At 62.3% G+C, this 64408-nt stretch overlaps 8 protein-coding genes across 13 annotated transcripts; 3 read left to right on the top strand and 5 right to left on the bottom strand.

The window, feature by feature from the left end:
- Positions 1-446: 446 nt before the first annotated feature.
- On the top strand, positions 447-8785 carry TNMD (tenomodulin; the record flags this gene model as incomplete). The annotated part of the gene is given in 8 exon segments (XM_082322881.1): positions 447-464; positions 467-562; positions 690-824; positions 4051-4191; positions 4972-5073; positions 6910-7063; positions 8258-8430; positions 8576-8785. Coding segments are annotated over 8 exon segments (1029 nt in total).
- A 2890-nt stretch (positions 8786-11675) lies between these two features.
- On the bottom strand, positions 11676-16943 carry TSPAN6 (tetraspanin 6). The gene is made up of 8 exons (XM_082322906.1): positions 16767-16943; positions 16468-16656; positions 16193-16267; positions 15510-15608; positions 15082-15237; positions 14335-14418; positions 12601-12700; positions 11676-12389 (listed from the first exon to the last, which is right to left on the bottom strand). Exons 1-7 carry the CDS (start codon positions 16851-16853, stop codon positions 12632-12634), a joined length of 759 nt encoding a protein of 252 aa, XP_082179032.1. The 5' UTR covers positions 16854-16943; the 3' UTR covers positions 11676-12389; positions 12601-12631.
- Positions 16944-18523: 1580 nt separating this feature from the next.
- On the top strand, positions 18524-23757 carry SRPX2 (sushi repeat containing protein X-linked 2; the record flags this gene model as incomplete). Its single annotated transcript, XM_082323082.1, has 10 exons — positions 18524-18593; positions 20460-20546; positions 20639-20830; positions 20959-21135; positions 21503-21629; positions 21729-21850; positions 21967-22146; positions 22281-22414; positions 22487-22608; positions 22921-23757. 10 exons carry the CDS (start codon positions 18524-18526, stop codon positions 23099-23101), a joined length of 1392 nt encoding a protein of 463 aa, XP_082179208.1. The 3' UTR covers positions 23102-23757.
- A 410-nt stretch (positions 23758-24167) lies between these two features.
- SYTL4 (synaptotagmin like 4) lies at positions 24168-31865 on the bottom strand. 2 transcript variants are annotated; one of them, XM_082322981.1, is made up of 17 exons: positions 31843-31865; positions 31238-31401; positions 30878-31093; positions 30234-30343; positions 29963-30077; positions 29691-29798; positions 29281-29404; positions 29087-29177; positions 28793-28896; positions 28592-28675; positions 28070-28248; positions 27779-27881; positions 26672-26833; positions 25794-25899; positions 25291-25390; positions 24550-24758; positions 24168-24429 (listed from the first exon to the last, which is right to left on the bottom strand). In XM_082322981.1, the coding sequence occupies exons 2-17, from the start codon at positions 31345-31347 to the stop codon at positions 24287-24289; spliced, it is 2064 nt and encodes a 687-aa protein (XP_082179107.1). In that variant the 5' UTR covers positions 31348-31401; positions 31843-31865; the 3' UTR covers positions 24168-24286. The 2 variants fall into 2 exon arrangements, with proteins under 2 accessions (XP_082179107.1, XP_082179106.1); XM_082322980.1 differs by having other exon boundaries at positions 28592-28678.
- Positions 31866-32701: 836 nt separating this feature from the next.
- Positions 32702-36304, bottom strand: TRMT12 (tRNA methyltransferase 12 homolog). 2 transcript variants are annotated; one of them, XM_082322945.1, is made up of 8 exons: positions 36217-36304; positions 35868-36002; positions 35579-35726; positions 35311-35500; positions 35072-35222; positions 34885-34994; positions 33878-34035; positions 32702-33806 (listed from the first exon to the last, which is right to left on the bottom strand). In XM_082322945.1, exons 2-8 carry the CDS (start codon positions 35930-35932, stop codon positions 33372-33374), a joined length of 1257 nt encoding a protein of 418 aa, XP_082179071.1. In that variant the 5' UTR covers positions 35933-36002; positions 36217-36304; the 3' UTR covers positions 32702-33371. The 2 variants fall into 2 exon arrangements, with proteins under 2 accessions (XP_082179071.1, XP_082179070.1); XM_082322944.1 differs by having other exon boundaries at positions 34885-35500.
- Positions 36305-36473: 169 nt separating this feature from the next.
- On the top strand, positions 36474-43978 carry CSTF2 (cleavage stimulation factor subunit 2). 4 transcript variants are annotated; one of them, XM_082323355.1, is made up of 15 exons: positions 36474-36572; positions 36698-36776; positions 37852-38021; positions 38316-38452; positions 38571-38690; positions 38789-38944; positions 39073-39196; positions 39551-39613; positions 40916-40975; positions 41590-41731; positions 42097-42248; positions 42548-42825; positions 43250-43375; positions 43536-43661; positions 43793-43978. In XM_082323355.1, the coding sequence occupies exons 1-14, from the start codon at positions 36515-36517 to the stop codon at positions 43656-43658; spliced, it is 1788 nt and encodes a 595-aa protein (XP_082179481.1). In that variant the 5' UTR covers positions 36474-36514; the 3' UTR covers positions 43659-43661; positions 43793-43978. The 4 variants fall into 4 exon arrangements, with proteins under 4 accessions (XP_082179481.1, XP_082179482.1, XP_082179483.1 ...); XM_082323356.1 differs by lacking the exon at positions 40916-40975; XM_082323357.1 differs by lacking the exon at positions 38789-38944.
- Positions 43979-44657: 679 nt separating this feature from the next.
- Positions 44658-50297, bottom strand: NOX1 (NADPH oxidase 1). Its single transcript, XM_082322899.1, has 13 exons — positions 49401-50297; positions 48294-48389; positions 47750-47860; positions 47574-47658; positions 47349-47494; positions 47089-47270; positions 46729-46867; positions 46531-46623; positions 46126-46361; positions 45883-46045; positions 45611-45757; positions 45279-45403; positions 44658-45084 (listed from the first exon to the last, which is right to left on the bottom strand). The coding sequence occupies exons 1-13, from the start codon at positions 49443-49445 to the stop codon at positions 44958-44960; spliced, it is 1695 nt and encodes a 564-aa protein (XP_082179025.1). The 5' UTR covers positions 49446-50297; the 3' UTR covers positions 44658-44957.
- Positions 50298-50442: 145 nt separating this feature from the next.
- On the bottom strand, positions 50443-55940 carry XKRX (XK related X-linked). Its single transcript, XM_082322900.1, has 3 exons — positions 55618-55940; positions 53245-53504; positions 50443-51751 (listed from the first exon to the last, which is right to left on the bottom strand). The coding sequence occupies exons 1-3, from the start codon at positions 55923-55925 to the stop codon at positions 51006-51008; spliced, it is 1314 nt and encodes a 437-aa protein (XP_082179026.1). The 5' UTR covers positions 55926-55940; the 3' UTR covers positions 50443-51005.
- Positions 55941-64408: the final 8468 nt, after the last annotated feature.

Here is a 64408-nt window from a genome sequence, read left to right on the forward strand (position 1 = left end):
ATGCCCACGCACACACCTGCCCTGCTCCCATGCCCATGTCCCCCTGCCACGCAGGCATCTCGCCAGCAGCTCCGGGGCTGCCCCCGCTGCAGAAGCCCCCCTGCACACGTGAGCAGAGGGGAGCAGCCCCCCGAGAGCAGCAGTGCCCACGTCCCCAGAGCTCCGGGGGGGCCAGGAGCCCTTGCACAGCCTGGGCACCTCCAGCCATCAGTGCAGGGGCAGAAGCAGAGGGTAGGAGCAGAGCTTGAACGAAAAACTGGGACCCTGGACGGGGCCAATGGACACCGCGCAACAGAGCTTCGCGCAGGCTTGTCTCCAAAAGCATGGGAATTGCTTGCACCCTGCAAAGAGCAAGCGCTGCGGGAGCACCCGGGGCCCGGCAGGCTGTGGGGGAAAGCTGGCAGCCGCCGTCGTGGGGGCGGCAGTGACCCAGCCTTCCCCGCCACATGTGCAGCCCAGAGCCTCTGTAACTCCACCTCGGAGCGGGCTCGCGTCCTCGCGCACGGAGGACACCATGGGAGGGACGGCTCGGGAGAGCCCGGAGGACTGCCGCTTTCTGGACGTAAGTTCGTGGCTTGCTTTGCCACCATGCAGCTTGTCAGCATGATAAATGTCTGATATGCGTGTGTACTCGTCCCTCCTTGAATTATCAGCCAACCTCTGGCTATCGCTGTTTTGTCATTAATTAGGCAGAAGCATCCAAGACACGAAAGAAGACCTGCACCAGATACCAGATCTGCGGACTGCTCTTCAGCGTGCTGCTCATTTCTCTTATTCTGATATTTTTTGGTGTCAAATATCTCTGGAACCCAACACCCAGAAAAGTAAGTAAAAACTCTCTGATCCAGTGTTTCTGAGCGCTGCTTCCCCAGACAGCGCTGTCCCCCCCGACTCACTGAAACTTTTAACTACAACCCGAAACCCAGGCAACTCTACAAAATGCGTTTTCTTATACCACAAGTATTCATGGGACTTTTAAATACCTTTGTATTATTCATAACTAGCTTTTACTTTATACGGGCTGGGTTTTTTTTCTCTGTCACCGCATTCTTTCCCTAACTGACAATTACAGGGGATGGGAGCTACACCACGAAGAGTTAAAGTTACTCTTATTTCACCGGCAGCAAATTTTATGACAAGTAAGAAAATATTTTCCATTTCATTTCAATTATCTTGCCAGAAACTGGTGGAAAAGTCATTATGCCACCGCATAAAGAGGAGAGAAAGCCAGGACGCAGTGGTGATTGATTGTCACGGATTATATTTCTTACTTTAATGTGTCTGCAATGTGAGGGGACGGTGAGACGGATTAGCTTTTGGAGGAGCTCCTGCTAACTGGATTGTGCTCGTTTATTCCCGGCTCCCCAGACGGACGCTGCTGTAAGTGCCGAGCGTGCCGGCGGCGGCAGCGGGGCTGCGCATCTCCTGTGCATCTCCGCCCGCTGCTGCCCAGCATCTTGGCAATTCTACCAAAATCCTTTTTTTTCTTCCCATACCCCAAGAAAATAGCTTAACCTTGAAGCCAACAGCCTGCCCGGTGCTCCCCATTGCTCCCCATCCTACTGCCCTTTGAGTTTCCACGCTCATCCGGGAGGCCCTGCTTTGTGCCCTGGTGCCGATGGGTTTTACCGACTCTCAAGAACGTCTCCAAAATTCCCGTGTGCAGCCAAGGCAGCGTCTTTCCCACGGTGGCATCTCTTCTCTCCTCCCTGCCCCACGCCAGAGCCGAGCTAGCCCGGCCAGGCTGCCCTCCCGCCGTGTGGAGGAAGCACCCTGCTTGCCAGAAACTTTGTCTTCTTATCAGCAAATAGAAATAAATACCCCCAAAAATAAAAGAAAAGGCAATAAAAGCCATATGTGCCTCCAGGCTCCTGCCAAGACAGTTATAAAGTCTCTACTGTTCCTCGAAAAACAGGGTGCGTGCCAGCCGTGGGGGGAAGAGACTGTTAACCCCCAGAGGGGAGGTTTTCTCCGAGCCGATGGTGCAGAGCCATTGCTGCAGCCTCGGAAGGGTTACCCAGGGCGCTGGTCCTTGGCTCCCGTGGCCTGATGGAGGATGGAGTCCGTCGGTATTTCTGAAAGCCCTTCACAACGCCTGACGGGTGGGCAAGCAAAGCGCAAGGTCGCAGGAGAGCAAAGACGTCCCTGCGGTGGAGCTGCACACTGATGCTCCTGGCGTCCGGCATCGCCGCATCCTCTGCAGCCGCGGGGCAGCGCTTCTCCAGCTGGCCCGGGAGTCCTCCGGGAAAAGCAGGGCAGAGGAGGCTGGAAGTTCCTAACGCTCAAAAATATAAACCAAGGGGAATTAAATTCTTTAAAGAACAAAAAGCGCTTTGAGCTCCCTTCACACAACCGGAGAATGGAAAAAAATCTTTAAAGAGGACTTGTTCCTCCGAGGGGTGGCCTTGGACACGGTGCTGCCCTCTGCACAGCAGCATCCACGCCGGCCGGCACCGCCAGCAAGCGAAGGCAATGAGTCAGCTAACAAGGGGTTCATCACGGCCTCACAGCGGGACATATTTCAATGATTTGTGAGCCAGTGTCATTTTTAGCCCTATAAAACATCTCACAGCTCTCCAAGTAGCGCAGAGCCAGCCAAGCCCAAATGGGTTAGCTGGCCACTGCGCTGGCAAGAGTAATTCTTCGTAAATGGAGAGGCACTCGAAGATAAGGTGCCACCCGGGATCCTAGCCTCCTAGAAATGATTTAAGGCACCGTGCTCATTTTGTCAGTCAAAACCGGTGGCCTTCCAGCCATTTTAGGCTTCAGACTATTTTTACCATACCATAAAATCCATTGACAGCCATATATCTTTATAAAAGCCTCCTGCTGACTAACAGGAGCCGCTCATGGCTGCCAAGGTGCATATCGCTCCTCTAACTTTTAAGCAGGGGCAAAGGTACCCGGCAGTTACCGCCTGCACGGCCGGTTCTGCGCCCAGGCTTCCTCCAGCGGTTGCAAAATGGGAGATGCTGATGCTGAAAACATTGCTAAGAGGCTTGGAACCCCCTGATGGGGAGGGATGTGCAAGAACCAGGGGACTATGAAAGGGGGTTTAGGTTGGGACTGCAGGTGGAGCCCCTGCCCCTCGCCGGAGCATTGCTGCGGGGCCAGGGTGCCCCTTCCCCGGCTCCACAGCCGTGCCGGGGGATGAACAGGGCTTTCCCATCCCTGTGCCTCCATCATCCCCCCCCGCCTTGTGGACTTGAGGGGTTTTGCACAAGCCCTTTACTTCCACATGACACCGTTTGATTAGGAGAAACGAGACTCCCCAAGGCTCGCCAGCTCTCGCCGCGCCAGCAGGATCATTTTTGTGCTTCAAATAGCATCTGCCACTACTCATCCTTTAAGGGTCAGGCATCCGCAGAGACTGGAGGGCTGCCGGGCTGGCTGAGTGCAGCGAGCACCTGCGAGGAGAAGAGGGCTGCTCCCCCCGGCGCTGCTCACCCCGGCTCCCCGTGGGGATGAGTGCTGCCGGGAAGCCGGCTGCTACGCCCCGAAGCTCTTCAGCAGCCATCAAGGAGGTCTTTGATCCGCAGGCAATCCCTGATCTCCTCCAGGCAGAGAGAGGCTTTTACCTCTGCCTTTCCAGGAAAAACAGAAGGCGCAGTGATGGAGCAAGCAAGCCGGGGACGCAGTGATGGAGCAAGCAAGCCGGGGACAGAGGAAAGCAAGGTCCCTTGGGCTCAGGACTTCAGTCCAGCCTGGGACGTAAACAGGCTCGTGCCACAGAAAACACCGGCAAAGCTGAGCCATGGCAAAGCTCCTGGTGGACGTGTAGGATGAGCATCTTCTTCCAGGCTTGACACACACGTCCCCCCACAGCCAGGCCCCATCCTGCCCTTCTTCCCAGCCCCGGTGCCTGGGAGCTGCCTGTCCTTGCGCTATACAGGCGATCATCCTGGCTCAGGGCTGAGGCGTGGGGAAGCAGCCGGCCCCGTGGCAGGGTACCCAGCACCAGGGGTCAGGCGCCCAGCACCAGCCCACTCGCTGGCCTGTGAAATCAGGTCGGGGACTCAGCTGACCCCCATGTGTTTTTGTCCCTCACAGGTTTACGACATGGAGCATACATTCTTCAGCCACGGTCAGAAGAAGAAGATTGTGATGGAGATCGACCCGTTGGCCAGGACAGAGACCTTCAGGAGCGGGAACGGCAGTGAGGAAATCCTGGAGATCCATGACTTCAAAAACGTGAGTGCGGCCAGGTTTGTCCCCGGGAGCCTGCCTGCTGTCTGGCAGCAGGACCGACAGGATCCCTGAGGACACCGCGGGGTCGCTGGAGCAAGACCTAGGACGATCAAGGAGAGCAATGCCCATACGCAGACTCACTAGGGATGTTCTCAGAGGAAAGGAGATGCGTATCTACATAAGCTTCCACCAGTATTTAATAGTGGCGTGGTTCAGTTCCAACAAAATACATCTTAAAAGCAAGACCTAGTTATTGGATTTACCTTTGCAAAGGAACGCAATCATCATAAATCTATCCGAGCCCAGTACATTTGTCTGTCTGGAGAGCATTAAAACCTCATGACAACGTTGTAGGCTCTCTCTGAAACCTAATTAAAATTTGTAGGGAAATACTCTGTGCAGTGACATATGGCAAAATTTTCAGCTAATAGCCTAGCAGGAACTGGGGGCTGAATGTTCATATAACCATAACGGTCAGATGCTATTCTGCATATTTTTCTTTATGATAACTAGAGCTCATGATAGTTACAAGGAGAAGGGGAGCAAAGTAAAATTTTTATGACTATCTGCCTTAGAATATTTGTAAAAAGCCCAATTCTCCCAAACCATAAAATGCAATATCCCTTAGGAGAACCTGTTAGTACATCTGAACAGAGTTTGCACAAAAACATCAACAGGAAAAATACAACTAAATCCTCATCCAGCTGTACCCTCCGTACGATGGGGTTATTTATCCTCCACTTTGCCTTGACTGCTTTTTTGGTGTTTGTTTTGATGCTGTAGGGAATAACTGGCATCTTCTTCGTGGGACTTCAAAAATGTTTCATCAAAACTCAGACTAAAGTCCTACCTGAGACAACAGAGGCCAAGATCCCCGAGCTTGAGGTAGGTGAATAAAACAGGACACCCCTCTGCCCCCGGTGAAACCCACTCCTCTCCCTGGCGTTGGGAGCACGGCCGCCATCCCCACTGCCCTCCCATCTGCTCCAGCCTTCCCAGAGACTCTGCAATAAAGAAATAATGAGTTGTGATCGCTTCATAAAATGATCTTATTTCAGAGGATTGCTTCTAAAAACAAGAAGTGGAAAGAGACAGGATTAGACAGCTGACAGACAAAAACCTCTCGGCACAATAGCAGAGATCAAGGACAATAATCCTGTTGTAGTCAAAAAGGTCGCAAGGCAGCTCAGGATTAGCAGGCACCAAAAAGTCAATCAAATTGTTTTCTCCAAGAATTGAGCCTCATGTTCTCAAGCAGAATGAGGCAGAAGTAATGAATTTAAAAGAGCAGCCTCATTTAGAAATGCAATTTGAGAAAGCGCTTGGCGTAGAGCCCTGGGAGGTGGGACATGCCGGGCTGGGGCCACCTCCCTGTCCTGCATGGGCCTTCCTACCTCCCACGTGCCTGACTGCTTCTTACACCCATTTAATTTTTGCCCATCGCATCCTGCTGCAAGGAGTCTCATGCTGCGTGGAAAAAGTGTTTGACTCCCTGTTTTAACCCCTCTCTGACAGCGTAACCTGGGGTGATGGCTAAGTCCCTTGAAAGCAGTTGTCCCCTGCCCCATCCCCGAGCCCCAGGCGGTGGCACAGCCCTCCCACCTCCCCCTTTGCAAGACGAAGGGTGTTAGCAGATTGAATCCCCCCCAAGGAAGCCATTGCAGATAAAACGCCAGCAGGACACATGTTTGAAATGAAGCGTGGGCAGAAACATTTCCCTGAATCATGACCCAAATTTCCAGACACCGATTCTTTGATTATGCCATAAGAAGCTAATAGATCTTTTCAGCTACCGTCGTAAAAGGGATACGGCTTCCCAGTCTTTAGCAGAACATTGCCCCAGGTAGAGAGCTGAAACGTAAAACCCAATGAGAGAAATGTAGATTTAAAAACTAGTCATGTCTTCCCCGAGCCCGCGCGCTGCCAGGTCCTTCAGGCAGCACCTCCCCAACCCCGTGGTTTTCACCAGAGACTCCAAAAATTACTCAGACTGGGTCAGGTTGTGTTAGCTCTTTCCTAAGACTTCCCAGAGCCATAAGGAAAAACTCTATAAAAGAGAAATACAGCTCCAGACACCTTCTGGAGAGAAAAATGCCATTTGCCAAGTTGCTCTATGGGCTACCACCACCAACATACACAACGTTGCCTTGGCAGATAGCTCAGCACAAACCCATCCAATAATCTTTATATATCTCCCTCCCTAAGTGCCTGCCAAAACACACCACGGACTAATGCAACGGCAGAGACATGTAGTATAAATTACAGAATAAGGCAGTGCAAAGAATTTCTGTGAGGAATAAATTAAAGTGTTCGATCACAAAATCGGTAGCAGAAGGAGAAAGGAATTAAGTAGTAAGAGCAAAGCAGAGAGGAGATGTTTTAATCTTGAGTTTTAAATGAGCTGGGGCGCTCCAGAAGGCTCTTCCAGATGGTGGGGACTGCACAGGAGAAGGCTCTTGAAGCATGATGAACGGAGGGAGGAGAGAGCTGGGTGGTGTTGGCTGAGAGCGGGCAGGAAAGACGAGGCTCATGATGGGTCTCCCTCCATGAGGACCATTGGGGTATTGCATGTGCACCCGATCCTGGGGCTAAGGCAGACAAAGTCCAGCTGCTCGCTCGGAGGAGAGAGGTGCCTCGAGGTAAGCCAAGGGGAAGAGAAGCAGCCAGCGGTGGGGAGAGGGTGTCTCACCACGCCGGGGTGAAATCTCGCTTTTCTTCCAGGGAGAAGAAATCACGACCACCTACTTTGAGCAGTCTGTGGTCTGGGTGCCTGGGGAGAAGCCCATTCAGAACAAGGAGTTTCTGAAGAGCTCCAAAATTTTTGACATCTGCAGAAACGTGACCATCTACTGGATCCACCCGACGCCGATAGCAGGTACAAGGAGCCATCCCCTCCCCAAAATGCTCGTGAGCCCCCTCACTGGGAGCAGCCCTGCCACCCGCCCGTGTCCCCTCTGCCATTTGCCTGGTGCAACACAGAGGGAACCCATTTCTGCAGCTTCATTGTACATCTCAGACATGAACACAACGTTGGCCCCGACCACAAGAGAACACGGCCAATGTAATCGCAGGGGCTGAAGTTTCTCTCTGCAAAGCGCTTGTCTCTGCCAGCTCCCCACCACCCTGTGCTTTGCAGAGCGGCCACCCTCCTCATAACAAGGCAAAAAAACCCCAAAACCCTTTATACCTGCAAAGAAGCCAGCGCTGCTGGAAACTGGGACGCCTAAATTCTCATCACCGCATGAACATCAGAGCATGAGCAGACATCAGCATCTAAATCACACAACAGGGTTGCCACCTCCAGCTGCTCGCTACACAGCCCTCGCAGAGGTTGCGGCCTCTGAGATCCGCCAGTGTAATTACGCGCTATCTCTAACCCACTTCTATCCGAATGAGGTAGTTTAAAATCCCCTACTGAGAAAACTCCCTCCCCTCTGCAGCTGCAGAGGCGCATCTCATCCCCCACGGGTACCAGTCAGCTCACAGCCATCGATGGTCCTGGGAGCAAGCGGGCACCAGAGATCCCTGATGCAAAGGGAGGCTGCTGTCCTTGGCTGCTGTCCCCTTTCTGCTTCCTCGGTCCTTTGCTGTTAAATCCTGCTGCAGAGAAAATTAATGTCGCTGTGGGTCTTACCTAAGCCACCAACAGGTGCTGTAGCTGGGTATAATCTGCCCTAAATCACATTGCTTTGCTGGGGCTCCAAAAATCCCACCCTGCAGCAGCAGAGCCCACCACGAGAACGTGCTTCCCTGCACCCACAGCCCAGTGCAGAGGATGCCAACACCACCCACAGGTACCCAGCACCCATGAACACGGGGAGGGGATGGGCCATGTCTTCTCTACCCTCTCCTTTTGCCAAATTACCTCCTACAGCCCTTTGCCCAGGCCTGATAAGAGCAGGAGGCAACACAGTACAGCTGGTTTGCTGGTGGGGCTGCTCAGGTTGGAGCCATTTCCTCCTCTTCTTGTACCAGGGCACCAAATTTTGGTATAGACACTAATGCCTGCAGCTGTGTTTGTTCCCCTGCTCCCTGGTTATTGACGGCAACGTTTGAGCTCTTCTTGTAGCTCCTGAGCTGGCTGACCTTGAAGGGGCAGAAGAAGATGACCCTGAGCTGCTCGTGGACACCCAGAGCTGGTTGGATGGGGGGAGCGAACACGAGGTGGAGAAGAATGCAGAGCCGGGGCCCAAGCGCCGGGCACGGCAGCTCACTGAGGAGGACCTGCCTGTCAACGACTACGTGAGTGCGGGGGATTGCACCCTGGGGTGTCCTGGTTGTGCTCCTGGCATGCCCTGTCCCTGCTCCTGGGGTGCCCTGGCCACGCTCCCAGGGTGCCCAGGCCACACGTCCCCCTTTCCGCACTGACGCTGGCTCTTCCTGGCAGTCGGAGAATGGGCTGGAGTTCCATCCCTTGTGGGACGAGCAAGGCTACTGCTGTGCCCAGTGCCGCCGCGCCAACCGCTACTGCCGGCGGGTCTGCGAGCCCCTCCTGGGCTACTACCCCTACCCCTACTGCTACCAGGGCGGGAGGGTCATCTGCCGGATCATCATGCCTTGCAACTGGTGGATTGCACGGATGCTGGGCAGGGTTTAGCACCTGCTGCGCAGCACCCAGCGCTTGGGTGCTGCCCTGTGCCCGCCTGCGGCATCGCCACCCATCCGGATGCATCCTGACGTAGCCGACACGCAGGTTGTTACCTGCTTGATTGCTGGCAAGTGTGCGAGCCTGCCGGCCACAACACCCTCACCGAGCGCACGCCGCCTGTCCCCCCACCGCATCCTGCGCTGCTCCCGTGGGGCTGGGGGAGGCCGTGCTCGAGTGCATCGTCGCCATGCTGAGCAGCAAGAGGCAAACAATAAACGTCTTGTATGAGCGATTGCAAAGAAAATGGAAAGTCGTTTAGTCTCAGTCTGTGATGCTTAATGGGTCTGAGAAGTGATCTAATTGCTTGGTTGCCTTGTCACGAGCATCCATAACTCAGGTACCGGGACTGCCGGCGCTTGCCTCGCTGGGAACGTGCGGAGGTCCCTAATTTGCTCCCCAACTGCACTGGTAGTTGTTCAGCACATCCCAGCCCTCTGTTCTGGCCTGCTCTGATGTGTTCGGTAGTTGCTAGTGGCAGCCCAGGGGTGGCACCAGTCCCCTCGGGAGCCATGTGCAGCATGGCAGCGTGCAGGCAAGGTGGAGGCAGGAGCGGGCACAAGGAGCCCGCGGGGAACCGAGCAGCCGGAGCCAGAGGAAGCGGTGGTGCAGAGGACCACAAGTGCCATCAGCTGTCCCCAGCCTTGTGACCAACAAACAGGCAAAACCCAAGCTGCAGGAGGCAAAAAAAAGCCCTTGACACTGCAGCCGCCCTGAGCAGGACACTGCCTGCAGCAGTGCTGAGGGCTAACGGCCAAAATCCCCGTGCACCCCCTGCGCAGCCTTCCTCTGCTCACGGCCTCGGTGCTCATGCCAGACCCCAGGTTCCAGCTTTCATCCCAGGGAGCCGGCTGCTGCCAAGGAGCTTTGACATCCCACAGGTGTCACCGGGCAAAACCCCCTTGGTGTCACTGAGGGTGACCCACTGCCTCGGCCGGGGATTTCCAGAAAAACACCCGGACGGAGGAGCCTGCCCGGCCATGCGTACAGAAGAGGGACCAGGGGGTCAGGCTCTGCTCACCGCCACCATGCCGGGTGCTGGCCGTGGTGTCCCCGGAGCTGCCAGGCCCTCCCCGCGTCCCTGCAGCTCCCATGGGGACGTGAGCACGTTTTAAGAGCAGTTCCCTCCATCCCCGTTCACGGCTGTGCTGACAGCATGGTTAAAACGCTGGGAGCTGCCGGGAGCACGGTGCAGCAGAGCTCCCCACACAGCATCCCAAGGGACACCAACCAGCCTTGGGGACACCAGTGTTTCTCACAAGTCCCCCGAGACATTTATCCCGCTGAGAGGGGACATCCGAATGCGGTGGGGATGTGTGAAACCCACCCGGCCACAGCTGCTGCAGGAAACTGGAGCCCTGGGGCCAGCCAGTGGTGCTCGTGTCCCAGCGTGGTGGGTCCAGCCAGGTCACCAAGGTGCATCCAATGCCTTTGCCAGGACAGCAGTGTCACAAGTTTGCCTGGCATCTCCCCTGGCACGTGCCTGTACCTCCAGGATGTCACTGATGTCGCTCCAAATTAAAGCAAGGTGTCTACATAAGCGCTATTTAACTAGATACGATCTGCACCCTCTGATGGCCACACTGCCTGTCGCTGGCCGTGGGGACGAGCAGGCTGGACCAGCCTCTGCGCTCCCTGGGTCGGCACAGCCGGGAAGTGCTGGTTTTCCTGCAGCAGCTCGGAAACCTCCGGGCTCCCCGTGCCACCCTCCGCCGGCACCATCCCTGCCCGGCATCGCCTCCGCCGCCCGCCCCGGGAAGGAAGCTGCCTGCAGAGGCGGGGGCGCAGACCAGCGCGGAGTCGCTTCCCTCTGTGCAGGCTTTCTGATGAGGATGGGTTTACCCAAACCTGGCCCTGCTTCTCGCGTGTTCCTCCCCTGTCTCCATCCATCCGTTAATTGCCATCAGCTCTCCAACCCGGTTTCTGTGCTCTGACGCACTCTGCCTCGCCGTCCCGACACAGGACAGCCAAGCGCTGACAGCAGGCTGATTTACTCACCTGGGTTAAATGCCAACATAAGGATTTCGGGTGTTCCCCTTCAGGTTCCTCCCTCAGCAGCGAGGCTGCTCCGTCCTGGGTCATTTGCCGCACCACGGGGCAGTTTGGCTGGGGCAGCTCACCCAGCACCAGAGCAGCACTTGCCAGAGGGCTGACGCTGATGAAGGGCCACCACTCCTACCCACGGCTTAACTGCTCCTTTTACGCCTGCCTCCTCCCCAGGAGCAGGACAGGCAGCCCCAGCAGCCAGATGGCTGCTCCGAGCCACAGCCCTTGTGAGTTTGGTGCTCGAGACCCGAAAATCCCCCAAGCTCGGCAGAGGGGAGCTTCACCGCACCACTGCGGCATCAGCCTCATTAAGGCAAAGGCTTGCTGACGAAACAGCCCAAAGATGAGCCGACCAAATGAACACAAAAGCTGAAATCCATGTTTCTCGCCCCGGGGAGAGGCTGGGGACGCAGGCAGCTCCAGCAGTGCTGCCCTGCCCTTTGCTCCGAGCCAGCAGCCGGCAGAGGATGCACACGTTTGCACGGGGCTGAACTCATCCGCCCCGCTCCTGGGCTGGGCTGCTCCAGGCCTTCTGCTTCAGCACTGTTACACAACCGCTGTTATGAAGAAAATTCAATTACAGAAGTTATTTGTAAGCACAAGTGCACCAGTGAGCATCAGAGAAACGCGAGCTGTGATGGTCCAGAGGTTACCGGCTGGCCCGGGGCGAGCGGACTGCCTCCTGGGGCGGGTTGCTGCTCTTTGCAGCGACTCGAGCAGAGGAATTTCCAGGAGATGAAAAGAAAAGCCAGAGCTGTTTCATAGAGTAAAATATCTTAATATTTATTGTGTTTCAGGACAAAAGAGTTCTACTCGATACACAAAACGAGTTAAAGCAGCATATAATACTGACAATCAAGTCACAGCTGACTCGGTGCAAGGACACCTACTAAGGTAAAGGCACCAGGAGCTACATCACCAAACCTTGCTACAGCTTACAAAGAATCACTACAGCCTGTACTTAAAAAAGTACAACTATAAAAAAGTATATAAAACCCACGGCAGGGATGAGAGAGAGCTTGGCAACAAGCCGAGACCTTGCTGAGCCAAGGGCTTCAGGCAGGGAGGGCCGTGTTTTAACGGGGCAACAGCCCCATCTCGAGAGCAACCGCGTCCAGAGAGCGAGGGGACGTCGAGGGGCTGCCGGAGATGAGGGGAAGCATCGTTTTGCCGACAGAGGCACCGAAGATGAGTGCTGGGAGTCCCGCACGGCCGCCTGCACAGTCGGTTCAGCACGGCACTCAAGTGCGCCGTCAAGGAAAGAGCCGGGGCCTGCGGTGCCCTGGGGAGCGCGCTTGCTGTAACCACCGCAGCTACACTAATTATCCCACGCGGTGGCACAGCAGAGTAGTGTTAGGACAAGTCCCCGAGCGCACCAGGACAGCTGCTGCACTCGTTTCTATGAGCTAGTTGAGAGGAAGATCAGTCAGTTCAAAGCAAGATTTCACGAAGCGGCATCCAGAGAAAAACTGGAGGTGGCAGCATCCTCCCCGGCTGCGGAGAGCATGCCCTGCAATGCACAAGACAAAGCGTTAACAGACAAGGCTGGATTTATACACAGCTTCAAATAATGTAGCAGACACGGTCTCGAGGGTGCCCTCTATCCCCACGTGCCCCCGAAAGCGGTACCCGCCGCCGTGTCAGAGGTCCCCAGGGGCAACCAGGCAGCAGCCAGGGATGCAGAGGCAGCCCACCGAGCTTACAGCGCTGGACAGACATACCCGGCCACAGCCACAGCATGCCGGGAGCCAGCTACACCATCTCGTACTGATTGTTCGTGATGTACTGGGACAGGCAGCAGGCGAGAATGATGCCAACCAACTGAAAAAAGAGAAAAAAAACCTCACACATCAGACATATCCAAAACCAGGATGCAGCATTTTAGAGGAAAAGCCTGACAAATTGCTCCAGAACATCAGTTTTATAAAACCCGAAGATGAACAGCGGGATTTACAAACCACAACATGGGCTGCTGCGCCCTGCTTCGGAGTAACTGAGAGAGGCAGAAGCGAAGGATCCTGGCAGGCATCAGCCAAACAAGCTCCTCACAAGAGATGCTCCGCATCCCGTCCTGTTACATTTTGCTTCATGAAGCAACTACTGTTTTATGGTAATTTCAGAGATTACATGGATATCAGGAGCGTCACAGCCAATTACACAGAGAACAGCAGCCACCTCTCCCTGTTGCAAGGACAGTGGGGAAGCAAGGTTGCTGGTTTTGCATCAGCATCTGAAGGACACGCTACTGTTATCACAACATAGCCTTCCAGCCCCTGCGCAGACATTTAGGGCCAGATCCTGCAGGAATTTGACCTACAACAGTGAAGTCAGAGGCACATTTACATGATGGGTCCCTGCTAGCCGCACAACACAGCAAGGCTTGCTGAAAGAGCGATAAAAGCCAGGAACCGGTTACAATTCCCAAGCCTGGCATCAGCCGAGGTAATTTTGCGGCTGGGAGTATGCAGCTCACGGTTTGTGTATCGGTCACGTCCTGGTGACCCCACAGCGAGCACAGCCCAACTGAGGAGGAGATTGGGGCGAGCAGCTGGGCACAGCAGAGCGGCTCCAGCTCTTGGGCTCTCCCGACCGCAACCGAAAGCACTTGGTAGCAGAAGCTGCAGCCAGGGGCTGCTGGCTCCCGCCTCTCCCCCAGTTTAGCACATCTGTTACGGGAAACGCATGGTGACACGCTCATTACAGGAGAAATATCTTGGTGGGGTTCCTCCTCCCTGTGCTGGTGCGGTCAGCTGGTGGTCCTGGGGGGCAGCGCCTTGAAGCTCATGCCGCAGCCTTTGCGTGCCGGATCAAGGAGAGGGCGAATTCAAGCCCCTCCAAAGTCAAGGCCAGCCGAGCTCGCTCTGCAGCTGCTCAGCACCGAGAGCCCAGCAAGCTTCCACAAACCAGCTAAAGAAGGGCCGGCTGTGCATCCTGCAGCTCCCGCTGTGGTGCATCGGAAAACCCTCGGCACCTTGGGAAACCCCAGCGCGGCGTCAGCGTGCCCAACGCCCAGCGTGCCGGAGCTGGGGGCTGGGGCCTCTCGCTTCCTGCCGGGATAAAGCCTGCCGGAGCAGGGGCCAGCGAGCGCGCCGCGGCTGCGGCTCCTGCAGGAAGCGTCCTGCAGGACAAAGTAAAGGAGAGGTTGGGGAGCGGGAGGGAGAGGAAGCAATCGCAGGGTAAGGCGGCGTACAGGGCGCGAGCCACCAGCACAAGCAGTGCCCGACGGGTGCTCATGGGGACATGGGGGCATGCAGACGCAGCCCTGGGTTTAAGAGACTGGAGACAGCACAGTGGTGAGATTAAATCCAAGGGGAATCTGCAGAACAGCTGCTCCTCCCTGGCTGAGACAGGCCGTGCCTTTTGTACACACACCAGACTTTGGAAGAAATTAAATACCTCCGGAGACACACTAGCTTCGCTCTGCACTCCTGTGCCGGCCAACAAGGGAGAGTTACCTGGAAGCACGCGATGCCAAAGGAAATTCCAGCCACAATGCTCATTTTTGACTCCATCGTTGACGTTACCAGGAAAAAACAACCCTGCAGGGGAAAGCGAGCATGCGGATCCAATGCTTTTCACCCCTCCGGAGCACAAACCAGCAGCTCCAGGGGAAGATGCTCCCACGCAGGCAGCCGAGGGCTTCTGGCTGCCGCCCTCCTGCCTGACCTCAGGAAAGTCATTTCCCTATCAGCACTGCGCTGACTGCCTCCCAGCCCCGCCGTGTTATCAAGGGGAGCGCTGCCCGGAGCGTTGGGTTGAGCAAGGTGACTCATCAGGGGAACGTCCCTTGCATCACGGGCCGTCCCTGCTGGATGAGGTCACCCGCCCTCACCGCTGGGTCAGGATTTTGCATGGCTGTCAAGAGACGTCAGCGCTGCCGAAACTAACTTTACCAGGAAATTATACCTCCTTATTCACCTGTTCTCCCAAACACACAGCCCTGAGCACAAACACTTGGGTCCGGCTGGTCCCTGACCTCCAAGGAAGGAGCAGGGGGAACCCCAAACATGAGGGCGCGCTCGTTCCTCCATGCCCTTCCCCTGCCTCCAACCCAGGGGAGTCCCCGGGCCACAGGGTGTCTGCGTCGAGAGAGCAGTTCTCCTTTTGAGCCTCCCAGGGAAGGGCAAGCCCTTCTCCACCTACCCAGCTCTGCCCTCCCCACCTCTAGGACTGGCAGGGGGATTTTTCTGAACTTAACTTACATCCACAAACACTTTCAGCTTGGCTTTGTTCAGGTCTTTCAGATCCTCCTCCGAGCAGTCGTCCTGGCTCTTGCAGCAGCTCCGGGGGATGCCCCTCTGGGTGAAGTACTCGGTCCTCTCCCAGTCCGAGTAGTTCTGCACCCCGCAGCAGTGCAGCTGGAGGGGGAAGCATGTTTGGGGAGCACGGCCACACCAGGGTACTGACCTCCCAGTCCTACCACCACTCCCACAGCTCCCCTGCCCTCGCCTCTCTGGGAAATGCCCCCATCTCACCCAGCATCTCCTCCCAAACTCAAAAGCCCATGGCGCAAAAGGACCCCCAGCCCGACGACGGGGATGCCGATACCACAGGGGGTCCCAGGGGACGCCCCGGGGCGAGGCGAGCGTACCCACCCGCCGCTGTCCAGACACCAGCCTGGGGCACTCACAGTTCTCTGGATGGTGTCGACGGCCTCGCTGTGCCGATCCGCGGTCATGTTGTAGTCCCTCAAGGCCACGTTGAGGTTACTCTCAAAGTTTGTCTTAATCTGCAAGAGAGAGGTCTCTGCGGCGGTGCCGTCCCCTCCCGCGCTTCGGGACCCGCGGCCCCGCATTAGTCACCTCTTGGCGACGGCAGGAATGACTCCGGCCGTGGCCAGCTGACATTCCCCTGGCCACCCAGGCAATTAAACGCTGTATTAAAGGGCAGGCTGGGATGTGCTGTGGCGGCAGGGATGCTGCGTGTAATAACAAGGACCTGTGCGGTGCCAACTCCCCCCCAAGCAGGCTGCTCCGTGGCGCAGGAACCCTCAGAGGAGCTTTAATTACGGAAATTATTGCAGAAGATAGACCAAAGCCAGAAATTAAAGTCCAGGGCTACTTCGCCTGTTCTGGCGGAGGGGCAGCATGCTGGGCAGACCCTGCACCCAGCCTCGTCCTTACGGGGACCTTATGGGTCCTTACGGGGACCAAGCTGCTCTTCGGGCCGTTTTAACCCCATTTTAGCTAAACTAAGCACTGCTCCCAGCAGCACCTCTGTCCCTCCAGAGACATCTGCAACTACACTCAGGTTAAAACCAGGATCAAACTCGCTCTGCAGCATCGGGAGACAGCAGCGGCCGCCCAGACTCACCTCGTGCCTGAAGACGAACCCCACGACGGCGGCCACCAGGACGATGAGGAAGATGAGGGACAGGAGCATGGCGTACTGCGGGCAGAAAGGGCGGGATGGGATGGGTAGGATGGGATGGGGTAGGGTGGGATGAGATGGGGTAGGATGGGATGGATGGGACGGGATGGGGTTGGGATGGGACGGGGAAGGACGGGACATGCCGGGATGTGTCAGGATGGGTCGGGATGGGTCAGGAGGGGACAGGACCCCGTCCCGCCCCGTCCAGGGCCACCCACCAGCTTGAGCATCCAGGTGCTGCCGCGGCAGGTGGCGAAGCAGCCGAAGGTGCCCAGGAGGACGACGACGGTGCCGGCGCCCACCAGGACGAAGGGGACATTGGTGGCCTTCTCGTCCAGCAGGGAGAAGTAGACGGCCAGGCTCACCTTGCCCCAGACGCCCACGGCCAGCAACACGATGCCCGACACCTGGGGAGAGGGGAAAGCCGCCGTGGCTCGCAACTGTCGCGACAGGGCGGCGCGTCCGCGACATGTCGCGGGGGTAGGGCGGGGCGGGGCGTCCGCGGCCCGGCGCTCACCCAGAAGACGAAGGTGTAGGTGAGCAGGACGCTCTTGAGGCAGGTGATCACCGGCTTCGTCTGCAGCCGCCGCGACGGGGACGCCATGGCCGACGCGGGCCCTCTCCTGCCGGGACGGGTCCCGCCGCGCCGCGCCGAGCCCCGCCCCGCCCCCGGCCAGGCCCCGCCCCGCCCCGCCGGAGGCGCCCGAGCGGCGGCGGAGGTTGCCGAGCGCTCACGGAAATGGCCGAGAGCGCCCGAAGGCGCCGCGATCCTCCCCAGGGGGGGCGCCCGTTGCCCGCGCCGCGCCAGCCCCTGCCCGCACCGTGCCAGCCCCTGCCCGCACCGTGCCACCCTGCCTGCGCTGTGCCACCCCCTGACCGCACCATGCCACCTGCCTGCACCGTGACACCTCCTGCCCGCACCACGCCACCCCCTGCCCGCACAGCGCTACCCCCTGCCTGCACCGTGCCAACCCCTGCCTGCACTGTGCCACCTCTTGACCGCACCGTGCCACCCCCTGCCCGCACCGTGCCACCCCCTGCCCGCACCGTGCCACCTTCTGCCTGCACCGTGCCACCCCCTGCCCACACCGTACCACCCCCTGCCCACACCGTGCCACCCCCTGCCCGCACCGTGCCACCCAGTCCCTGCCCTCCTGCCCCAGCAGCTGGCAACGCAGCCCCAGCCCCAGCGTGCCCCCCCGGTGCCTGCCCAGGTGTCCCCCAGCAGAGCAGGGACCAGCCGGGGCAGCCACCCTGCGCCCCAGCACACGGCACGGCCACCATGCTGGCAAGCGACGGCCTTCCTGCCCGCCGCGGGCTGAGCACCCCGTCCCCTCCTCGGGGATGGCCCCGGGCTGCGGGGGGCTGCCGGCTCCCCACACCCTGCAGCAGGCAGCCCCGCACAGCAGCCTCCTGGCAGCCCTCTCCTGCTCAGGACAGCTGTGTTATTAATTAGCGTGCTTACCGGCCTGGCCGCCACATAATTAGTGCATTCAGGCAGCCTGTCCTCCCCCTCCGCCCCGTGCCAACTCTCCTACCTGTCCATGCCAGGCTCGTCCCTCGTCTCCCCTCACCCATGCGGTCCCGTGCCCCAGAGCCAAAATCCCCGGGTGGCTCGGGCTCCTGCCTTGCCTCCCGCCCGACCCCGTGGGACGCGGGGCGGCGGGTCCTGACGAACGCGCTTCATTACCTCTGCCTCGCGGGGGCTGAACTTCAGCTGGAAAACAGACCCCAGCTGGAATCGCTTGCCTCCAGACCCGTTTCGGAGCCCGCTGTCTGCAGCGAGGTCTCTCCCTCCCTCCTGGCAGGGTCCTGGCTCCTGTGGTTTTGTCCTCGGTCCCCCAGGAGCCTCGTTCCCAGAGCCCGGCAGGGCTGGCACAGGCTCAGCTACGCTCCCTCCTCTGTCAAAATAGACTCCTGGCTCTTCTGCTTGCGAAGAGAAAAATCTGACAACCTTTTAAAGCCTCGGAGAAGCAGGAGGTGCATTGGAAAACGGGCGATCCTGGGATTTATTATTTTTGACAATCTCATCATTTTGGGCCTGACTCACGGCTTTTGAATGTTTGGGACGGGCAGCAGAAGGGAAAAGTAGGTTTGCTCAGCACAGGCAGCAAGGACGGGCAGGAGGGTCAGGCGTCTGTGCAGTGACAAGGCGACGGAGGGGGCCGCCGTCCTGTTTCCAGCCCCTCTCCATCCTCGCCGGGGCTCGCGGCTGCCCCCGGACCCAGCGCGGCAGGCGGGCTGGCCGGCCCCCGGCCCCCCCGGCCCCCCGGCATGGCACAGGAGGCAGCCCCCGTGCTGCTGGTTGTCCTCGCCAGGCTGGTGTCATCCACGTGGCACGAAGGTGAGAGCCGGGGCGTGCGGGCGCAGCGGGGCTCCCCGGGGACGGCAGCCTGCAGGGTCCCGCTCCCCTCGGGGGGCTCGCGGTGGGGAGGGAGGGAGAGGTGCCCTGGTACGGCAATGCCGGGGAGAGCATCGGGGCCTGTGGGGTATGGGGTGCCTGCGGGGGTGTGCTGCGGGGTACGGGGTGCTGGGAGGCATCCATAGAGGAGCAGAAAACCAGCCTCTCCATCACGCCCCTGCCTGCAGGATCGCAGCTTTCCCGCTGACTCCCTGCTCCCGCGGGGGCCATCGGCCGGCAGATGTTTGCCTGGACGGAGTGCTCAGATCCAACCCCTGCTGCAGCCAGGCAGCTGGGTCAAGGATCAAAAGCTCTTGCCCTGTTTGGGGGGGTTTCCTCCTTCCCTGCTCCCGTCCCCATCCCCTTGCCACGCTGCCAGCACGGCTGGCTGGGGATGCTCCTGCCCCGTGCAGCTGGGGCTGCGAGCGGGCCCCAGGTGAGAAGGAAAAGGCAGCGCCTGCACAAAAAGGGAACATCGCAATTTAATGGCACATCTGCCTGCGGGGACACAGCACACCCTGACCCCAGGGCCCCGGCGGGGGGCTCGGCAGCCCCCCTGGGAAGCACCCCTGCTCGCCGGGTCACTGACACATCCCCACCACCGGCCCCACAGATGCCAGCCCTGCGCTCGCCCGGGGCCCTTCCACTCCCCAAGGCAGCCGTGGCAGCGTGGGAAGTGCATTGGGATAAAAGGCTTTGTGGAAAGGAGTGGGCGACTTAACGGAGCTTGTGGGAAGCGGTGGGGAGTCGCTCTGTAGTAAAGTTCATGTCGGAAAGATTTGTAATGGAGTTTCCTCCCCGTGACGGCGGGGCTGCTGCTTGGATTGGCCTCGGCAGATATCCCCTTCCCAAAACCCGGAGCAGGGGCAAGGAGAGATGGGTACAGCTGCGCAGGGCTGCCGCTTCGCCCAGGGTCCCTTCCTGGGCTGAGCATCCCCGCCATGCCGCAGCAGGGACTGCGGTGGGGTGGGCTGGCGGCGAGGAGGGGGCAGCGCTGGCGGGGGCCGGCGGAAACGCGGCGGAAACGTGAGCTCAGTGCTGGGGAATGCCGTGGCCGGCCGAGGCGCCGAGGGGCCACGGGGAAGTGCGCCAGCCCTCTCCCCCTGCACGGCTGCCTCCCCGCCCGCTGGTCCCTTGCCCATGGCAACACGGTACGGGCCAGAGGGTGGCCCACAATGGTGGCGCAAGGCTGTCCTTCCCCTGACCGCAGGGCCAGGGGCCCCTCTGCGCAGCATGGATGGCAGGGAGCCAGCAGCTCTGGCCAAGCCCCTCCAGCACCGTCCCTCCAGCAGCTTCATCCCACCCTGGCGCACAAGCGAGGGGCTGCACCCCCACCGGCCCCCCGGCCAGGCAGCATGCATCTCCTTGCCTTGGCCAGGGGCTCCGCTGGGACGGGCAGGAGAGGGCAGCTTTCTTCCTTCCCTTGGGACGCTCGGTGGCAGGGATGGTGCCATGGGAGCGGGTGGAAGAACTTCCCGGCAGCCCAAAGCCAGGGGTCGGTGCCAGCCCACTGCGCCAGCTCCTGTTTCCTGCCATAACCGCGGCTGCTCCTGCCACTGTTTAGTCTGCGGGCTGGTGCCAGCGCACACCGTGTTGCTGGGGACTGGGCTCGCTGTCTGCCCGGCTTAACCCTTGACAGCAGCCCCGAGGATGGCAGGACAGAGCCTGCCCGGGGATGGGATTGCTTGCTGGGAGTTGTGGGATTTTTCAGTGCTGGAGGGTGCAGCTGCCTGGGGAGGCATCGTCGCCTGGGTGCTGCTGCGGCCACGAACCATCACACAGCCCCCTTGTGTCTCCCCTCCTCCCCAGGGTCCGGCTACTACACCGCTGAGAGCCACACCAATGAAGTGTACGTGGAAGAAGCCCCCCCGGAGCCTGCCCTGGACTACCACCGAGGTAATGGCACCCAAGCCATCCCTCAGGTCCTCATGGGAGAACCAAGGCATGGCAGGGCCAGGTGCCCCCCTCACCTTCCTTCTCTCCCCCAGTGCCCCAGTGGTGTGCCACGCTCAACATCCACCGTGGAGAGGCCACCTGCTACTCGCCCCGGGGGGGCTCCTACCGCAGCAGCCTGGGGACACGCTGCGAGCTGAGCTGCGCCCGCGGGTACCGGCTGGTGGGGCCCAGCGCCGTCCAGTGCCTGCCCAGTCGCCACTGGTCCGGGATGGCGTACTGCCGACGTGAGTATGCCCCGGCCATCGGCTTGCCGGCATCCCTGTGGGCACCCGCGGCGGCCAGCCCTGGGTGCTCTGCCCACTAGCATGGCCAGGCAGCCGCTTCCCTCCCCTCTTTGCTCTCTCTGCCCCAGAAATCCGGTGCCACGTGCTGCCAGCGGTGCTGCGGGGCTCCTACGTCTGCTCGGCTGGCGTGCAGATGGATTCCCGCTGCGACTACACCTGCCTGCCCGGCTACCAGCTGGAGGGTGACCGGAGCCGCATCTGCATGGAGGACGGGCGCTGGAGTGGGAGCGAGCCAATCTGTGTAGGTAAATTCTCACCCTGCCATCCTCCCAGCCCCACACTGCTGGGGCGGGCACACAAGGGCAGGCCACCCTCCATCCCTGGGGTGCCTGCAGGTATCACCCCCACGCCTGTCCCAGGCATTGCTGGGTGCTGGCTCCTGCACCTCCCAGCCCTGGGACTCCTGTCCCTGCTGCTCCCCGAGGTGCCGTTAGCCCCGAAGCACAGGCTGGTGCAGGGCGCGTTGGTCAGGGCACTCAGTGCTGGCGTTACAGCAGATCTTGCTGGCTCCGGGGTGCCCGGGCTGTGCACAGCATCCCTGGGGTCACTGAGCACCAGGGCTGGTGCCCAGCTCCCACAGGTTCCCCCACTCCCTCTCCTCCCTGTGGGCAGATATGGAGCCTCCCAAGATCCGCTGCCCGGACTCCCGGGAGCGGATAGCCGAGCCAGGCAAGCTGACCGCCACCGTCTACTGGGACCCTCCCCGCGTGAAGGACTCCGCCGACGGCATCATCAAGAGGTGAGGGCGGAGGCGCTGCGGGCTTGGCCAGCGAGGGCTGGGGGCCCCCTGGGTGCCCCCTCCCGGGCCCTGACGAAGAAACCTGTCTGCTGGGTGCAGGGTGATGCTGCGGGGCCCAGAGCCCGGTTCTGAATTCCCCGAAGGAGAGCACGTGATCCGCTACACCGCCCATGACCAGGCGTACAACCGAGCCAGCTGCAAGTTCAGCATCCGCGTCCAAGGTGAAGTGGGCTCCCCTGGGGCTGCTGGCTGCCTCCCCCGCACTCCGGGCTCCGCGCCCCACGGCCGGGGCCGTGCCCCATCACCCCCAGCCCTCACCCAGCCTCCCTCTTCACAGTGAGGCGCTGCCCCGTCCTGAAGCCTCCACAGAACGGCTACCTCTCCTGCACCTCCGACGGCAACAACTACGGTGCTACCTGCGAGTACCTGTGCGACGGGGGCTACGAGCGCCAGGGCACCTCCCTGCGGGTCTGCCAGTCCACCCAGCAGTGGACGGGCTCCCAGCCTCTTTGTGCACGTAAGTGGCCCGGGGCAGGGGAGGACTTGCCCACAGCGATGCCCAGGGGGATGCTGCCCAGCAGGGCGAAGGGGTGGGGATGGGATGGTGGGGTGCAAAACGGCATGCCCCCACGCGCTTGCCTCTCACCCCAGCCATGCAGATCAACACAGCTGTGAACTCGGCCGCCAGCCTGCTTGATCAGTTCCATGAGAAACGCCGCCTCCTCGTCATCTCAGCCCCCGACCCCTCTAACCGCTACTACAAGATGCAGATCTCCATGCTGCAGGTGAGGAAACCCTCCCGTTGCCCCCCTTCCCATACCCCCCCAGCACCCTCTCACTGTCCCCCCTCTCCACAGCAAGCTGCCTGCGGGCTGGACCTGCGTCACGTCACCACCGTCGAGCTGGTGGGGCAGCCCCCGCACGAGGTGGGACGCATCCGGGAGCACCAGCTATCCCTCGGCATCATCGAGGAGCTCAGGTAGGAGGACTATCCTGCAGAGCCCGGCGCCTGTGGGAGGGGAGTGGGGACAGGGACACCTCCAGGGATGGCAAGGCACGAGGTTGCAGCTGGGTTCACAGGCTGCTGCACTGGAGGGGCTTGTGCAATGTGGGGACACCCCCAGCAAGTCCAAATACAGCGTCCCCAGACCCTCCCGGAGCTCACAGCCCCGAGGAAGAGATGGGAGCCACCACCCCAGGAGGACCCGAGCTCGGCTGCGTGGGGCGGACAGGCTCAGCCCCAACCCGCAGCCCCCCCAGCCCTGACCTCAGCTCCCCCCTGCACCCCCAGGCAGTTCCTGCACCTCACCCGCTCCCACTTCAACGCGGTGCTGCTGGACAAGGCGGGCGCCGACCGCGAGCGCTACATCTCCCCCATCAGCCCTGACGAGCTCTTCGTCTTCATCGACACCTACCTGCTGAGCGAGCGGGAGGCGGCGCGGCGGGCGCAGAGCGGGGACCCCTGCGAGTGAGGCAGCGCCGGGGAGACCCCCGCTCTGCCGCCGCCGGCCTCAGGGGACGGACACTTTCCTTTCTGCTTTTCTAGTCGCCCACCATAGAGGAGGACCAGGGTGCCGAGGACCTCCAGGGGAAGGGGAGCTCCTCTCTGGCTGCTCTGGCACAGAGAGGCGAGTAGGGACGGGGATGGGGGCCATGTCCCGGTAGCATCCCCACTGTCCAGCAGCCAGGAGCAACCTCCGGCTGCGGGGTGGGATGGCTCAGTCCAGCCAGGACCACGGCGGGAGACACCGGAGTGCCTCTGCTCAAATCCCAGGGCAGGGGGGAGACAGGGAGCCAGACACTGGACTGCCAGAGCAGAGGAGAGCAGACAGGGCAGGCAGCGCAGGCAGGGCAACAGCCTCTAATGCAGCAGCTTCACCCTCCCCGCGGCCATCCTCATCCCGTGCACAACCTGAACCCTCTCCCTCCTCACCTGGGGTCAGCCCTGCCGGGCCGGCGCTGCTGCCAGGGTCCTGCCAGAAAGCCTTCAGTAAAACCAAACAGCCCCACGCTCAGCAAAGCCAGTAGCGGCCAGTCAGCGCGGAGCCCACCCCAAGGGCTCGCCATCCCCACCCTACCCCTCGCTTCCCCTTCCACCAGCCATGGGGCAACCCTTCCTGGGAACTGTTTTGGCAGTAGAATATTAACTCAAAATAAATAAATTTGTATAAAAGTCAATGCTGGCAGAAGGTGTCTTGCAGGGAGGCCTGGGAAACGAATCCTTCCCGGGGGCCACTACCCCCAGCCCGCCCAAGCTGACCCAGCACACGGATGTCCTGGAGCCGGCAGCATCCTGCGGGAGGAGGGTGGGGAAGACAAGGAGGGAGCAGACTGAAACAGAGCGGGTGGGAGGAAGAAGAATGGAAAGAAGAAAAAGCCCAACCACATTTCAAAGAATTTTGCCTGGGGGGGGAAGAAGGGAGGGTCCCCAAGGACTCTAGTTCAGCCTGAAATTTGGTGCAAAGCCTAAGACAAAAGGAAAACCCTTTAAATGAAGCGAGGCCAAGAAGGCTTTCTGCCCAAGCCTGTTTAGAGAAGGTCATGTTTAATAAAAGTATAAGCAAGAAAAAAACCCAACCCAACCCACATTTGGCAGCCCTGCCGGGCCGTGCTGCGAGTACAGCTCTCGAGCAGCGGTGCCAGCCCTCGGCCACAGCCTATGGCCTCAGCTTGGCCATGGTGGAGCGGAGCTGGAGCGTCCCCTCCGCCCACGAGCCTGGGTACTGGCGCATCTTCTGCCACAGGTTCAGCTCCTCGCCGGTGGAGTCCATCCAGTCCACAGCCTGCCCGTTGCTCATGCCTGGGAGAAAGGATGGACGTGGGCAGAAGTCACTGCCGGAGCAGCCTCCTGCCCGCAGCGAGGCGGCCCCGAGCAAGGCTGCTTGTCCCCAGGGTTTGACGGGACCCCAGGGCTCCTCACCGTTGCCCACCCCCAGACGGACACCCCCGAGGAAGTCGTTGCTGGACAGTGGCTCCCGGTCCCAGACTGTCAGCTCCAGGCAGATGTGCTGCAGGTCCTCGGGGTTGATGCCGTTGTAGACAAAGGTGTGGTTGTAATGAGGGTTCAGGGTCTTCTTCACCACGGGCGTCTTCCTCTTGGAGGCTTTGTTTTTGTGTGGCAGGAGGTAGCTGGGGGAAGCAGCCCCTTGTGTTAGCAGCATGTGTGCAACTGCCTTCTGCCTCTGGGCTGGGGCACCTCAGCACCCCAGGACCTGGTCTGGAGCCCACCTTCCCTGACATGGCCCAGGAAGAGCCATGATGGTCTGCAAGGGGCTGGGTATCTGCCCTGACTCCCGAAAAGCTGCTCAGCAGACTGCAGGTGGTCTGAGGAGGGGAGAGGGCAAGGACCGCAGCCTGCTCGCCCCCAGCCATGCTGCCCAGTGGCTTGATGACCTCTGGGAAGACAATTTGATGGCAGCTGGAGCCCTGCCCTGCATGCAGCCTGCCACTGTGACCTCTCAGCCAGTCAAAACCCGGGAGAGCGTTTGCTACCAGGAGCATCTCATCTCCAGGCAGAGACGGGCAGACAGTGACTTCCCGGGTACCAACGCAGGTAGCGTGGGGCAGCTAGCGGAGAGACCTGTCCCTCCCCAGGCAGCTCTGGGATGCAGCCAGGGAGGACAGTGCCTTCGTTGCCCCCCAACCCAGGACCCACACTCACCCCTTGACAAAGCTGTCTGAAGTCCCCCCGGATTTGGCAGCCGTGAGGTTCTTGGCTTCTTTGATCCAGACCTGAAGCTCACCGCCTTCCCCTGTTTTACCTGGGAAAAACGCAACACAGCAAGAATTAATCATCAACCTTAATTTCCACCACCACTAACTTCTGGAAAGGTCCTGCTGAACAGCCTTCATCACGGAGGCAGGTACAGATCCCCCGCTGGTATCTCCTCCTGCCTCCTCCCTTACTGGCCCTGCCTGCTGAGGCGAAGGCAGACAATTGCTCCACGCAGGGCCTGATGGTCCAGCCTGGTCCAGCCCCAGGAAAGCACTGGGACCACTTGGCCAGCCTGAGGACCGCCAGGTCTGCCCTGACCCAGAGCAGCCTTGCAGGTGTTGCAGAGAAGGCTGCAGCGGCACCACCCAAGACACCCACCCAGACCCAGCTCGCATGGTCACGAGCAGGTCCCACAGGCTACACAGAGATCCTAGAGTTTCAGCACTCACCCTTCCTGCCATTCCCAGCCCCAGGGTGCTTGGAAGACGGGATGTACTTCATGGAAACCACCAGCTCCCCCTTGTACTGGTGCAGACCAACAGCATCTGCCCCAATCTGCAAAGAGGCAAAGCTTATCACACACTGCTAGAGAGGCCAAAGCGGACATGGTCATGGCCTGGTCTGCATGCAGCACCTCCCCACGCTGGGCCAAAGAGCTTGGCTTCTCCTAGAGGTGGTTTAGCCGGCACAGATGCCTGCAGGCCCTCCCCAGCATCACCAGGTCAGACCCAGACCAGATCCTTTGGGATCCTACTTTGGCTCAACCAGCTCCCTTAGGAAACCCTGTTTAGGCATTTCCACAAGCTGCTCAAGCCCCAGCAGCACCAAGGGCTGAGCCCACAGTACAAGCTAGTCAGGAGAACCAGACTTCTGGTGTTGCCATCGAGCCGCACGAAGGCCCTCGCTGCCCGGCTCTGCAGCCCGCAGCAGGATGTCCTGGCCAGTTTCCCCCATTTGTTTCCCTGAAGTTGGCTCCAATTCCTCCCGAACGGGGCAGGGAGCTGGGAAGAACTGCACTCTTGGAGCATCAAGCAAGCAGAACGAAAATACCTGATGGGGCAGAGACATCCCACTGCATCCCATAGGGGATATACTGAGGAGGAGGAGGGAAGCTAGGCTTAAGGCAGAAGATCTACCCTTTTTTACTACTACTGCTGCTGCTATCTGCTCTGGGGTCTTCGTTTCTCCAAGATTTGATTTGGGGCAAGCCTTTTGGCAGTTGTTGGCCGAGGTCCCTGCACCCCTCTGCCCACTGAGGGCCACCCCCCAGGACAGGGCCAGGCACGGGAGGCTGCAGGCAGCAGGGCTGGGGTGGCATGGCCAGCACCTTGCCGTGCAGGGGCAGAAACTCCTCCAGGTGGCTCTCGAAGTTCCAGGCGTCCAGAGGGACCTCCACCTCCCCCAGGAACGTGTTTCGGCCAAAGCGGTCGTGGTGCCAGACTGAGAACTGCAGCGTCCTTGCAAGCAGGAGGGACTTGTTAATCTCGTACTAGGAAGAGAGACAGGAAAACCACCGGTGAGCAGGCAGTGCCAGGCAGGGGACAGGCTTGGCATACACTATAAGCCACAGCTCTCGATCAGGAGAGGAGACAGGTTTGAGAAGCAATGGATGCACGCAGGAGACTGTTTGTCTTCCTTCCCAAGCCTGCTGAAACCTCAGAGTCCTGGGGCAGTGGTGCAGGAGCCCGTGCTCTCCAGGCAAGTGGTCCTTAGAGCCCGTGCAGAGCCAAGACCAGGTCTCATGGCACCCAGCCACCCCACCCCATCCCACCACAAGCGAAGCTCTGCCAGCCCACCGAGCCTCAGGTGGTCAGAGCGCGAGACCTCAGCAAACCCGGGGCTGTGGGAGCCTGGAAACCCAACCACAGTTCCCACTTCCCTCCTGTTCGGAGAGTGCCTGGCCTCAGCGATGCACTGCCAGGCTCAGGGATGGAGCCAGCCCTTCCCACCACCCCGTGGCGGCCACAGCAGGGACCATGAAGGGCAGCGCCAAGTGCTATTGCCCTGGGGCCCAGAACTGCCTTATCTCTGCCTCTGCAGCCGTGCTGCCTGCCCTCCCACCACTGTAACCAGCCTGCAATGGCCCAGGAGCCTTCTTCACAGGAAAGCAATGTCCGTGGGTAAGCAGAAGGCCCCTGGCTCTGGGGGATGCCACAGGAGCTAGGACACACATTCACATCTGCAGCTGTGCCTCCACCCCACTGTGGTACCTGGGGCTTGACACCACAGCCACATCAGAGCAGAGACCCAGCCTGGGACTGGGTTTTTCCCACTTTCAGGGCGCAGTGTCTGGACACAGGTCCTCTGCAGAACCCCTGCCTCAGGGTTTGGAGCCCATCCGTCCCCTGGTTTGTTCCAGCAGCATCCTCAGGGCCAAATGCCTGCCCGGCCCCGCAGCCGGGGGCAGGCTGCGCCCCAGCCCATCCCCGCTCACCTTCAGCAGCTCGTTGTACAGGGGGTTGATGGTGTTGCGTTTGATGGTTGTCTTGCGTTTCCCTTGCCGGGATTTGTCAGGCAGGAGGTAGGTCTTCACATACCTAAAGGGAGAAGCAGGCAGCATTTCACCAGGGTCTCCCCATAACTAACCCCCATCACTGCCCCTGCCCCCCAGGACAACCCCAGACCTCCTGCCTCGCCAAGACCCCCCCCACTTACAGCTCCCTTCTCTGGTGGGCACCCCACAACCCAGCTGAGCACCACCAGCCATCATCCCCCCGGCTCTCACGGGTTGGAGCGCTTCTTGCCCTCGTCCCCGTAGGCCAGCTGGCGACACTCCTTCACGTGAATGAACAAGGTCTGCGTCTTCTGCTCGTAGCTCAGGGAGAAGGAGATTCCCCCGGTGACCGCAACGTTGCCGAAGTCACCGGCCTCACTGTAAATGCTGACCATGCTCCCCAGCGTGCTCTGGAAGACACAGAAGGGCTGAGCCAGGGCAGCATCGCTTGGTGGGTCCCTCTTCAGCCTCAGCAAGGCGACTCCCCATGTCTCCTCCGCACAGCCCCTCTCTCACCCCTCCGTGGCTGGGGATGGCTGCCAAGCACCTCCCACCCACACGCAGGCTCCCTGGAAGAGAGCTGGGTCTCCACGTTTCGATTCCCTTCAAGGGGAGGAAGCCCCCACGCCCCAAGCTCTTGCCCCCGCGCCCCAGGAGCTGCCCCCCACCTCCCTCCCACCCGACCAGCCACCGCTGCCCTTCTCCATCATTTCTTCCCGTGGAACAAGGCACAGCCACACCGCAGGGACTCACCGAGGAGGTGCCACTGCGCATGCTGCCCCGGGCCACCCTCTGCCGATGGATCTCCACCAGGTTATCGATGTCCTCCTCCTCCTCCTCCTGCAAGGAGAGAGACAAGCCACCTGCGTGGGGAGCGGCAGGGCAGGGCATGGCTGGCCAGGCAGCCTGCTCCTCCACCTGGCAGCCAGCTCTGCGGCACGCCAAAGGTCTCACCAGCTCCGTGTTGAGGCCGGGAACTGACTTGCTCCTGTCCCCCAAAGAGCCGCCTTCCCCCACGAAGTCCTCTGGGCGCAGGTCGATCACCGACTTGGTGTAGTCTGCAGGAGAGATGGTGAGGCAGGAGGCAGCAGCACGGTGCAGGACTAACAGAGCCCTGCTGCTCCCTCAAGCAAGGGCTGCCCCAGCCTCTCCCATCAGCACCGAAAGCCCACCACAGCCCAGGGAGAAGCAGCCGCCCACCCGCTGCCATGTCGGCACCCAAACCCCCTGCATCCACGCAGCTCTCACCCGCAGGCCTCACCACCCGCCGGGGGTTCTTCTTGAATATTGTTTCGTGCTCATCCACCAAGGCGCTGCTGCGGCTCCCCATGGCAGCATCCTGGGGAGGAAAGGTCCCTTCAGAGCAGGGCAGGGCTGGGCACCCCACGGGGCTCCCAGGCACCCCAGGACAGGGCTGAGCCTGCCGGAGCATGGGCACACACCCGTCCGTCGGAGAACACGTTTTTGGAGCGGAGAGGGAGGGTCAGGCTGGAGGCAGCAGGTCCTGCTGGCGCAGCAACCTGTTTTCCATCTCTGAGAGGGGCAGCTCTCTCCAGGGAGTTACTCCTGCAGAGGACACAGAAAGGTCTGTCCCAGGCCAAGTGCACGGCTGGGAGAGCAAGCGCTGGCCGGGCAGCGCCATCTCCCCACAAGCTCCCCGGAGCCACGCAAGCTCCCCAGAGCACCCCAGCCTGGGGAGCAGAGGACCTGCCTGCCCAGGGACAGGTTTCAGCCCAGCCAGAGGAGCCAGCTCCCTCTCACTAGACCGAGAAAAACGCACTTGAGATGAGGGTCCTCCTCCTCCTCTGCCAGGCCAGCCTTGCCAAGGCCAAACCACCCGGTAGCCCCTCACCTGCCCCCCATGCCACTGGGACTAGGTCTGTAGCCATCCAGGCTCATGTTTTCCATGGACTCTGTGTCACTTTTACCATCCCGAGGGTCTGAGGCATCCAGAAACAAACTGCAGACAAACAAAACCACAGGTATGTCCTGTTTGGCGAGGAAGCAGCTCTGAGAGAGAGCTTCTGCACCACCAGTGATCCGAGCAGGGCGTCAGCGTCCCGCCCGTCCCTGCAGCGGGTGAGGGCTGGCACCCGGAGTGGGGGAGACGGCAGGGATCCTCACCTGGGCCCCTCCCGGGGTGCCGAGGGGCTCTGCTGCCGAGCTGCAGAGGAGCTTTTGGGCTCACCGAGCTGGGCTTTCTGAAGGAGGGTTTGTCCCACAGTCTCTCTTTTGCAGGCTGGAAGGAAAGAGGCATCAGGAAGACTGCTGCTCCCAGCCCATTGCCTGGAGCAGGAGCTGCTTCCAGCCAACTCCGCGCTGGGTGGAGGCGGACTAGGGAAAGCTGGAGCATCCCGGAGGTCCAGGCTGTGGGAGAAGGCTGTGGCACCCCTACCTGCCGACCTGTGCCGCAGGGACAGCCGCACCATGTCACTGCCCAGACGGTTGGCGAAGCGGTTGACCCTCTGGTCGTAGAACCAGTCACCCGTTGTCTTCTTCAGCTCACTGCAGGGCAGGGAGGCAGCGGGGGCAGTCAGGGGTGGGGGGGGGCTGCCCCCTGCACCCTCAGTGGGGGGGGTGCTCCCTGCACCCACCAGCCAAGGAGAGCACGGGCACAGTGGATGTGTTTGGCAAGGGGCTGGGCAGAGACGACACAGACGATGGGCCCAGCTACATCCCCAGCAAACACGGGAGCAAGACGGGTTTTGCAGGACGGGGAGGCTGAGAGGGAGGAAACTTGGGGTGCTTGAAATACAGGCTGAGTGAGGGGCATGGGGGGATGCTGGAGTCAAGTAAGGGGGGAAAAGGAGCAGGGTGGGCACGAAGGAGACCCAAGACTGGGGCACGACCCAGTTCTCCACCACCCAACCGTGGGTGCCCACCCTGGGAAGTGACAGCAGAGAGAGCTGCCTTGCGCTGGAGAAGACCAGCTGGGCTAGGAAAGGCTGGCCACAGGGCATCCAGCCGGGGTGGCTGGGAAGAGGAAGGGGACAGGAGGAGCGTGCAGAAGGTCCCTGCCACTTGTCCCCGGGTACTCACGCCTCCTTGGAGCAGACTTTGCAGCGCCAGGAGCCGTTGGGGCTGTAGGAACGGCAGTCCCGACACACCAAGTGGTTGCAGCCCCGGCAGGTGTTGGCCTTGGGGCCGACGCGGCCCAGGCTCTGCTGGCAGCGGGCGCAGGTCCGCTCGCTGTAGCGCTGGCTGCCCCGCTTGGCTCCCTTGCGCCGGATCTCCAGCAGCTCGTTCTTCAGGCGCCTGCTCGGACCCCGACACCGGCACCCGTCAGAGCCGTGCCGGGACCCCGGGGCCGAACCGTATCCCAGCCCCATCGCCCCTCCAGCCGCTTCTAGAGCAAAGCGGGGAACCCAGCGCCCTGCCCGGCTCCGGCCGCCTCCTCACCTGATTCTCCTCTCCTCTGCTTTGCGGAGCTCCTCATCGCGCTGCAGGACCTGCAGGATCAAATCCCTCTCCACGTCCGACAAGAAGGACAGATCCACGGCCTCCGACATCGCTGCTCCCGGGACGGCGCACCCTCGCCAGCAGCAGCGGGCGCCTCCTCCGTGCTAGGCGCAAGGCAGCCGCTTAGCGCGGCCCCGGCCCCGGCCCCGCTCTGCCGGGTGCCCCGCACCCCGCCCCGCCACCGCCGCGGCCTTGCTGCGGGCCGGGCCCTCGGCCGCCCGCCCGCCCCGCCGACCTCAGCCGGCTCCGCGGCAGCGGGGCGGAGGCCCGGCACCCCCGGGCTCCCCCGGGGAGGAAGGAGCCGCCCCGGGCCGCCGCACCCCGCCGGTGCGGCCCGGGCTGGGGAAGCCGCCCGTCCCCCCGCGGAGGGGCCGCAGCCCGCGGGGCGACCCCGCTCCCCGCCCCGGGCGGCGGCACCGCCGAAGCGGCTGGAGGCGGCTGGAAGCGGCCGCTGCCCAGCCCGGCGGCAGGGACCGTCCCGTCCCCGTCCCCGTCCCCCCGCCGGCGGAGGGACCCCCCCCGCCCCGCCCGGTGCTGCCCGGTACCTGCCGCGGCTCCGGCCGGCGCCTCCCGGCAGCAGCGAGGAGGGACAGACGGACAGACGGAGCCGCCTCCTTAAAGGGACCGCACCTGCGGCACCGACGGGGCGGCCCCCCCCCGCCGCGGGACAGCAGCAGCCCCTTCCCCCGGGGCAGCCGTGCCCGGAGCCCCCGGCCCCCCCGGGACGGCCCCCGCCTCCGGGGCTGCGGCCCCAGCCCCGCCGGCTGCTCGCCGCCCCCGGCACGGCTGGGCAGGGCTCGGTGCCCGGAGCCGGGCGCCCCGCTCCCGCGGCGTGCCTCCCCGCAGCCCTACCTGGGAAGGCAGCTCCTCCCAAAGAGCACACACAAGCCAGCACAAAGCCTACACCCAAAGCCTACCCCTCCCGGGGTCCCCGGGGTGCCCAGCACGGCGGCGGGCAAGGGACCGACACCCAAACAGCACGGCCCTGGTGCCCTCCCAGCAGAGGATGGCCCCGCCGCAAGGCTCCAGCCTCTGCCCTTGTCCTTCGTGGGCAGAGACACGGCGCTGGCAGGGCTCCTCGCGCTCTGCCCGCAGCAGCGCAGGCAACGGGCAAACGCTGAGCACACGTGGCAGGACGAGGCGTGGGGCTCACGTCCACGGGGAGGTGGCTTCTCGCCATGCAGGATGGCGGGGCCGCGTGGGAGGCCGTCTGGAAGCAGCCCCGAAGCAAACGCAAAGACGCCCACGGTTTCGGCGGCACCCCGGGGCTCCCCGCCACAGGACGGCAGAGAGCCTGCAGGAGGAGACAGGAAAACCCACGGGGACCTGGGGACACCAAGGGGCCGGTGGGAGCTCCCTCCTCGGGCAGGGGTTTCTCTGCAACAGGGGTACACACGCAGCTGCGTAAGAGGTGGCTTCTCTTACGCAGGGGTATGAGGGCTTTAGGCTTGCAGGCAGAGTTGAGGGCAGAGGATGCAGGCAGAAGCTTTGCTCCCCGAGCCCCTCCACACACCGCCCCGGCACCCAGGGTCCCCACGCAGGACCCCCACGCTTGCACCCGTGTTCGCGTTTTAACTGGATGCCAACCAGAGAGACAGGAAACATCCTTATTTCTGCAAAAAGGTGAGAAGAAACCGAGATGAACAGACCTCTTTCCAGTACATGAAAAAAGGTAAATACAAGCACAAAGCCTGCCCCTGACTTGCTGAAATGAAGCTCGGCAGGAATCTGAGGCGTATTAAGCCCCGTGGCTCTCTCCCGTGTGAAAATGGGGCTGAAAGTGCCACCACATGTCCGTGATCTGGGCAGTGACAGGCAGAGCTGGGGCAGGACTCGGGGTGCTCTCAGCCCCAGCTCGCCCCATCCGTGGCCGGGATATGGCTCCTGGAGGGATCTCCAGCAGGAGAGCATCCCTGGGCGCAGGGAGGCACTGCTGGGCAGCGCTGCCACCTGGGAACGCAGGGATGTAAAATTCATCCAGGCTGGCAGCAGGCAACGGTAGCATCTCCCTGCCAGCAGTGCTCCAATACCACCCTTGCGTGGGAGCTGGAGCCCCGCCACGGCCCGTGGCCGGCTAGGCAGGCAGCGTCGGCCGGCACTCGAGATCCAGTACGAGGTGATGCACGTGGGGCGCGTAGGACTTCACTGCCTCGATGTGCAGGACGCTGGTGCGCCATGGCTGCCCGTGCAGCTCCGCCAGCAGCCCCCGGATCCGTGCCGCCGTGACTTCAGCCCACCTCTGCCACTCAGGTTTGATCCTGGCCCCCTGTGTCTCCTTCCCACCATCCTTCGTTGGGTGCTGCGCCTCTCCATCAGAGCCGGCTGCCTCTGGAGAGCCCCGCTCAGCCCGCAGGACCGGGGTCGGTGTGGGGCGAGACTCCACGTTGTGATGGATGTGGAGAACCCCGCCTGTGCCCTTCTTCAGGACGCGGCAGGCCACCGGCCAGCCCTCCTCCGAGCTGGGAATCAGTCCCAGATTCACCCGGTCCGCTACGTCCCGCAGCTCCAGCTGGAAGGAGAGGGGAGGTGAGGGGGCCGCCGCGCAGGGCCAGGGGGCCGTGGCTGGTCGGCGCTGCTCACCTGCCTGCTGTCCCCGTGGTGGACGCGGCAGCGGTCCTGCACGCCGTTCAGCGCCAGGTTCCTCCGCAGGGCCTCCACGGCGTGGCCGTTCCACTCGCAGGCGTGGGCGAAGGCGGCCCCTGCATGAACCAGGTACGGCAGCGTGAAATAGCCGATGCCTGGGGGCAAGAGAGGTGGCAGCGGCTGAGGGCAGAATCCGGGCACCAACGGGAGTCCGCGCTCCCCCCTGGAGGCAGGGTGGGATGCAGATTACCACCCTGGCTCTCTGCATCTGCTTTGCTCCAGGTTGGAACAAGCCCGGATGCTGGGAAAATGGAAATTCATCCCCCCTTGCCTCTGCCAAAGCAAAATCTGTCTTGAAAAATGTTTACAGAGGAGCTTATTTTACCTTCAGTCTTTGGCCATTAGCTCGAGACCTGCGCTGCCCTGCTTCCACTCTGTGCAGAAGTGCCCAGACTACCACTTATTTTAATTAAACCAGAGCAGTTTTGTGATTGCCACATCCTTTCTGCGTGGCACAGATTAGAAGCGCTAACGTCCCTAAGCACAAAACAGCAGCTCTCTTGACGTGCAAATGCCTGACGTGATCTCCCCTCTCATCTCACTGCGCAGGACGCTTCGGTTAGCGCCAGCTCGTCATGAAAGCGCATCAGTACAGGCTCAGGACATCTACGGGAGCTTTTCAGAAACAATATCAAGGGCAAATCTTTTCCATGAATCCAAATGATTGCCATGACCAGCACTAGGTACAGAGCAGTGCTCAGCAGAGCCTGAGTGCAAGGTCATCCTGAGTGTCCAAAGCCAAGAGGGACACAGGAGGGACAGCAGTGCCAGGTTAGCTGAGGGCTCACAGATGGGGCAGGAGCAATAAGCCTGGGTATTTTTCCAGTCCAGGCTGGAAATGACGTTTCACATCCACCTGGATGCCATCAGTACCCACGTCACTGGTCTCTGCCTGCCTGCCTCCGCAAGCCTGCCCTGCCAAATCCCTCCGCTGTCCCCGTTACCTGCGTAGAGATCCACCAGCACCTCCCCAGAGCAGGGCAGCGAGGCCACGCGCAGCTTCTCCGTGATGTTGCCCGGTGAGAACATGCACTTGGTCACGTCAAATGTGTACCTGGGAGATATCACCAGCTCGGTGAGGGCTGCCCGTTCCCTGCACCGGCTGCATCCTGCACCACGACTCCTGCCTACCTGATCCCGTTGTCCACGTGCTCCACCCAGCCATCCTCGCCCAGCAGCAGGGTGACACTGGGGGACCGCATCCCATCCGGCAACACCCGTCCTTGCCTGGCCAGCCGCTGGGCACCCAGAGCCGAGGCGACCGTCTCCCAGAGCGCCGGACCTGCAATGCACCCATCCCGGGAGCTTTGGGAAAGGCCAGGGTAGCTCTGTGGGCAGGATCTGGGCAGGCAGATCCCGCTCGCCCTTACCCAGCTTCTCCCATGGCACAGCCCTGAAGCTGTCCTCGCTCAGCAGGACCAGATCCCCGTGCCGCTGCCAGGCGCGGGGCACGTCACGCTCCAGCTCCTCCGACCAGCTCTCGCCCAGCAGCCGCCGCAGCTCGTCCCTCAGCTTCTTGGCAGGTGTCTGCCGGCGGGCTGCCCGGGAGGGGATGGGGTCCTGCGAGAGGGATGTGGCACATGGGGCTGAGACCCCACCGCCCCACGGCGGGACTCAGGGAGAGGGGTCTCTCCCAACCTGGATCCAGACCAGCCCGCAGGGCATCTCCCGGGGCAGACGCATCTGGGAGAGCTTCTCCTCCAGCACAGGCAGGGCCACACGGCCCCCGGGCACCTCCTGCAGCCGGTAGCGCCCGTCCAGGAGCCGCTCCTCTTCCAAATGCTCCCTGCAAGGCCAAGGCACCGTCAGGCCCTCCTCAGCCCCGCAGCCCACCCCACCGCAGGGAAGAGACCCCCAGGGGTGTGGGGCCAGCCCTCCTCCCTGCCTGCACCCTGTCCCAGGGCTCCCATTCCCCCTCGCAGCTCACCTGAGGCGCTGGGCGAACTGCGGCTCCGTGGCCAGCGCAGGGACGGGGACGTGACTTGCCTCCATCCCCAGGACGGGGAGATGTCACCGTCCAGCGGGGACGCAGCCACCCGCCAGGCGGGCACAGGGCGTCAGGCTGGCAGGGGACAGGAGGGAGACGGTGGGGGTCCCTGGCACCGCCCTGCTGGGGGCACGGCACTGCCGTGGGGTGCCCGGGGAGGTGGGGTGCCCGGGGGATGAGGGGTGGCGTGCCCGGGGTGGGGTGTCCCGGAGGACGGGGGACTCGGGGATGGGGGACCTGGGGAGCGGGGTACCCGGGTGCGAGAGGCGGGATACCCGCGGGACTGTACCTCAGGGCCGGTGCCCGGGATTGCACCCCTGAGGCCGCCCCGGGAGCCGGCAGCCCATGGCTGGCTGTCCCGGGAAGGGCTCCCCAAGGCCCAGCACCCCCGGCCGGTGTCCCGGGCGTCCCGGCCGCTCCTACCGAGCGCGGCGCGCAGACTGCGGCGGCGTGGAGCCCGTGTTTCCCGCCGGAGCGCCTTCCCCGCCGCGCCGCCTTCATATTTGTTGCGGGCGCGGGCGGAAGCGGAAGCGGGGGGACGGCGTGGGGTGAGGGACCGGAAGCGGCGGCCAGGCCCGGGCGGCGGGATGGCGGGGCTGTCGGTGCGGGACCCCGCCGTGGACCGCTCCCTGCGCTCCGTCTTCGGTGAGCGCCGCGGGGGCGGGGACGAGGGCGGGCTGGCGGGCCGAGCCTTCCCCGCCGTTCGGGGCCGGTGTCCGCGCAGCCCTCGGTCTCGGCGCTGACCGGCGGCCGCCGTCTCTCTTCCACAGTGGGGAACATCCCGTACGAAGCCACAGAGGAGCAGCTGAAGGACATTTTCTCAGAGGTCGGGCCTGTGGTCAGCTTTAGGTGAGAACGGCTGCCGGTCTCCCCCGGCCTCCCCTCCCTGCTTCCCCGGGCAGCGCGGGCAGATCTCGCCCCGAGGGATGTGGAGCGTAACGGCCCCAAGCCCGCAGCGTGAAGGCGGGCAGGCTGCTCCGGGCTGGAGGCAGCTGCCCTGCTGCGGCCTGGAGCTGGGGCAGGTAAGTCCTCAGGTCCTGGCCGGGCTGTGTGCAGAGAGCCGGGAGCACAGAGCGCTCCCACCCCAGCGGCTCTGCAGGGCTGGTTTCCTGCCTTGGCGCCAGGCTTCAGAGAGCTCTTGCTTGAGGGCTTTGGAGCTCCAGGAGCAGCCAGGCCAGTCCTGTGCCCCCAGGAGCTGCCTTCGTGGGGTGATGGGGAGCACAGCACTCGCGCTGGTGGCCTTCCTGGACACCAGAGCTCTGGGAACACCCATCGGCCTGGAACCAGGAGGGATTTTGGCTCTGGCTTAGGGCCGGCTGTTGCGTGCCTTGACCTGACCCCGGTGCCTTCACTCTGCTCCCCAGCGCTCCTGTGTGGCGTACCCCGATAGCCCTCTCCCGAGTGCTGGAGAGCTGCGGGCACCGCACACTGCTCCATGCCTGCACCGCCCTCAGCGGTGGTGGTTCTCTCCTCCTCTGGTGAAGCTGGTGAAGGGTCTGGAGCACAAGTCTGATGAGGAGCAGCTGAGGGAGCTGGGGTTGTTCAGCCTGGAGAAAAGGATGCTCAGGGGATGCCTTATCGCTCTCTACAACTGCCTGAAAGGAGGCTGTAGCGAGGTGGGGTCGGTCTCTTCTCCCAAGTAACAAGCAATAGGACAAGAGGAAACGGCCTCAAGCTGCGCCAGGGCAGGTTTAGGTTGGATATTAGGAAAAACTTCTTCACTGAAAGAGTAGTCAGGCACTGGCACAGGCTGCCCAGGGGAGCAGTTGAGTCCCCATCCCTGGGGGTATTTAAGAGACGGCTAGACGTGGTGCTTAGGGACATGGTTTGGTGGTGGGCTCGGCAGTGCTGCGTTAGCGGTTGGACTTGATGATCTTAAAGGTCTTTTCCAACCTAAACGATTCTATGATTCCTCGCTGCACAGGCTGGTGTATGACAGGGAGACGGGAAAGCCGAAGGGCTATGGCTTCTGTGAGTACCAAGACCAGGAGACGGCCCTCAGTGCCATGCGGAACCTGAACGGGCGAGAGTTCAGTGGGAGGGCCCTGCGCGTTGACAACGCAGCCAGCGAGAAGAACAAGGAGGAGCTGAAGAGTGAGTCTGAATCTTGTGGTGGAGAACGCACTGATGTTGTGCTGGGCCTGGCCTTTTCAGCATTACAAAGCGTGTCTCTGCTGCGAGGCTGGCGAGGTGGAGACCTCGCGGAGCTGACCTGCTCTGAGAGATGTAGCAAGTAGTTTTGCTGAGGCTTGTGTGGGCTCAGCTGTGTTTTCTCTCCCTGTTTTCACTGCCTCCCTTTCCCTGTAATGGCATGGTGCTTCCCTTCTGATGACCCCATTAAAAACAGCCAGCTTACGTTCCCGTACGAGGTCACAAACTCTGTTGCAGGCTTAGGCACAGGCGCACCCATCATAGAGTCACCCTACGGGGACCCTGTCAATCCTGAAGATGCCCCTGAGTCCATCAGCCGGGCAGTAGCCAGCCTGCCGCCTGAGCAGATGTTTGAGCTGATGAAGCAGATGAAGGTGAGCGAAGCGGAGGGCTGCGCTCTCTGCATGAGCACAGCTTCTACCACCGCTGCGCATGCCCTCGCAGCCCCCTGTCGTGCCTTGCCAGAGCTCTGATCTGCCTGTGTCTTCTCAGTTGTGTGTCCAGAACAGCCCGCAGGAAGCCAGGAACATGCTGCTCCAGAACCCCCAGCTGGCTTATGCCCTGCTGCAGGCCCAGGTGGTCATGAGGATCGTCGACCCGGAGATCGCACTGGTTTGTCCCTTGCTACCTCGTCTGGGGTCGGTAGGGTATCAGTGGCAGCCTGTTGTGGAGGGGGGTGGAAGAGAACTCCTTTCTCCTTCTGCCCCTAGAAAATCCTGCATCGCCAGACCAGCGTTCCTCCTCTGATCCCAGGCAACCAGCAGCCAGTGCCAGGGCCGGGCCCTGGACCGGGACCGGGGCCTGGGCCAGGGCCAAACGCCCAGCTGAACCCACAGAACACCCCCTCGTCCCAGCCACAGCCCATAGTAAGAGCCTATGCGATGCAGGTGCCGCGTGGGGGAGAGATGGGCATTGCCAGCTCCAGCTCTCCCAGCTGGGGCGCGCGTGCCCGGGTTATGGGGCTTTCCTGAGGTCCGGTTTCTCTCCTGGGTAGGGTGGGATGCACGTAAACGGCGCTCCTCCTCTGATGCAGCCGCCCATGCAGGGAGGAGTGCCGGCCCCAGGACAGATGGCAGCCCCTGTGCAGGGCCCGGGCCCTGGCCCCATGGCTCCAGGAGGTGAGTGCGTGGGTTTTGGCTGAACGGTGCCCTGGGCACACGAGTCCTGCAGACAGCGCCCCTCTCCCTTCCCCTTAACCAGAGGGCTTGGCCCCGTGGGAGCGCACGTAGTCCCATACTGCATGCTGTGGTTGTGGCTGCTGCCAGCGGCGGTTCAGAAAGTCGGCTTATTTCCGTGGGGAGCCAACACCAAGAAAATAAACCTTATCTCTGTGAGGAGCCAGCGCCGAGAAAATAAACTTTTGGATGCTCCCCCAGGAGCTGGGAGGGGGGAGGTACTAGGGGGCCTGAGGAAGCTGTTAGTGGTGCAGGGCTGGCTGGGGAGGGATCTGATCTCTGCCTGTTCCCTCACAGGTGGGATGCAGCCGCAGGTTGGGATGCCGGGAGGAGGGCCTGTCCCCTTGGAGCGCGGACAAGGTAAAACAGACATGGGTTAGTGCTGTGCATTATGCAAGCCTCACTCCAGCGGGGGCCCAGGCCACGGGTGCTGAGCGGTGCTGTGCCAAGAGCCCCTGCCAGCTCCCTGCAGCCTTGCCGTACCTGGATCCAGGGCAGCTCCCGCAGCGCTGGGCTGTGCCCGGGTTTGTTCGCTTAGGCGCAAGGCTGTGGCAGTGGCTCTCCTGTTCCCAGGGCATGCACCAGTTTGCTCCCAGCTTGTCCTGCACCGTGTTGTGCAGATGAGCCCTGGAAGACAGGAGAGCCGCCAGTCCCCGCAGAGCCCCACCGAGCGGGACGTGCCTGTGTTTTCCATCTCTCTGTGAGCCCGCGTCTGTCCCTGTGCTTGAGCGGGCGGGCAGAGCTTGCTCTTCTCTGGTCCCTGTCCTGCTCCTTCGCTGCCTGGGTGCTGGTAAGCAGCTTGTGCTGCCGCTGCGTCTGCCCACGTCTCCCAGTGCTCCCTGCGCCGTGCCCGGCAGAGGGAGCTGGGCCTTCGCTTTTGCTTGCGACAGTGAGTGCGAGGCTTGGCAGGGAATTTCCCGGTGAGCGATTGCTTGGCTCTCCCTCTGCAGGCACGGTCTGTATGGCCCAGCCCCGGAGCCGGATTCCATACGGTTCACATGTTGTGTGGCTGCCCCGTCAAGTCATGCGGCAGCAGTAGCACAACCAAAGCATTCCTGTTCTCCCAGTAATAAGGCACATAGCTGAAACCCCTGTTGTCTTGACTTGTATCGTAGGCCTTGTTTTGGGTACGTGGCAAACTTGTTCTGAGATCCGCCAGCCTTAGGTATCTTAGGAGAAGCTGACTCTCATTTTCTTGGGGGGGGGGGCACCATCTTCCTGAGAGCAACCCGGCAGTTCTTGGCACTTCCGCTGGTACCCAGAAGGTTTCGGAGAGCAGACAGAAAGCTGGCACTGGGGAGTGCTGTGGGAAGCTGCAGGCAGAAGCAGAAGCTGACTGGCTGTGTGTTGTGGGGCGCAGCGTGGCCCCAGAGAATGCCGATTCTCTCGGCAGGACGTCCTCCTGCCCCGCACGTTCACGCGGTGAGTGAGGGAAGGGCCGTGCCAAGCTGGCGCTCACGGCTGTGGTGGCAGAGGTGGCATTAATGGAAGAGGTTGATAAAGCCAGACCTGCAGCAGGCAGCATCTTCTCCGTAGGTTTTCCAGGGGACTTCAGGGAGCGGAGGTGATCCTGCAGGCAGCACTGTCCCCAAGGCTGAGTGCATGTGTGCATACACTATTTACGTGTCTGCTCTTCTCCCTCTTTTCCTGCTGCTTGCCCAGGGAACCTGCAGCTCTCGCCCGTGGGACCTGCCAGGCCTGCGTCTATCGAACGCGTTCAAGGTATCCCAGCACCCGCCAGCTCCCTCCTCCCGTGGAGCTCGTTGTGGAGTGTGCAGAGAGCAGCTTTCACCCTGATGTGCTCAGGGCCGGGGACTGGTGCATCACTCTGTGTAGCCTGGCAGGGTTAGGAGGAAGCAGGGTTTTCTCCAGGGCCTCGGGAGAGAACAGGCTAGCGCTGTGCACCAGTGGAAAAGGAGAGCCTGCTTGAAGAGGGCCTTTGCCTAGGATCCAGCCCCCTTTGACACCTCGCTACCAGGAGCCTTCCAGGTCTTGCTTTGCTCCTGGCCCCACGTCGGCAGGGTGTTGATGCCCATGCTCCTAGAGATCGCCACGGGGGCATCCACGCTTGGTTTGGCCACCTGGTGCCGTAAGGAGCCTGAGGTAGAGCCAGAGAGGGGAAGAGAGGGATAAAATCAGCAGCCAGGGAAGGGGCTTCGGTGCGCTCTGGCCTTCTGTGAGGGGCTGCTGCCCCGGCGGTCAGCACGGCTCACCCGCCTGCGCGCCGGGGAGCAGCAAGGCCGCCCCGCGCCCCAGCCCCAAGAGCGCTGGGGGACAGTCTCAGCACGGCACTGGTCATGCAGATCCTCACGAGCTCTTGTGTGTCTCCCTGGCAGTGCCCATGCCAGACCCGAGGGCCCCTATGCAGCGTGGACCTCTACCTGCTAGTGGCCCGCCACCCCGAGGCCTTTTGGGAGATGCCCCGAATGACCCTCGCGGAGGGACCCTGCTCTCAGTCACTGGAGAAGTGGAGCCCAGGTGAGGGGAGAGGGAAGGAGAGGAGCCCTTGGCACTGTCCCCTGCCCAAGGGTGACCTCTCGCTGAGGACAGGGATGGCACCAGCCTTCCGGGAGTCACCACTGCCTGGTCGGAGGCCTGTGTGCTGCCGACCGCGGGGGCTGGCCCGTTTCCCCGGGGACGGGACATCCCCGGGGTGATGGCAGCAGCCCTGTGGCATGGGGCCGACAGCACCCGTCCCTGTGCCAGCCTCGCCCTCCTCCCCTGCGGCCGGCTTCGGGGATGATCCCAGCGCTCTGCCCAGACCTTGCCAAGCCAGCGTCTGATTCATACTCTCTCGCTTTTTCTCCTCCTCCTGCTTTGCTCTCCTCGTCTCTCTGCGTCAGAGGTTACCTTGGGCCGCCCCACCAGGGAGCCCCTATGCACCATATGCCTGGTCATGACAGCCGTGGCCCCCCCCATGAGATGAGGGGGGGACCCATGGGAGAACCCCGACCACTGATGGGAGAGCCACGGGGGCCCTTGATGGACGCTCGAGGTGAGAGAGGGGGCATGAAATAGCGGGTGGCGTAAAGCGGACAGACAAGAAGTCAGAGTGGAGCCCGCTGCCCCGACACGAGGCATAGGAAGGGGGTTTGGGCAGTGAAGCAACTGCCCCCAGGGCAAGGAGGGACAGTCCCACGGGGCAAGGGACTTCCTCCAGGTGTGTCCCCTCTGCCCCCAGCTCTGCACCTTCCGGGCATTTGCTCACCCCCAGGCAAAGGAGGCAGCGGGCTCGCTCCCACGCTCCCTGTGGCACTGCTCCCTTCAACAGCTTGCCTTGTCTTTCCCCTGCAGTCGGAAGAGATCCCCGAGGGCTGGAGCCACGAGGATTGGAGCCGCGAGGGCTGGAGCCCCGGGTGATGGAGGCGAGAGCCCTGGAGGCGCGAGGCCTGGAGCCGCGGGTCCTGGAGCCACGAGTGCTGGAAGCTAGGGCCATGGAGGCCAGGGTCATGGAGCCCCGGGGCCTGGAGCCTCGAGGGCCGGGTCCCAATCCACGTGGCCCCATGCCTGGTGGGATACAGGGTCCTGGGCCACTTAACATGGGAGCCAGTGGCCCGCAGGGGCCCCGCCAGGTACGTACAATGTCTCTGCTGGGCTGGTTGGGCACCGATGGTGTCTTGTAGATTGGGTCTGAGTGTGAGGTGTGATGGCGTCCTGCAGCAGCTTGGGAGGGGCGGGCGTCCCGCAGAGCGACACCTCCAGGAAGCACAAGGCCTGGGTCAGTGGCCCTCTGAGGGGTTTGGGGCATCCATCCCATTTCCCCATCTGCTGGGGGTGAGACAAGGCTCGGGCCTCTCTCCACCTCTTCCTGATGTGCAGGAGTTGGAGGGAGAGGAGAGCACATAAAATGCACGGTAGCATGTCTCTTCATGCTCGGTCATCTTCAGGCTGGCTGTGGGATGATGGGATCCAGCTGATCATCTGCTTTACATTTCTGTATTTGTATGGCTGGGTCCAGAGACCCCTTGGTCCTTACCCCCTCTCTTGTGCCCGTAGGTTCCTAACATGGCAGGGGCAGGCATGCAGGGAGGAGGCATTCCTGGGGCAGGGGTCCAAGGAGCTGGTCAGCCCGGAGGCTTTAGCCCTGGACAGAGCCAGGTCACTCCCCAGGATCACGAGAAGGTGAGAGGACAAAAGGGAAAGGGTGAGACACCGGGAGCAGCACTTCCTCCGTGCCTTACTGTGGCGGGGACAGCCCCTTCCTGGTTCCGGTAACCCGTGGCTGCCGGTAACCCGTGGCTGCTCTGGCAGGGCACGTCTCTGATTCCCCCTCTCCCCACAGGCAGCCCTGATTATGCAGGTTCTGCAGCTGACGGCGGACCAGATCGCCATGCTGCCCCCGGAGCAACGGCAGAGCATCCTTATTCTGAAGGAGCAAATCCAGAAGTCCACGGGGGCACCCTGACAGGTGATGTCCTTAGCCCAGCCTCGGGCCGTGCCTGCTGCCCGTCAGTAAATCGGAGAGCTGCTTAGGATGGGGCTGTACTCTGCTTTTCCTCTCCATGCCGGGGCTCACTCTCCTCCCCTTCCTTCTCACAGGCGCACGGTGGAGATGCTGTCCACCTGGACAGAGGCGACGCTCCGTGGCAGCTGCTTCCCCTTGCTGTCTGAGCTGATGCTGCGTTTTGGGAGAGATTTCTCCTCCCCCCCAAATGTTTTCCCTTCCCATTCATTCTGTTTTCTGTGTGTATATTTTATGATGTTTGAAATAAAGTGGGAGGAGGGTTTGAGTAAAGCCGTGTCTCCGGCTGCCTTGTTTGGTCCCTTGTGGCAGCCAGAGTGGGACTGTTGGGTTCTGGGAAGAGTCTGGCGTGGCTCCAGGGTAGTCCAAACCACTCGCCTCCCTCCTTCTCCCCAGCACCAGGGCAAGATCTACTCGTGGGATTTTCCATGCCGTGCTGTTCCCAGCTGTTCAGAGGGGTGTAAGGGAAGCACAGGACGGGGAGCTCGGCTTTCTGTCCCTGCTGACCAGGCGGGAACGGCTCCATATCTGATTGCTGTATCGCTTACCACGCCGGCCTGCTCGGGGAGGGTGGTTTTCCCCTCTTCTCTGCATATGCTTGAGCAGAATTTGTTGCCTTTGCATGAGCTGCGTTTGAAGTCGGCCTGCGCGCTGGTGCAGGCCAGCTCCGGGTGGTGGCAGCAAGCCCCCGACCCAGAAGGTTTGCTGGGAACCAGCGTTTTTATTGCAGCCCTGCGAGGGGGCAAAGAGCGGGCCCCCTTCGCACCTGCACGGACTGAGTCACCACGCAGACTTTTATTGCAAAGGAAAGCACGTTTAATTTACCCTTTTACGCAAAGGACTGTTGAAACCCAGAGGGGCACGTTTGGCCCCCAGTGCCTGCTCGGCGTGCCCCTCTCCCGTCCCATCCCCATCCTGTGGTTCTGCCCAGCCCGCTGGGCCTTCCCGCTGCTTCCCGCTGCTCCAGCGGCACCATCGCAGGATCTCCCTCTGGTTTCTCGACAGGGGGCCGTGCGGAGCTGCCGGCCCGGTCCCACCATAGAGACCCCTTGTAGACCAGGTTGAGAAGGCAGCAGTCTCTGAACCTAGAGTTTTTGTGGAGGAGTACCGTGCCGCGTCTTGCCTGGATTCTGTGCGTGCACTCTTCAGCACGTGCTTATCCCCGGCCACGTCGACTCGCTCGGGGGTTGAGGCAAGACTGGCAGGGTCCCCTGTCCGCTGGGGTCCCAGCCTGGCTGCCACTTAGAAGTTCTCCTTGTTGAAGTAGAATTTGACCTTCCTGGGGTCCAGGCTGGAGTGCTGCTGGCAAGACTTCTGCAGGCTCTTTGCCAAGGCCCCCGGCCCACAGAGGAACACGCCGACCACCGACCTGCACACGGCACGGGTACGTTGGCACCGGGCGGCTCAGGGAAAAGTGATTTAAGAGCTTTTTGGGGTCCCTGCAACCTGCGGGGGATGAGCATGCCCCTCCCAAAGCCAGCGCTGCCCAGCCCAGCACTGGGTGCCGGGGAGGAGGGGGTTCTTCCCAGCTCTGGCACCCTGAACCTCCTGCCTGGTTCTCACCTGGGGTGGGCTGCAGCCACTGCCGCAAACTCGTTGTTCCACATGGGTCGCCCAAAGATGGTTTTGTGCCTGAGGCCCGTCACCGTGTCCGTAGCGGTGTCAAAGCGCAGCGCCACGTTGTTGGCCTGGGCAGAGCAGGAAGGGTGAGGACCCTGGCCACCACCTGCGAGCCCACCTCCTCACCACAGAGGAGCATCCATCTCTGATAGCCACCAAACACCGCTCCCGGACCTTCTGCCTACAAGCCGTTGAAGTGCTTGCCCTGCCTCTCCTGCCTGGCTCGGCCACCCCGTGTCCCCCCTTGCAGTCACGCCTGCCCGTGGTCGACTCACAATGCTGGTGTCCCAGCCAGTGAGGAAGAGACGGTAGGTGAGAAAGTCTGCCTTGCCCGACTCGGCCATCTTCTGCTCCAGCGAGGCAAGCAGGTCATTGAACCAGGCGAAGGCTCCTGTGTCCCGGCAGAGCCAGTAGAAATAGATCTGGGATGCGAGGAGAGGGGTTGCTCAAGGTGGAGCAGAGCCAGAGGGGTGGAAGGACGCAATGGCAAGGACTGGGAAGCCCAGCGTGGAGAAACGCACGGCTGCTCCCATGGGACACCCCATACCTTCTTGGTCTTGAGCGTCTGGTCAGCCTGCTGGAACTTGTACCAGATGGACTTCAGGATGGAGGCGAAGGGGGTGACACCGATGCCCGCTCCCACCAGCATGGCCACCTCGTACTGGAACACGTCTTCGCTGGCTGTGCCGAAGGGGCCATCCACCTCGATCCTGGCCAAGGGAGGTCATGGGTAAGAGGTGCAGCCTCCCCAAATCCCCGGGATGGTCCATTCGGGTGCTCCCCAGCCTACCTGGGCATCTCCGGCTTCTGCTGCTGGAAGGTGTCGATGAGACGCTCTGTCCAGTCACCGGCTGCGCGGATGTGGATGGAGAAGAAGTCCTCCTCGGGCGCCGAGGTGAGGGTGAAGGGATGCCACTCCAGCAGGGAGATAGCGGGGCAGTTGACGAAGATGTACTGCCCCACCTCCATGCGGAAGCCCTTCTTATGCATCTGCAGCTCCAGCACGCGGGCAGGGTGCATGACCACCTGGGGGGCAGGGGCAGGGCTCAGCGCCCAGCCTGGCTCCTGTCCCTGGGCAAGGGCCTTTGGCAGCGGCCCCTGCCCACGTCCGCGCGGCCACCCTGGCAAGGAGCTGCGGCACCCGTGGCTGCGAGTGAAGGAGCTGGCGGTAGGCACAGGCTCCCGCACCACCCACCTTGGTGACAACCACCTTCTGCTGCGCACGCCAGATCCGGAGGATCCGTTCGAAGATGTAGAGGAGGACGGGGGCCAGAACCCACTTCCAGGACTGCGGGAATGGAGGAGAGCAAAGGGTTGGGGAGGGCCAGGGCTGGAGCATCCCAAGGGCAAGGGAAGGGCTTCTCCCCCCGCAGCCGTCCCGCCGCTGCCCTACCTCGGCGGGGATGCTCCCAAACTCAGGGAATTTGCAGCAGTCGTGGCTACAGTCCTCGTCCTTGTGCACGAGGTGGTGCGCGCAGCGATGGGGGTGCACCTCCTCCATGCTCTCCTCCGTCTGCCCGCGCACCAGCCCTCTGCGGGGAAGGGAGGGGTGAGCCCAGGGGCCGGCTCCTGCCCCCCCAGCCGGGGCTCAGCCGCTCTGCGTGAGGCTGGCTGGGCTAGCCAGCCCTGGGAATGGGGAGCCCACAGCCCCGCTGGACCCTCTCCGGGGCTGCACAGGCAGGGCTGCCCCACCGGGGGTCTGCAGCTGCTGCCCCTCGCTGTCCTGCCCTCGGGGAGCGGTGAGGAGCCTTACGCGATGCCGTGGATGACGAGGCCGGCGAAGTAGATGAGGAAGAGGTGGTGCGTGTACCAGAAGACCTCAAAGTAGTTCCTGCGGATGAACTCGGTGGAGGATGTGACCATGAGGATGAGCGCCAGCGTGATGATGACCCCCGTCAGCCCCGGGATGGTGGTGAAGGCCACGTACTCGACGGTCTGCAGGGGTGGCAGGATGGGTTAGGGGGGCAGGGGACTGGCGGTGGCAGGGGGTTGGGTGCCGGGGCTGGCGCTCACCGTCTGGTTGGAGTGGATGGGGTTCAGCCACTTGTCTCTGCTCTGCAGGTGTATCTTGGAGAGGACAGCGGCGAGGCTGCCGTCGGTTGCTTGTTGGCTGTGGTTGTAGCGCTCCAGGTTGAAGAGGTGAGCAATGGTGTGCACGGCTGGGCAGGGGACAGGCAGTCACATGCCTGCCCGCCTCCCCATCCCCACCGTGCCCCCGAGCCCGGCACGGGGCGATACCTGTGAGCAGGGCCAGCGCGTAGGCCACCAGCTTGTGGAAGGTGAGGTTATGGTCCAGCTGCTTGCGCAGCGTCCGCCTGCAGCACTGCGGGGAGAGGCGGTGGCATCAGGGCAGGGATGGGGATGGAGATGGGATGGGGATGGCCACGCTGGCCATGCCACTGCTGGGCACTCACCGAGCAGGTCCCGCGGAGGAAGGAGAGGAGGTTGCGGCAGACGGGCAGCAGGATCAGCATGCTGTTGAAGTTGAGGCACTTGGCCGATGCTCGTGCCCACGCCAAGGCGGACTGGGGAGAGGGGAAGGGGTGAGAACCACTGTTCCGTGCTGCAGATGGGGTACGTCTGCCTGCAGCCGTGCTGCCCCCCACCGCTCTGCCCAGCGTGGTGCTGTGCCAGGACTGGGACAGGATGGGGCTAAGCGATGCTGAGCTGGGACTGAGTTACTGCTCTGGGTACCGGGAAGGAGCAATGCTGAACTGGGGACTGGGAGGGGGTGATGCTGAGCCAGGAGAGGAGGGGAACTGGCAGGGGGTAATGCTGGGCTGGGGCAGGACAGGGACCAAGATGGGGACCAGCACGGAGGAATGCTAGGCTGGGGACAGGGACGGAGCGATGGCGGGCTGGAAGAGGACAGGACAAGAAGGGGCATGGGGTGCTGCAGCACCCACCCCACTGCAGGAGGGCTCCGAGGCGCACATGTGCCTCGGGGGAGCACCTTACCCCGAGGATGGCCCTGGTGTAGAAGTACCGCTCGTCCTGGTCGAAGAACAGAAAGTAGTACGTGAAGAGGAAGATGTTGATGCCCAGCCAGGCCGCCTGCAGGGGAAAGCCATGGCCTCATGAGGGACCCTGGCCCGGGACCCCCTCACCCCGCAGCACTCGGGTGTGGGTGCAGCCGGAGGGCACCAGGACAGCGCGTCCTCTCCTGCTTCCTCATCAGCTGCAGCAGCGCGCACGGGGCCGGGACACGGGGCCAAAGGTGGGGAGAGGTGTGGAAGTCTTGCAAAATAACTATCTTGTCACCCACGGCCCCGTGCATCACCCACGCACGCACGAGGAAGGAGGAAAGGCAGGCGCAGGCAACGCCTGCACGGCAGGAGGGCAGACCCGGAGGGTGGCCGGGGCTGAGCGGGGCTGTCTGGGGAAGACGTTGGGAGACGGAAATTTTGCAGGGAGCTGGCTCACCTAGCCCCACCGCACTGCCATCCCCTGCCTCACGCTGCTGCACCCCGCACTGGCCCCTCTCACAGCCATCAGTTTTTTGCAGAGCTCCCAAGACCACTCCGCCTTGATTTTTTTTTTTTTTAAAGTAATTTAAAAAAACGAAAATAACCCAACTTTCTGCAAACCCCCATTTTCCCATGCATTTGCAGCTCCTCACGCAGCACTGAGCAGCTGGCGCGCTGCCAGCCGGGCAAGCCCTCTTACACCAGCGATGCTGCGGCACGGCACCGGCAGCTCGTCCCTCTGGTGTGGGCTCTCGCAGGAGCCTCCTGCGGTCAGGAGGGGAGAAGAGGCACATGGGAGGCTCCCAGCCAAAGTGGCCGGGCAAAGCAGCGGCATTTTTAAGTTTTGCAGTGGGACTCCCCCATTTCCTTTGAGTTGTGTTTTCCTTAAGTTCTCTGAACCCCATCCCTCCCCTGGCTTTGCAGGTTGGCTGAGCAGAGGGGGATGCTTGTCCCTCCCTGCAGCCCAGCCCCAGGAGAGCCCGCCAGCCCCCATTTCCCCCACGAGCCCCCCGGCGCCATGCCCACACCGTGCCCCCCATAACCCCCTGCATCCCCCCAGCCCTGCCCAGTGGATGAGCCCCCAGCCCCACACACTCACCAGGACGGTGGCCGAGAACCAGTGGTTGACCAGCCAGTTGCCCATGGTGCGACGTCCCCGTGCCCGCCTGCCCGCGCCTGCCGCTACCTGCCGCTGCCTGCCCGCCGTTTTATGGAGGCGGCAGGCGGTGCGGCAGCCCCGGCTGTGGGAACGGCACGGCGGGGACTTTGGGAACGGCACCGTGGGGACTTTCCCCCGAGAAGCCTTTGAGGAAATGTCGGGCGGTTTCAAAGGCCACCTTCCAGGAAGGCAGGACTGATCACATCGGCCAGCCCCGAAACCAGCCCCCTGCGCCGGCCGGGCATGGCCCCCCACTGAGGGGTCCCCCGCGGCCCCATGGCCGGGTGCTGCAGGGCACCGGGCTGCTCCTCTCAGTTTTTTGCAAAATTTGGGGACAAAACCGGTATTTTTTTAAGGTAGGAATTTCCTGGTGGAAGGAAGTTGCGGAGGGTCCGTCCTGTGCCCGGCTCAGCAGATGTGCCCATCCCTGGCATCCCTCGCCAGCCTCCGCTGCCCATTTGACAAGAAAACCGCCAAGGGAAGAGATGCATCCCGGGGGCATGGCACTGCGCCGGTGCCAGGATCCAGCCCAGAGATCCACCCCAGGGAGGGTGAGTTAAGATTTGAGCACCCAGCGCCTGAGCACCAGCATTGCTGCACCTCCGTGGGCACCCTGGGGGGCTCAGAACCCTCAGCCTGGCACCCAGGACCCTCCAAACTGAGCTGACCCCAAAAATGGTTTCTGGGCGGGAGGGAGGTCCCTGGGTCCCATCAGCATCACCATCGCTGTGCCAGCCACCCTTCCTCTCCTGCGTGCCCTCCGCTGCAGGCTCCCGAGCTCCGCGGTGCCCAGCGCTGCGGCACCCACTGCTCCTGCTGGGAACAGCAGCCGTTACCGGGGCCTCCTGCCTGGAGGAACAGGTTGGGCAGGATTGCGTGCCGGGTTGGTCCTGGCCCGCAGCCAGGGCCATGCTCGCGGAGGCACAGGATGAGGCCGGCCCCCCGTCCCGCCATGCTCCTGCATCTTATCAGCTCCATGGCGGGGCTCCCCGCATCCCCGCTTCCTGCCGGCACAGCCCTGGCTCGGTGCCCATGAGTGCGAGGGCTACGTGGGCAGCGGGTGTGCGCAGCCATGCCAGCCTCGGCGGGACGGTCCCCACCCTCCGCCTGAGTCACCGCCCTCCCGCCAGCACCCGGACGCGCAGCCACAACAAAGTTTCTTTACTGCTTGAAACAGTCCCGCTGGCACCCGTGGCCCCAAGGTCACCGTATGTACCATAGCGGGTGGTCGAGGGTGTCGGGGCACCTCAAGGGCTGTGCACCGCACGGCAGCTGGCTTGCAGCAGCAGGTGGTTTGGGCACCCCGTAAGTCCTTCGTGTCCATGCGCGTGGTCCTGGGCAGGCGGGCACGCTCCTGTCCCCCTGCCACGCTCCTGTCCCCCTGCCACTGCGGGGACGCACTGGGACCCGCTGCCACTGCAGGGCCAGGGAGCGCCTGCCTCTGGCACGGCTTGTGCCGCGAGCCCCCTCCGGCTGCCGGCGCAGCCTGGCGCTGCCCGTCCCCGTGTCCATAGCCGGATGGAGGAGCCGGGTGCTGGCCGTGCCTCAGACGATGCTGTGCCTCACGCCGGGCTCGTGGGGCGCCTGGAGGCGCAGGGGGGTCCCCGGCGTGTGCCGGCGGCAGCAGACGCAGTGCAGGAAGTCGGCGACGTTGTGCCGGAAGAGCTGGCGGCAGGGGTGCAGGTACTGGAAGAAGAGGAGCATGAAGTAGATGCCCAGGCAGTAGCCGAGAAGCAGCTGCACCACCAGCAGCGGGGTGCAGATGTTCTCGTAGACGTCCGTCTTGAAGAAGTACCAGAGGATGACGAGGGCCGTATTCTCCGCCAGCCGGGCCACATAGTACACGGCCAGGCGGCCCCAGTTCTGCGACTTGTCGATGAGGTCCCGGTCGGCCAGCTTGAGCTGCACAGCCGACCAGCAGAACATGTTGATGCTGGCGTAGAGAAGGGTGAAGGCGCAGAGCACCACCACCGTGCCCACCCGGCTGAAGTTCTTCTCGATGTTGTCGGGCAGGCGGGTGCCGCTCCGCCAGAACTGCACCCAGGGCAAGAAGAAGACCACCAGCAGGTTGGCCAGGGCGATGGGGATGATCCAGTGCTTGAAGACGGTGCTGAAGAGCACGAGGACGGCCACACGGGTGGAGATCTCCAGGCTGCGCCAGAGCACAATGCAGAGGAAGGCCAGTGGCCGCAGCTGGACCTTGTAGTCATCGTACTTGACCTGGATGGCCAGGATATTGCAGACGAGCGCCCCGTAGGTGACCGACACCAGGCAGATGCCCATGAGGACGGCTGCAGAGGGAGAGGGCAGGGGAGTCAGGCAGTGCCGGGGACCGGGCTGTGTGCCAGCCTCTCTGCTGCCCTGGGTGCAAAGCGTGGGGTGCCAAGTCTGGGTGCAACGTGCAGGGTGCCAAGCACCAGGGCTTACAGCAGGAGGCTCAGCGTGAGCACTGCTGGGACAGCTCGTGGCTGGTGGCGACAGACCCTGCAATGGGGTGGCTGTGGGGGAGCACTGCAGGCAGCAGGAGGCTCTGCTCCCAGATTTTCTCCCTACATCAATAAACCAGAAGCCTTTGCCAAACTGGGGCTGTTCCTGGCCTTGAACCAGGCGCCAACCCCCCCTGCCCTGTGCAAGAACGCTGCTCAAGGGAGAGTGGGGCATGGTCTGCGCTGCAGAAGTCCCTCTGCCCTCACCCGGGCCAAGAGCTGCACCACTGTAGCCCACCACTCACCCTGGGAGCACCCGAGGGCTGCAAAGCCAAGGTCATTCATAGGTAATACCAGCGGCTGCTCGCATTCAGTGCAGCCAGGAAAACCATGAGGGAGAAAAAGGGAAGCATGCAGCTGGTCCCAGTCACGCCATGCTGGCAGCAGCGGTGAACTGTGAAGCTGAGCTGAGACACCCGAGCTGCGAGGGAATCACCCCAAACTTGTCAACCGGGATTTGCTTCCCGCATCTGCTGCTGGAGGAGCGCTGGGCTCGTCCTCCAGCCTCTGCTGTTCCTACTCCCCAAAACGCCCTCACAGGGGGCCATGGCCAAGGAGGGGGTTTCTGTGGGGCATCTCCCGTGTTCCCCTTTCCACGCACCTGCTGTGGGCACCGAGGGCAAGGCCTGGGCTCCCAGCACAGCTGGGAGAGGGCAGCTCCTTCACCGGGCGCTACAATCAGAAAGGTGCAAGAGCACTCCTGCGCGCCCGGGTCGGTAGCACACTGAAGTGGGAGTTAAAAGCTTGCTCCAGCACATCCAGCCTCTGTGCACATCAACACCCCAGGAGCAGGCAAGGGAGCCTGGGAGTGGAAGCACTGGGCTAGGAGCTCCGGCTGTGGGGAAAGGCACAGAAATAGATCTAATGGAGGGAGCACAGGGAAGCCAGAGCCCATAGCTAGCCTGAAAAAATCAATAACTAATGGAGATTGGAGCAGCCTGGGGCAGGGGCATGACATCTTTATGGGATCTTTATGGGACAGGGCACCGGGTGGATGGCACGGCTCCATAGGGCAGACGTCTGCAAGCACCAGGGCTGGGAGCAGAGCCTGGCGCCTCAGTCACAGCCAGCTCTTCCCACTCTCCCCAGCCTCACTCCAAGCTGGAAAGCAGCGCGCTGGGCGTGGGAAAAGCAAACCAGGGGACAGACAAGTGCTCAGCCTCTGTGGTTGCGGTCCACATTTAGGGGAGTCCGGTGGCAGCTATGCCCCCAGCAACTCCCCAGAGCTTCGTTCAGATGCCACACTGGCACATGGCGGGGTCCTGCCTGGACGGAGCCCAGGTGCCGGGCACCCTTACCTCGGGCGGCGGGGACGTACTTCTCCAGGATGCTGATGTAGAGCTGGAGGGTGAGCTGCGGGGTGGAGCCCAGGAAGGCCTGGATGACCGCCATGCGCTTGAAGGCGTTGCGGTGCGTGGCCAGCCGGCGCACCGAGTGGCCCACCTCCTGCTCCATCTCCACCTCGTAGCCTTGCCGCAGCCGTCGCTTGCGGGTGATGGTGACATAGGGCTCCTCCTCCTTCCCCGACCAGCAGTACACCACCAGGGCCTCCACGCACCTGCAGGGACGTGGCAGCCATCACTCCGCCAGCCTCCCTGATGCCCCCCAGCCCCGCTCCCTGCACCTCCAGCCCCTCCTCGTCCGGTGCCGGCCAGACCCTGTTCCTGCCAGGCGCAGCCCAACTGATCTGGGCAACTGTTCAGCAGCGCTGTGGGCAGTCCCCGGCCCTGGGATGTCAGGATGAGGGCAGGATCCTGGGATGTCAGGATGAGGGCAGGGTCACACCAGGACCATGGGGATGTTCAGTGGCTGCTGCTCTGCTCCGGCACTCAGGGTGAAGTGTGTGGGGCAGGGGGACAACAACTGCCCCAGCGATGGTGCAACAACTGCTGCAAGAGGTGCAGCATCCAGGGTATGGAAACTTCAGCCCTGCTGGGAGCTAGAGCTACAGGAAGGGGTTAATCGCCCTCAGGCTCTGTTTTCCCCACTGTCAAAAAATGCATCTCTTCCTCTAACCAGAAGCAAGAGAAACTTTCTGATATTGTCTTTGATCTCTCCTCTTGAGCACAAGTCTTCTACGCTTCCTTCTTGGTGGGGACAGCAGGAAGGGGAGCGCAGGGTGAAGCCGGGTGTGACATGGGCAGATAAGACAGGGCTTCCGCAGCCCCCTCCCCGCGGGGCACGCGAACGTGCGGGCAGGGGAGGCGGCTTTCTCCCACGCTGCTCCCCACTGCAAGGCCGCCGGGACCCCCAGCCCCTCCGCACACAACCATGCAGGTGGGCGTGCGTGGGCCAGAGGCCATCAGCAGAGGAGGACCCATCCGACAGGCTTGGCTCCCGCCCGGGGACGAGCTGGCTCTGGGACCAGCAGGACGTAATTATTTATGAGTGTTCATTAGGACGGCAGCAGTTGCTCTGAGAACCAAATGGAATGAGGTTTTTTGGATAAATTCTCTTGCCAGATCAGGCCAGTGCTCATGGCTCACTGCAAACTCTAATGGGAAAACGGTTTCATCCAAAAGGCCCGGCTTCTGCCGGTGCCCTGCCAGACCTTCCCAACAGGCTGGGCTCCATCTCCAGCCCGAGGAGCCGAATGAAGCAGCCCCCCCCAGCAGTTCTGGCTGGCACTTGCAAGCGGCCAAGCACCATCGCAACCGTCTCAAACAGCTGCGGTCGGTGCGGTGAGAGCTGCGACAACGCCTGTGGGCCAGCGCAGGCTGAGGTGGACCCGCAGCCCTTCCAAGAGCTGGCGGCACCGAGGTGAGGCTCCCCAGCCGCCTCTGAAGACAAACCGCGGTGACGAGGACACCCCCGGCACCCTGCTTGTTTCCGGTGACGGAGGAAGCATGGTGCAGGCCGCGGTGTTTTTGCAGCTCTGCGGTTATGGCGCGCCTTGTAGCGTGGCTGCCGGCGTGCCCCCGGGGAAGGAGCCCTGCGGAGATGGCGGCTCTGCCATGCCGCTCGCTGCACCCCCTGTGCGCTCTTGCCGAGCGGGATGGCCGGGGTGACGGCAGCCCAGGGAGGCACCGCAGCATTCCCAAGGAGTGACAGATCAGCATCTCTCCAGCTTGTGCAACATCCACCCCCTCGCCCTCCTCTCCCCAGCGGGGTCTGGCAGCCCCCCAGCTCCCATGCCAGCCCCACTCCTGCACCCAGCTCCTCTCCTCCGTGTCCCACAACCCCTCCGAGTCCCAGGCCCGGGGACCTTTTCCAGGGGACAGAACCCCTGTTCCTATTCACCCTCAAGCACCCCAGCTGGGATTTGCATCTGTGCTCCCAGCCTGAGCAAGACGATGGCAAAACCCAAAGGCAGATGGAAATGCTGGGTGCAGAAAGCGACCGTGCGAAGAACCTTTTCAGCAGCTGAAACGCAACAGGCTGGCAGAGCCGAGTCCTGCCCAGAGCAGGGGTCCGGCAGGCAGGGGAGCAGGCAGCAGTCCCCCGGCAGGACGGCAGCTTCGCTGGGGAGGGGTGGCCGAGCAGAAGACCCCGGAGCAGCAGCGTCCCCGGGGCGGAGGGGGCCGGGGAGCCGGCAGGAGCAGCTCTGGGCACGCCGCACGGACGGATTTCTGCTGACAGCCGGTGCCCGCAGCAGCCCACCCTGCCCGGCCCCGGCTCCCACCCGGTGCCCGCCGCCCCGCCGGGGGTCCCCGCGTCCCGGCCCCGCTCACCTGATGACGGGCCCGAGCTGGAGGAGGTGCATCAGCAGGACGAGGGGGCGGTCGCGGCTGAGGTCGCGGTGCACGAAGATGAGGGTGAGCTGCACCAGGACGGAGGGGCAGAGGACGAAGAAGACGGTGAGCGCCAGCCAGAAGCGGTCGTCGGAGTGGCCGTAGGAGAGGCAGAGGACGGCGGCCGCCGCCCCCTCCCCGCAGAAGAGCGCCGTCGAGAAGACGATGCCGAGCGGCAGCTTCGCCCGCGACGGGGCGGCGGCGGCGGCGGCGGCGGCGGGCGGGCAGCCCCCGCTCGGGCCGTCCATCCCGGCCCCGGCCCGGCCCGGCCCGGCCCGGCGGCTCAGCCCCGCCGCGGCGCCATCCCGGGCTGCAGCGGAGAGAGGAGCCGCGCTGCGGGGCGGGGCGGGGCGGGGCGACCCCGCCGCACGGCGCCCCGACGGGCAGCCCTGGCCCGGCCCCGCCGAGCCCAGCCGTGCCCAGCCCAGCCCAGCCCAGCCCAGCCCAGCCGTGCCCAGCCGAGCCGAGCCGAGCCGAGCCGTGCCCCGGCGCGGTGGGGGCGGGCCGCACCGGCGGCGCTCCGGGCCCGCCCCGACGGGTACAGGGGGCGGGACACCCCCCCGGGCCCCGACCCTCCATCCCGGGGTCCCCCGGCCGTGCCCGCCACCCCATTGCCCCGGGAGCCCCCCTCCCCCCCCCCGCTGCTGTGCCCAGGTCCCCAGCAGGCGTGGAGCCCCCCGCCCCAGCACCCCCCGCCTGCACACCTGCCCCAACACCCCCATCTTTGACCAGGTCTCTCCACCCCAGGACTCCCCGTCTCTGCCGGGAACCCAACACCCCCAACATGGCCAGGGCCCACACCCCAGGACCCCCCTGCCAGCCCAGGACCCCCCTGCAGCACCCACCCTGGGACTGCCCGCCCCCCCAGCCGCAGCCCTGCCAGCCCCCATGCCAGCCCCCTGTGTGCCCCCGAGCCTCTGGGGTCCTCCCTAGGGCCCCTCCGCCAAGTCCTGGCTCACCTGGGCCCTGGCAGCTACAAGCACCCCGAGGTGCAGCTACATGGGGGTCCCCCCACGGGACAGGTGTCCAGCAGCCCCAGGGACAGTGGGGTCCCGCTGTGGGGCAGGAGGAGATGCCAGTGGGGGTGCCAGCCCTGCCCACAGCCAGGCCTCTGGCTTTTACCAGCCACCTGCCAGAGCGCTGCCTGCACCCACCAGCACCCCAGCTCCCGGGGCTGACCCCGAGCTCCAGCCCCAGGGAAGGGTGCGTGGGGCTGGGCCGGGGCAGCCACCAGCCCGTGGCCCTGCGCTTTGTGGGGCAGCGTGTGGGAGGAAGGGTGTTGCCAAGGCAGGGAGCATTTTGGTATCTCGCAAGCCGAGCTGTGGCAGGGGCACCCCTTCGGGTCCGGCGGGTGGCTGGTGTGTGTGTGCAGGCCTCAGGACTTGGGTAGGACGTTACGGGGGAGATGTGGCTCCTGCATCCTGGATGCTCCTGCGCCTGGGCAGGAGGTAGTGAAGACCACCTTGGCCTACAGCTGAGCAGCAGGGTGCTTTTCCCATCGCCTTCAAGGACCCACCTTCAAGGTGATGGGATATAGGGACTCGCTGACGGAGCCAGACCTCACACCGCTGAGCCCGCTGCTCAGGCCCATGTCCCCTCCTGCCTGTCCCACCTGCGGTCCAGGCCCGGGGAGGCCAGCTCAGCTCCACACCTCGGTCACTAGCGCGGCGGTGGGAACACAAGGCTGGCTGGGCTGCTCCCCACATCGATGGCCGAGGGCTGCTCCGAGGTGGCCCCCCGCGCCAGCCCTGCCTGCCTTTCCCCTGCAGGCAGCGGTGTGAGCGCAGGCAGCCGCCAGCGTGGCAATGCACCCGAGCGCACGCTGCCTGCCAGGTTACTCCGTCCAGCCTGGGCACACGCCGGCTGGCTGCGAGAGGTGGGACAAGGCAAGGAGTGTTTGAGGTCGGCCAATTTTCCCTGGTTTAGGCAGACTGGGAAGTCTTAGGTAACTTTTAAAAGGCACTCGGTGTTCAGCCCTTGGCAGCCAGGCCAGCTCGCAAGGAGGCGCCCATGCGAATGGCAGGGACGCTGTGTCCACTGCTTGCCTGGCCCTGCACAAGCTAAAAGCATGAACCCCCCCCCCCAAACCCCGCTTTCCCTCATTTTACCAGGCTGGAAGCGTTACCAGGGCTATTGGGCTTATCAGCGGCAGAGCTGGGAATAAAACCGCCTGAGACCTTGGAGGCCGCGTCTCCCCCGGCGGCAGCTCCTGCACAGAAGCAATCCCGGTCTCTGCAGCTGCCCAGCGCTTTTCCTTCCAACACTGAACAGCTGCTTCGGGAAACCACAAACACCATGAGCTCATAGGGACTGGCCTGACTGGCGGGGACGGGAGACCTACGTGTGACCGCTCAGCTCTGGTATGATAGTTACATATTTTCAAGCTGTTTTTGGAAAACAGCCTTTCCAAAAAAAAAACCCAGCAGGGCAGAGGGCGAAGGGAACGGCATCCAAGCGAAGGGGCCGGCCCACCAGCCGGGTGGCTCCTGCGGACGCTCGGGGTGGGAGCTGTGCAGGGGCAACTGCGGCGCCGGCCCCGGCACGCAGCCTGGCTGGGCACTCAGCCGGTGACAGCACATCGTGAGGCGCTGCCAACTGCGCCCACACCTCTGTATTAACAGCAATGTGCAATTTATACCATTTATGCAACTTCCATTTATCCAAATTAAAAGCATCCCCTAGGAGTCTGGCAGGTCACCAAGCCCTCGGCTGAGCAATGCCTGAGCTCCGACTCATCATATTTTTAATTTCATCATAAGATGAAATACTTAAGAGCAATTGTTTAAGCAGTCAAGAATTCCAGGCCTGCATCCAGGAGCCCCAGCAGCTGTCAGGGGAACGGAGGGACGAAGCCTCACAGCGCTTCCCACACCAGTTATTATCCCATTTTCTGACCCAAGCACAGTGAGGCAGCGGGCTGTTTTCTGGTTCATGCCGTGAGTCACCCCTCAAGCCTTACCCTACCTGTCCGTAGCTCAGCACTGTAAACAGCAGACCATAAAAGCGATCTGTGTCACAGATAGCATCTGCGAGCCATCCTGCCCCCGCTGCCCCCGCCACTCCCCGTACCCGCCGGCTCAACGCCTGCGCCTCTGCCTGCAAAGCCAGCAGGGCTTGGGCTGCACAGACACCCTGTGACACCGCCGTCCCAGAGCCGCCGGCTGAGCCAGAGCTGCGGCAAGCCGGGAGGGACTGCCCGGGCGCTGGGGACATCCCGCCCAGGGGTTCCCGTGTGCAGCGGCCGGATCCTGGGCCAGCGGAGTGGGCAGCTGCTGGCCAGCCCTCGCTCTGAGCCCTCCCGGGAGCAGAACGGCCCCTGGGCTGTGGAGCCGCGGTCCGGATGGGTGAAGCAACCTCCAATGCGATGCGAAGCTGCCGTGGAAGTGCCCATCAGGACATAGCCCAAGGTGCCAAACAGAGGGGGGGTCTGTGCTGGTCTTTCTGGGGCCGCATAAGAAAGTGAAGGTTTGTAGATGGGTGGCAGGTTATTTAAGTAACAGCAGCACCTAGAAGCTCATGTGTTTTGCAGACCTTGCTCTCAGGAGCTGGACTAGGAGAGAAAGGCAGAGGGAAGGAGAAAACACTGTTTTCCCTGCACAAGGCTGGCACGGTGCCACCCGAGTCCCTGCCCCGTGCCTTGCTGCGGGCACCAGTGCTCAGGAGGCTGCCCCCAGCCAGGGATGCCCAAGGCACTGCCCGAGTCCTGCCACCACATGCAGATGGCAGTTCTCCTGTTCCCACAAATGTCTGCTCTGAACGTCCCAGCTTCATTATTTTCTTAACCCCAGCCTTCATTATTTTTTTAATCCCAGTATTCACACAACGCACTTTGAACACAGGGCCGTGGCCGTGGTGGCTGCCCGCCGCGGGAAACGCGGGATTTGCCGTGCAGTTTTTCCAGCCCCTCACATGCCTGCGGATGCGCGAGGGCATTTGTGTGTGAAAGCCGGGGCTGTACACGGGGTGGGAGCAGGCTCCCTCACCAGCTCTCACTCCGAAAATAGCCTTGTCTGCTTTACACATGCCTGCCTGGCGGCTCGGCTCCTGTAAAAGGAGAAGAGAAAAGCTGTTTGGAAATGGCAGGGAGCTCCTTGCCAGAGCCTTTAAAGAGCCCAGGCGGGGAGAGCTGCCGGCACGCTCCCGCAGGCTCTCCTCTCCCCTGGGCACTGCCGCTGCACTAGGACCCGGAGCAGACACCGCTCCCAGAGCGCTCGCTGGGACATGCCAAGCGCTCGCTGCCGGCTTCCCAAATATAGCCCTGCACACAGAGGTGGAGCAGCTGCTCGGGGTGCGGGGATGGCCATGCTCCCCCCCACTGCCCTTTCGGATCTGAAACCTCCCCACTTTGTGCTGAAGCTTAAATATGCAGCTGGTGCCGCACGGAGCGATGGTGGGGATGTGTTGATCCCCAAAAGACCCTGTGTGCTGGATGAAGTGGAAATCACAAAGCGTTCCCCAGCTCGACACGCAGTGAGCAGGGGACAGGGAGCCACGCTGCCCCGGCCAGCCAGGCTAGCAGCTGGGGAGCTCCCAGGCATCTCTGAGCTGGGAACTTTTTACTTAGTTTGGAAATAGCTCTGCAGATGACTGCTTTTCACAGCCTAAACTGTTTGGATTTTGCATTGCTTTCTCAACAACTCAGCTGTATTTTTTCCTGCCCCAGCAGTCTGTGGAATAGTTTCTGGTTGGGGAAATATTTTTTCCATTTGCTCCATCATGCAACTGCTTTTGCTGCTCCGTTTCCTGGTCCAGCTTCGCTCCCTTATCCTGCTGGGAGAAAAACTCGTGTCTGCCCTGAGGACCTCATCCTCTAAATCACACTGCAGGCTGGAGGCTGTGCTGAGCCCACCGCCGGGCTCGGTGCTGCCAGAGCCGGGGTGCTCCTCCAGCACGGGCCATGCCACTGCTGCCTCACGGCTTAAATTCTTTATCAAGAAAGCAGAGTTATTTTCTTTGGATGCATTCATAGGTCTTTGCGATAATTATGCATTTTGAAGTTATATCTCTTTGGCTACAGTTCCAGCCCAGGCAGCAGGTGATGCTGTAACACTAAACAGGGCGGGAAGGGTTAAAATTGCTTTTAATTAACTGATTCCCCCAGTCCCACCTGCTGTAAGACTATATAGCCCTGGCAGCATGCTAACCCAGCTGGGCTGTGACTGCGCATGCCCTGGCATCCTGGCAGGCAGGAGGGATGGTTTACGCTCTCCTTTTCCCCATGCTTTGCTGCAGGAAAGCAGCAGGAGCACTGTAATGCTCTCAGCAAAACCACCATAGGAGCCCAGGGAGGGCTTGTAGCCATTGCAGGGGCATCACCAAGCTGCGTGCATGGTGCAGGAGCGAGCTGGCAGCTTCCCGATGCAGCAGGGAGCAGAGCAAACCCTGGCACAGGACCTTGTGCGGAAATCCAAGCCTCTCCCAATTCACGTGTGCTCTGGCTGGGAAGCACCCAGCCAGAAATTGGGTGAAAAGCAACCAGCTCCCTGCACGCTTTCTTCCCAGCTTCTGTGTCCGCCGCAGGGTGGTGGTACCGGTGGCGGGGGAGCAAAGAGCATTCCAGAAAAACAACCTCGTTTGCCCAAAATAGCTTGCAAAATGGTTGCTGGCCTAGCAGCGGGGAGCTAGCACAAGTGCCGGCGCGGAGGCCGCAGTGCAAACCAGCCACGCTCCCCACCACCACGCCAGCCGGCCAGCAAACATTCCTGGTATCCCAATTCATCACCAACAGGTGTCCATGGCAGAACCTGTAATTATCTTGCATTTCCAGCCTGACCGCAGGGCGTTCGCCTGTAATTAGCTCTTGGGATTTAGGAGCTCATATGATCCGGGGTTATCGCCACTAGAGCCGTGCTGAGATTTAAAGGGACGATGCAGCTATTTGCATATCTACCGTGCTGCTGCCGTCGTCCGATGTGTTAAATAGAAAGATGAGTCCCTCCCCAAAGCCTGTGCACGTCCTCGCCCCGCCACAGATGCTTTTTTGGGCAGGGATGATGAGGTACCAAGCAAAGCAGGACAGCTTGCTTGTAAATATTTTCACCGGGACTTCTTGGTCCTTTCCATCACCTCAGTTTTGGTGCCACCCTGGCTCGAGTCTCTCAGTAAATGCTACAGGCAGCCCCTATAGCTCTGTGCTGCCCACTGCTTTCCCTTGCAAGCTGTCATTCCCCATGTGCAAGCTCCCCCAGCCCTGCCACTGCCGTCCCCCCCACTCTGCTCCTCACCCCAGGGGTCCCGGGCGGGGGGTCCCAGTGTGCCCGGTGCTGGCTTGGGCACGTACTCACGGGGTCTAGGGAAGCCAAGGCAGGGCAGCCCGCCAGCCCGCGTCCATCTGCGCTTCTCCGCGGTCCTTGTGGTTTCGCCTCCTTCCCTCGCCTGCGACACTCTAGTGGGCAGAAATAGCCCAAAAACACGTGCCGCCTTCCGGGAAGTGATGCCAGGGGCTGAGTAGCCCCGGCACCCCGGGCACAGACCTCCCTCGGGGGCTCGCCCTGGCACCGGCAGCACTAGAGGGTCCAGCCCGGCACGGTGCCAAGGCACGGTCCGGTAACAGCTCCGGCGAGGAACATCTCCGGTTATCCGCCAAGATAATAAATTCTGCCTTAGAGTTTCTCACCTGGCAACAGTCACCAAGGAAACCCAGACGGCTGCTGCCGGTCCCCGCTGGCACTGCCCAGGGGGTCCCCGCGGCGCTGGCAGAGGGGCTCCGGCGGCACCCGGCGAAGGGCCAGCCGCCCGCGCTGTAACCTGAGCCCAGGCCTGGCAAAACGCCCATCGATCCAGCCTTGGCCCTCACACTGCCTCTCTGGAGTCGGCTGTGGGTTTCACCAGATTTGGGAGGTTTTCCCGGCCGTTGAGCCTGGTGTGTGTGCATCGGGAGGGGTGGCCTGGAGCTGCTTCAGGCCCCCCAGAGGGTTTCCCGGTCCCTGGCACCCGTTTGGCTGGGAATTTTGGACATTTGTGTTAAAAGCAGCGGAGGCCCAAGTGCTCAGAGTCCTCTGGAAATCCATTGGTGCCAGAGGGAGACCAGCTCTTGCGGTCCCAGCCGCATGGCACTTCCCTATTTATAGCACCCGTGGTCGTGCCTCCTCCTGTCCCCTGCCCAGCCATCCCCTGGCAGTGCCACCCCGAGACACACAGACAGGTGCTGACGCCTCCAGCAAGTCATTTCGGCCCTGGTACAGCTAATTCTGCAAAAGGCTTCGCAGCCCTGTGCTGCCTGCAAACCTGGCACTGCCGCTGGTCCCAGCAGGCTGCCTGCACGGGCACGGGAGCGACCGGGAAATGCCATCAGGCTGGGGACAGGGCTCTGTCCCTGGGCCAGACTAAGGCAGCTGGGGTGCTGCCCCTCCATCAGAGGTGTGGGGGTGAACTGTCGCCCTAAATATTGTTGCATGTGGCCGTGATATTGGTATGGAAACTTCCTCCATCAATCATTAACCACGCGTGGCTCCCTGCCCGTGGCACGGCTCCGGCACAGCTCCCTTGCCCAGGAGTTTCCCAGTGGCGTGCGGGGCTGGAGCGAGGGGCTGTGTGTGCTTGCAGCCCAGGGCCATCCTGGAGACGTGGGGTGCCGGGCAGCATCTCGGCATCCTTGGCTCATGGCTGGGGCTCAGCTGGTCAAGGTAGTGCTGCTGGCACTGGTGGTTTAGCGTGGGCCAATGTGAGCCAGCAGGATCCCTGTTTGCTCCCCAGTGTGGCTTTTGGTGGGTCTCATGTCCTCGTCCCTCTGGACCCCACTCCCCCCATCCAAAGCTCCTGTGGCTCAGACGTCCCCATGAGGCCTCTCCTCCGCGCACAACAGCGGCAGCGTGCCAGGGAGAGCAGCCCCGGCTGGGGGAAGCAGCAGGAAACCTGAGGAGCAAGATAAGAGCTTCAGGGTTACAGATCAAGGAGTTGGGGCTTTTTTGGCTCCGCTCCCTGCCCTGCTGTCCAAAGGCCCCCACCGTCTCCCTGCTCCTGGCCAGGTGCCGGCTCGGGCTGGTTGGTATTTCTATTCTGAGCGGCACAGGACCTGCTGCTGCTCAGGAGGTGCCTCGTTAGGGCAAGAAATACCAGCAGTGAGCAGTGATGAACCCCAGCCTGGTGCAGAGGGGACCCCTGGGCAGGCAGCGGAGCCGTGCACACCGTGTAGGGGCTGCTCCTTGCAGGGGCTGGGGAGAAACATCCGCGCAGGGATTAGGCAGCGAGGAGCCAGGGTCGCCATTTGTTAGAGGAGACACTAATTCAACTGGAAGCCCCATGTGGGCAGTCAGGCGATGTCCCCACCACAAGCCATTTAAGCCAGCGATGGAGGTGCAAGGCTGCCCAGCGCTGTACGGGTGCAGCCGGGTGGGTAATGCAGTGCCGCGCCGTGCCGTGCCGTGCCACCTGGTGCAGCGGGCAGCCCCACGGCACTCCATGTCCCAGCGGCCACTGGCCTGGGCTGACCCACCAGGATTAAAGAGGCTGTGAGGAGTAAGTAATTTAAATCCAGATTAGATTTAAGCAGCTGCTACGCAAAGGGGATGTGAGCAGGGGCCGCGCAGCGGGGAGGAGCGGTGAGAGCCTGACTGGTGCTCCTGCGATGCAAGAAGGGGGTGCCAGGGCAGGGTCCGGCCAGGGGGTCCGTGCCCGTGGGGTATTGCCCAGGGGTCTGGCTTTTGTCCCCCGGCTTGGCTTGTGCACACCAGGCTGGAGGCAGCAGTGCTGGGCCGTGGGACGGCGCACCCTGGGGTGAGATGCTCCCCAC

Source organism: Platalea leucorodia, assembly GCF_965183815.1.
Source record: "Platalea leucorodia genome assembly, chromosome: 10".
In the NCBI taxonomy this organism is placed as follows: Eukaryota; Metazoa; Chordata; class Aves; order Pelecaniformes; family Threskiornithidae; genus Platalea; species Platalea leucorodia.

Coding starts and splice junctions, on each gene's coding strand:
- NOX1 (XM_082322899.1), bottom strand. CDS start 49,445: ATGGGCAACTGGCTGGTCAACCACTGGTTCTCGGCCACCGTCCTG. Junction 47,861..48,293: donor ACACCAGGGCCATCCTCGGG/GTAAGGTGCTCC, acceptor CCCTCTCCCCAG/TCCGCCTTGGCGTGGGCACG. Junction 45,758..45,882: donor AGACGCTCAAGACCAAGAAG/GTATGGGGTGTC, acceptor CTCGCATCCCAG/ATCTATTTCTACTGGCTCTG.
- TRMT12 (XM_082322944.1), bottom strand. CDS start 35,932: ATGGAGGCAAGTCACGTCCCCGTCCCTGCGCTGGCCACGGAGCCGCAG. Junction 35,727..35,867: donor CAGTTCGCCCAGCGCCTCAG/GTGAGCTGCGAG, acceptor TTGGCCTTGCAG/GGAGCATTTGGAAGAGGAGC. Junction 34,036..34,884: donor GCTGGTGGATCTCTACGCAG/GTAACGGGGACA, acceptor TCTTGCCCCCAG/GCATCGGCTATTTCACGCTG.
- CSTF2 (XM_082323355.1), top strand. CDS start 36,515: ATGGCGGGGCTGTCGGTGCGGGACCCCGCCGTGGACCGCTCCCTGCGC. Junction 39,197..39,550: donor TGGCCCCATGGCTCCAGGAG/GTGAGTGCGTGG, acceptor GTTCCCTCACAG/GTGGGATGCAGCCGCAGGTT. Junction 41,732..42,096: donor ACTGGAGAAGTGGAGCCCAG/GTGAGGGGAGAG, acceptor TCTCTGCGTCAG/AGGTTACCTTGGGCCGCCCC.
- SYTL4 (XM_082322980.1), bottom strand. CDS start 31,347: ATGTCGGAGGCCGTGGATCTGTCCTTCTTGTCGGACGTGGAGAGGGAT. Junction 31,094..31,237: donor GCAGAGGAGAGGAGAATCAG/GTGAGGAGGCGG, acceptor GGGTCCGAGCAG/GCGCCTGAAGAACGAGCTGC. Junction 27,882..28,069: donor GGCAAGAAGCGCTCCAACCC/GTGAGAGCCGGG, acceptor TTCTCCCTTTAG/GTATGTGAAGACCTACCTCC.
- XKRX (XM_082322900.1), bottom strand. CDS start 55,925: ATGGACGGCCCGAGCGGGGGCTGCCCGCCCGCCGCCGCCGCCGCCGCC. Junction 53,505..55,617: donor CAGCTCGGGCCCGTCATCAG/GTGAGCGGGGCC, acceptor ACGTCCCTGCAG/GTGCGTGGAGGCCCTGGTGG. Junction 51,752..53,244: donor GTACGTCCCCGCCGCCCGAG/GTAAGGGTGCCC, acceptor CTCCCTCTGCAG/CCGTCCTCATGGGCATCTGC.
- TSPAN6 (XM_082322906.1), bottom strand. CDS start 16,853: ATGGCGTCCCCGTCGCGGCGGCTGCAGACGAAGCCGGTGATCACCTGC. Junction 16,657..16,766: donor CCTACACCTTCGTCTTCTGG/GTGAGCGCCGGG, acceptor CCCTCTCCCCAG/GTGTCGGGCATCGTGTTGCT. Junction 15,609..16,192: donor GGTTCGTCTTCAGGCACGAG/GTGAGTCTGGGC, acceptor TCTCTCTTGCAG/ATTAAGACAAACTTTGAGAG.